The sequence below is a fragment of the Dendrobium catenatum genome, unplaced genomic scaffold (assembly GCF_001605985.2).
Source record: "Dendrobium catenatum unplaced genomic scaffold, ASM160598v2 fragScaff_scaffold_1390, whole genome shotgun sequence".
Taxonomy (NCBI): domain Eukaryota; kingdom Viridiplantae; phylum Streptophyta; class Magnoliopsida; order Asparagales; family Orchidaceae; genus Dendrobium; species Dendrobium catenatum.
The window spans coordinates 150978-221005 of record NW_021319852.1 but is presented as its reverse complement, the minus strand read 5'-3'; the positions used below and the strand labels follow the sequence as shown (position 1 = coordinate 221005).

General features: G+C 33.5%; 1 protein-coding gene and 1 non-coding gene across 2 annotated transcripts; both read right to left on the bottom strand.

Moving 5' to 3' along the window:
- Positions 1-17539: 17539 nt before the first annotated feature.
- LOC114580900 lies at positions 17540-17645 on the bottom strand. The gene has a single exon (XR_003702575.1). It is a non-coding gene; the product is annotated as a small nucleolar RNA R71 (small nucleolar RNA).
- An 11480-nt stretch (positions 17646-29125) lies between these two features.
- On the bottom strand, positions 29126-49367 carry LOC110115733 (vesicle-associated protein 4-2-like). The gene is made up of 7 exons (XM_028699765.1): positions 49265-49367; positions 44275-44366; positions 42110-42335; positions 41310-41380; positions 41075-41156; positions 40724-40845; positions 29126-29673 (listed from the first exon to the last, which is right to left on the bottom strand). The coding sequence occupies exons 1-7, from the start codon at positions 49365-49367 to the stop codon at positions 29533-29535; spliced, it is 837 nt and encodes a 278-aa protein (XP_028555598.1). The 3' UTR covers positions 29126-29532.
- Between the last annotated feature and the right edge of the window lie 20661 nt (positions 49368-70028).

The following is a 70028-nucleotide window of genomic DNA, read 5'->3' as shown; positions in this document are numbered from 1 at the left end:
TTTTTATACACTCAATTACAATCACTCCCTTTTAAATTAAATTCAAAGAAAAGTACAAGCTTCAAATTCACAAAGTATCTCATGTTGAATTTGATTTGAAGTCTTCGTAGTCTGGAGTTTGATTTTCCTGAAATATTAGTACACACAAGAGTAAATACAAATCTTCTAAAATTGTTAGGAGATAACTACACATTTGAACAATAATGTTTGGAATCATCAAAACTATACAAGTTGCAAAAGTGTAAAACTGCAAATAGCAACTATCTTAACATCACGGTCTAGTTGAAAACAAAACTCTATTTCAATTTCCACTGTCGAAGCTGAGTATATTATCTTAGGAAGTTGTTTGCCCAAGTCCTTTAGTTGAAGCAACAAATTCAGGATTAAGAATTATCTGTAGGCATAATTTCAATTCTATGTGATAACACAAGTGCCATCTACATCTCTAAAAATCCTATCCAACATTCAAGGACCAAATACATTGACATAAGACATCACTTTATTAAAGACCATGCCACTAAAAGAGATATTGAGCTACACCATATAGTAACTGAAAACCAACTGGCTGACATCTTTACTAAACCACTGGCCTTTGATACATTCAGCATCTTAAGGACCAGATTGGATATGATTGACATAAATGCATGAACCTGATGATTTCTAAACTCTGAATTTTCTAATCTTTCTTTTGTTTTTGTTTTAATTATTGATTTTTAATTATTTGCTATTATATTTTCATTCTTTCATTAATTATGTTATTATTTCTTTCAATTTTTTTGGTCACTGCTGAAATGATATTTTTTGCCTTATTTTTCTTTGAAAACTTGTAATCAATGCTTAAAATCCTTAAATCAATTAAAGGGAAAAACACCATTGATTGTTTCCCTTCCTCTAACTCCTTTTAGCGGTGTAATGTTCTTTTATAAACAAAAATCTATCTTAAATTAACAACTAGACTTTGTAATTTAGATCCTTTCTATCTTCTTACAGTAATATATCTTATATAAATAATGTTTAAATGCATTAAATCACTTTTAGGCTTTCTTAATCTTGTTGTTATATTTATCATATGAATTTGATTCTGCTTTATGGTTTCCTCCTCCTTATATTAGAGAGTTTATTTTTCTTATGGAAGATATTATCACAACTGAGAGCATTTAAAAGTTTCAAAAGGGAGTTAACATGCAAAAATAATATGAGGCATAAAATGAGCACAAAAGAAAAAATAAAAAGATGCACAATAATCACAAAAAAACTGAAAGATTCACAAAGTGTATCAAAAATTAAAAGATGCATAAAGTACGCCAACCAATTGATAAGAAGCAAAAAATAAGCCCACAAGAAAGAAATCTTCCTTCTCTTTGAAACCTTTAAATCTTAGAAGAATTCATGTGTCACTTGATATTTTCTAAAACTTGATTTCAAAATTTATGATTGTGACTAATTACTTTGCTTTATTATTCTATATAATATTTTTGTATAATGAAGTTTTAAAAGAATCACTTTTTCTTATCCAATTTCTTTTTCTGAGTTAGATTTTTATTTTCAAAGATGGTTTGCCCTGTAAGAAGTCCGAGCTGAGGTTAACAGGATTGATTGTTCTAGCATTTTTCAAATTTCGACGATGTTAACTCTTTTTTTTTTCATAAAATTTTATTTCAACCACATGGAAATTTTATCATATTCTTTTTTTGATAAAAAAAAAAACTTTTTTTTTTCATTCTTTTTGGTTCTTTTTATCATCTTTTTATTATTTTTTATTTAATTTTTACTCATTTTTATGTTTTGGGGCCTCTTTTGATCAACTTCTTCCATCATGAAAATTTTTATTTTGTTTTATCACATCATCCTGGACGATATTCCAATCACCCTGGATGATATAATCAAATCACCCTTCATCATCCATCTGATGGCTGATCTGACTCAATTATTTGCAATCATCCTGGACGATCTAATTGAATTCTACTCAATTAATCATCCTAGATGATACAACTGTTTGCCCTGGACAATCCGCGTGGCAAAAATGGTTACACTTTTTAAATTTGTCCATTACAATTCATTATTGCTAATCATCCTAGATGAACCATCTAATCATTTTGGATAATAATTTTCATCAATGGCCTTCTGAATTGACTCATCAGGATGATCACCTAAGTCTAGTCATCCCGGACGATGTCTGATCGTCCTGGATGATAGAACCTCCTTTTGGACTTATCATCTCGGACGCCATAAATTCTCCTGATCATCCTGGACCATCCTACAATCATCCTAGATGATGTTCCCAATCCTTTATAAACAACTGATTTCAACCATTTTTTTCACCCTTAAATCCTCAATTCTTCTTTTCGTCTCACTCATACTCTTAATCCTTATTAATGGCTTGTGGGAAAAGATCCAGGATGATGATAGGAAGTTCCTCTAGCAAGACTGTCGACCCTCAATTCACTGAGGAGGCTGACCAAGCTATCTATCTTCGATACAAAACCACTGGGATCACACCTTTGAGGATTTTTAATCCTCAAACACTCACTTACTCGGTACTAAATCATTCACTCACACCTCTCTCACTTTTGTTCTAATATTGGCTTTCTTGTTCAATTCTAAACTCCTCTTTTAGTTCTTTGTTAGTCATAAGATCAATGTGGCTTACACTTCCCTACAGTCCTATATTCACAAATTTCCAGTAGAGATCACCTACCAGGATTTACATGAACTCCTCTAACTTTCTACTATTGGAGATAAGCTTGACACCTTGTCTTTAGATCTTGATTATAACTTGGGTCATGTTACTACTATGGAACACAAATGTCACCTACAATGATGTTACCTCAAGTACCTTAGTGAATGATGCTAGGATAATTCAATTTTTCCTTAGAACCTCAATGATCATAAAGGCTGGTGACCGTATCCACATCACTCCCCATCTCTCAATCACTACATAATGACATATAGGGAGTTCAATGCTACTAATCTTCTCTTTTGATACAATGAGTACCTAACCAATATTTGGGATCTAGGGCACAAAAGAAAACCCAATCTTGACTTAGGAAATATTATAGCTTTTATGTTGGAAACCAAATAATACCTTCAATATCCTACCCCACCAAACTATCAACCTGCCTACTACACCAATAACTTCTTGCATGTTCTTCACAATACTAATCTCCATCCGGAGGATGAGAAGGCTAAGGAAGATGAGGAGGAAGCTATTCCAACACCTATTCCTATCTACCAATTGTCACAACTGGATGAACTGGTGGAGTAGTTTGACCAATGGGAGGCTAGGTTTGACTCCTAAGTTGCTACATAGGAGCAGCAACATGAGGCAGATATTGCTCGATTTAATGCATATGTGGCTCTCCAACAGCAGTAGCATAACTAGGATATGGCTTGGTTTGGGAGCAGTTTGCTTCCATCTCCAGTTTCTTTAAGCTACCACCACCACTCCCTTCACTTAATCAGGGCTCTTCATACTTGTAGACTATTTTTTTATGATGTTCTTTGTGTGCTATTTTGTACCTATTTTTATACTTTGTTCTTATTTGTATTTGTTTTTCTATTTCCACTTTTTTAAGATGTCAAAAGGGGGAGTAGTTTTAGTGAAGTGTTAGTGTTTTTATTTTTTCATTGTATTGTATCATTGTACCATTTAGTGTTTGTACTATTTTTATTATATCACCCACTTATTTTAGTAAAATTTGCCCTACTTGATTCATATTGTTCTCCTTTACTTTATGTTTTAGAATTATTATTCTGCTTGAGTTAAATTTCTTAATAAATTTTTCCCATCATAAAAAAGGGGGATATCATTGAAAACATGGATTCAAGGATTATAATTTTAATGATAGCAAACATTTCTAGCTTTCCTATTTCTCTACTACTATTATTACTACACATCTATTTTGGTTACTCTGCTACTAACGTTTCAGGTCCACAAGGTTAATTGCAAAACAAGCCAACTCAAGATTACGTAGATTAGGACTGAGTTATTCTGTAAGGGTAATTCCAGTGGTTTTTCCTTTTCTTGAGTCAAATGTCTTAAGGAGGATCCTGATGCTAAGTAACCTTGTATACACACACTCAGGAGAAGAAATTCTATAAGTTTAAGGGCTTTTTTGTTTTTGATCACATCGTACAAGATGATCCTAAATCATCCTAGATGATTAGTTAAAAATAGAAACCTTAATTAGGGTTTCTATGTTAAGACAACCAAATTAAGCAAATCATCCTTGATGATATTTACATCATCCTGGATGATAAGCTCAAATCATAAAGAATCAGTCGATAAACTCTTTATGTATGATTTTTTTTAGGAATCATACAAGATGATCCCATATCATCTTGGATGATTCATTACAATAATTCCTAAATTAGTTTGATCCTTAGGGAAAGTAAATAAGGTTTTATTGATTGATTGTATCATCTTGGACTATTGCAAGATCATCCTGGACGATCAATTAAAAAATAGTTAGATTTCTTTTGAATCACCTAGATGACCAGAATGATATGTAAGACGATCAGCTAAAAATCATCATTTTCTAGATGAATATCTTGGACGACTAGAATGATTCGCTTGAAGATATTCACTAATTTTGAACTAATCGTATAGGATGATTATTGGATCGGCCTGTATAATACATTATATTTCTTCAACGTCCAACATTTATCTCCTGGACGACCATAATGATATGCTGGATGATTTGGTTAATTTTGAACTAATCGTACAGGATGATGTCCACATCATTCTGGCCAATCAGAATAAATAGTGAGTTCTTATCATCCAGCCCACCCAGATCATCCTAGATGAAAGGGCTAAAATATATAGATCGTATGTCGATCATCCTGGACAATCTATTAATTATCATGGAAAATATTTGACATCAGATTTCAAATTAGGGAAATTTTTAGGCACTTCTTTATAAGATATCTTATTTATTAATGTTGAGATCTTTTGCTGCTTTCTAACCTATGAGAGCTTAGAGAAGGAGAGGGAGTGCTTGGGAAAGAGAAAGAGAGATAATCTTGTGAGGGGAGTTTATGAGGTGTTCACAAAGGTTACTCCAAGAAAGGATTTGAGTCATCTTCTCCATTCGTCATCATCCTTGTCTCCTTGGTGGCTCTGGGAAGGCCATTTTTAGCTATCGATAAAGGTTCTCTGTCTGCTTTAGGAGGAAGCAAAAGGAGGTTGGGGTCTTTGGCTCACTGGGGTCGGTGAAAAGGAGTTTTTAAAGGCTTTTCCGCCTTGCTAATGGAGCAAAATGAGAGTCACTATATTTTAATGCAATACTGGGAGGAGAGGCACTGGGGAGTGAACATAGGTCAAGTTGACCGAACCACTACATAATCTAGTGTGTTTTTTTCTATGTTACTTCCACACTTTACTTTTCTACATATTAAATTTATGTGGTTGATTGCATTTATTTTAATATATTCAAAAAGATTTCAAAAATTTTTTACTTTGTGTTTAAGATTTTTTTAAAACTACCAATTCACCCCCCTCTTGGTTAGCCTAGGGCTAGTTCATAAGGGTTTAACAACCCTAACAAAATTTCAATTAAAGGAAGAGAAATAATCTACAATGTTTTTTCTTTTAGCTATTTTAGAGAAGTCAATAACTGCTTACATATTTCTAAATAAAAATTAAGGCAAAAATGTCATTTAAAAAATTCAACAGTAGAAGTGAGTAGTAATATGATTCTTAAAACATTGAAGGAAAGCAAAAAAAATACCAAAAACATAAAATAAAAATGCATAAAAATAAATAAACCTACAAATCAAAAAGAAAATAATAGAAACATAAACATAAATCATCAATTTCAAGCATGAATATCTATCACACATAATCTGGTTCTTATGATTCTAAAGGTTTGAAAGACCAGTGGTTTTGTAAGGATATCAACAAGTTGATTTTCAATAGCTACATGATATAACTCTATGTCTCCTTTGGTAACATGGTCCCTAAGGAAATGATGCCTTATATCTATGTGTTTTTTTTGGAGTGTTCGATTGGATTCTACAATGAAGAAGACACCAGTGTTATCATACAAGATTAGAATGGTTCCAATAGGTAAGTTTAAATCCAGTATTTGTTGTTTGAACTAAAGGACTTGGGCCACCCAGCTTCCTAAGGCTATGTATCCAGCTTCAGCAGTGGAGAGTGCAACTAAGTTTTATTTTTTACTAGACCAGGAGACTAAGGACTTTTCTATGAATTAACATATTCTAGAAGTGCTTTTCCTTTCAAACCTACCTCATATAAAATCTAAATTATAATATTCTACGATTTAAAAAAGGGTGCCATGCATAGGATACCAGATTCCTAAGTTTTAGATTCTCTCTTGAAAGTTTGTGAGGGTTTTTAAACCTTTATGAACTAGCTTGAGGCTAACCAAGAGGGGGGGGGGAGGTGAATTGGTAGTTTTAAAATTTCTTAAACAAAAAGTAAAATCTTTTTGAACCCTTTTTGAATATTTTAAAACAAACACAATCAACAACATAAATTGAAATGAAGAAATTAAAGTGCAGGAATAAAATAGAAAGAACACTCCAAATTTTATAGTGGTTTAATCAACTTGACCTACATCCACTCCCTAGAGCCTCTCCACTAGGTATTGCACTAAAACACAATGACTATTTTTTTTCTCCCACAGCAAGGTGGAGAAGCCTTTATAAACTCCTTTTCATCGACCCCGGTAAGGCCACCAAGGAGCCAAGGAAGATTAATGGACAAGATGACTCGAATCCTTTCTTGGAGCAACCTTTGTGAACACCTCACAAACTTTCCCTCACAAGATTCTCTCTCTCTCTCCCAAGCTCTCCCTCTCATTCTCTAAGCTCTCTTAGGGAAGGACAACAACAAAAGATACTCTCCTTAACAAATCAGAGATCTTATAAAGAAGGCCTTAAAATTTTCCCTAATTTGCAACTTACCATCACAGATCATCCATGATGATTGACAGATCAATGTATTTCAACCCTTCTAACTAGGATGATCTGGGTATACTATATGATTAGAAGATATTGTTTGTTTTGATCATCCAAGATGATGTCAACATCATCTTGTACAATTAGTTCAAAATCATACATATCTTCCAACAGATAGTTTGGATCATCTAGGAGATAAATATTGGACGATGAAGAAACATAATTGATTATCCAGGATGATGCATGGATTGTCCTGTATGATTAGTTCAAAATCAGTGATTATCGTCTAGCAAAAGTTTAGGTCATCCAGGAGAAACATCTAGATGATGAAGAATTATAATTGATAGTCCAGCATATAGTTTAGGATGTTCAGGTGATTCAAGAGAAGACTAAGGTTTTTCTTACTGAATGTCCAAGATGATCCTGTAATCATCCGGGATGATATGATAGATCAATCTAATCTAATTACTTTCCTTAATCATTTGACTAATTTATGAATAATTGTAATGAATCATCCATGACAATATGGGATTAACATGTATGATTAGAATAAAAATCTAAAAATAAAATCTTACCTAAATGAGTTTGGCGGCTAAGTATGTTTGATTTGAGCATATCATCCATGATGATGGTAGTATTTTTTAAGATGATTTGATTAAGCAATTTTACATGACCCAGATGCCCTAATTAGGGTTTATGTTTTTGACTGATTTTCTAAGATGATTTTCAAATCATCCTGTACGATATGATTAAAAATAAAAAAAACTCTAAGTCACTAAAATTTCCCCCTGAGTGTCTGTGTGCAGTGTTACTTAGCTTCAGGATCCACTAAGATATATTTGACTCAAGAAAAGATAAAAGATACATTAAAATTAAAATTACAGACTGACTCAATCCTAGTCTACCTGATCTTAATTTGATTGATGTTCCAAGCAAACTTGTAGACCTAAAAGGTTAGTGATATGTGCATATCAAATAGATATGAAAGAATAGCAGTAATCAGGGATTAATAATATTTCTTATTATCAAAATCACATTGCTTTGGTCCATATCTACAATTAGCTATTGAGCCCATAAATAAGTCAAGCTCGAGCCGGATCTACTCACTTACGCCCCTAATACCAAATATATTTCATTCAAGATGTCTTGTGGCTTACTTTGTAACACTTGACAAAGATCACATGGAAGATGCGAAATAAAAATCAATTAAATAAGGTCATTACATTATTAGCTCTATCATATCACTACTTTAGCTTAATAAATTTTCTCACTTGATAATGTCTCTTAAAACAACATAGGTGACATTATACATGCTAACTAAAGTATGGAGAAACTCAAATGTTACCCCATATATGTATCACTAACATATTGTAAGTTGAAAATTTGAATTGTTCATCAATTGCAATCAATTATGCAATTTTAGTTGTTTGATAAATTTTCATTTGATCTTATTTGTTATTAAAATTTATCTTATTTGTTATTAAAGATCAAATTCTCATCATAATCTTATTAGAAAATTTGAATAACACATTTTGATGAGTAATGAATATAATATATGAAAGGATAATCATTGATAAATAAAGCTTATAATTCATTCCACTCACCATTTGATATCGTTTAGTGAATATTTTGAACCAACATATCTTTTTCATCAAAATTTTTGAATATTATGATTATGATGAGAAAAGGTGTAATAATTTTCAAAGTTAATATGCTTATATCTTCAACATGAATAATACCATACAATCTCTTTTTTCTAATTCCATCTTATTCAACTAGTCCTAATATAATTACCATTTAACTTGATTCATCTAAAGCTTCATCAATTATAATACAATATTTTGCATCACTAATCCCATCTTACATAAATTTTTTAATCATGCTTAAGAAAAAAGATAAAATCTCTTTAGAATTTTTTGATATTATATAATTCACTTATTAAAGAATATTATAGCACCTGGATTGATCCCTCATTATTTAATGTAATTTTGGATTATTATATGACTTTGGTATATTATAATATGGTTAAGAAATCTTGGATTAGAAATTGAATTCCTCCCTTAGATCCTAGGTGTCACAGAGTGGTATCAGAGCAATGGTTTAGAAGAATTAAAATGTAGTCAAAGCTATAGGAAATGATTTATAGATATAGGAAGGAGTTTACAGTTAGTTTAGTATTAGTTTATATTTGTAAATGTAATAAATATGCTTTTTATTGAACTTCTTTATTCTTAATATAGATAATAAGTGTTGCTGCATCATGAACATCTAAGACCAAGAAGCGACTAATGGATAGAGTTCCAGGTTTAGAGTATTATGGGGGAAATAACATCAAATTCTAGAACCAATCACTCATTTATTTTTTAGCTTGTATTAGATAATCTAGGTATAGTTCCTATTTATTTTCCATATATTCTATCCATTCTACTACCAGTGGGTGATTACTTGATTGTTAGTAAGCAGCATAAGTGTGATATTGAAAATTTAAATATAAAATTGGAAAAAAATTGATTGTTTTTACTCTAAAGGAATTTAATTTGATAGTTGGCATGCAAGGATTGAGTAGATATGGGGTGAAACTTGATTATAATAAAATGTGGGTGAGGCAATGTGTTGAATGGGAATTATTTTATTTTCAAGCTGCCAGAAGCATTCTATCCTCTTTAATTTCTATTATTCAAGTTGATAAAACTTAAAGAAAGGGAAACTCTGTATTCTTAGCCTATGTGAGAGATTTGAACAAATCTACAAAGGATATCGAAGATGTTTTCTTAGAGAAAGAGTTAGAGTTCTATATTGAGGTAGTACTAGGTATATCTCCAATATTAAAGAACCCTTACCGAATGGCACCAACAAACTACAAAATTTGTAAATTTAATTAAAAAATGGGTTTTATGAGATTAAGTGGGTCCTCATAGGTAGCTTCTATGTTATTTTTAAAGAAGAAAGATGGGTCTTTGAGAATACGTATCAATTACCAAGAGTTAAATAAAGTTACTATGAAGAATAAGTATTTATTGCTTATGATTGATGATCTGTTTGAATAGAAAGAAGGCACGACTATGTTTTTTAAGATTAATTTGATATCATGATATCATCACTTAATGGTGAGAGTTGACGATGTAGAAAAAATGGGCCTTAATACTAAGTATAGGCATTATGAATTTTTTGTGGTACTGTTTGGAGTGACGAATGCACCAATCGTGTTTATGGATTTGATGAACTAGGTGTTTAGAGAATATTAAATTAGCTCATTAGTATATTTATCTATTATATTATAGTTTATTTAAAGACTGAAGAAGAGCATAAAAATCTTTTAAGAATGACATTAGAGACCTTAAGATGGCATCACACTATGGGAATTTAGCTTTTTGAGGTGGATGCCAATTCTGGTTTGTGGTGGATTCATGATGGAATTGATTATGCCATTAAAGAATACATTGCATATGTATTTTCGATGGTAAAGATCAATCATAATTTTTTTTTCATGGATGTATGATAAAAATTTTGCTGCAAATTATGGCGGAATATTTATCATACATTATGATGGAAAATTCTTTGCAAAGCCACCACCATTTGTGATGGATTTTTCCATTACAAACAATCATACTAGATCATCATATGAAAATCTATGACAAAAACTTTGTACCAAATACATCGAAAACCTTTAGCACAAAAAAAAAAACTCATGCTATATGTTATTGAGATTTCTAATAGTACAAATCTAAACTGTTTAAGAGAATTAATCAAATAAAATAATAAAAGGAAATAATAACCCAATAGTAACATTCCAATAGCTCAAATAAATAACAACATTTCTTAAAATTTTATAACTGTTATATCATTGTTAAAATTTTAATAATTCTTATACATCAAAAGAAATAAAATGCATCAAAAATGTTTTTACAGACACTCTAGGTGGAATATGTATCCTTGCCTTTATGCTTAGCTGATGTAGGCACATGTTGATTTCCACCAATCTGCTTTCTCAACCTCCTAAGCTCATTTAATATCTGAATGTTCATGCTCGCTTATATTTTTTATTGAAGTTACTGAACGACAAGAGGGGGGGTGAATAGTAAAAGTCTTTTTCTTAATAAAATTAACCTTAAACAAGAGTTCTAATTTTTTTGTTGTTTTTGAAATTTTAGAACAAAAATTTATGCAATTTTACTTTCACAAAATTTCACATGCAATAGATATGACAAATTTAAAAACATTTATAATTTTTTTAACTCCACTATCAAGTTATCCACTTGTTAGCTATATAAACTCTCTTGGCTGCCTTCGAAGTAGCTAGTAAAAGAAGAGGACTATCCATCGTATATGCTAGCTTGCAAGCCTAATCTATAAATCATCCATTCTTCATGCCACCTACCACTTACAACTAAATGCGATAGTCAGAAACATCTTTATATCCCTTAGAGGAACCTTCATCTAGATGGTTCAATAATCTCCTATACACTCCTTGAATTTACATAATTGCTTCCATAAACATTGACCAAGTACTCTAATGAAGTGGATCTAGTGTTCCCTGAATTTTCCTAGTTGTCATACCTAAGAAAATTTTAGAGAGACTCTAAATTCTAACTTTTACTAAGTGAATGAACTCTTCTACAAACATTACAAATGTGTTATTTATAGAAATACATATAAAATGGATTATGGCACCATAGCACTCGAGACACTTGCACCGCAATTTGACTGAAGGGTTTTCTCCACTGTAGTGCTAGCTGAGATGAACCCACTGTTTAATGAATCAATGCATCACTTCACTGGCATAATGTGTCCTCAGTGATTGTAATTGTAGCAATATAACACTATTGATGATTGATCGCTGTGGCATCCACATGACACTTCCTTAGCTTGGTAGAGTTAACTTTTGACACCATAACACAATTTGAATAGAGACTAGGCTTTGCAGTACTTACTCCTCTGACATTGTGGTCCTGTCCAAACAAAGACTAGATTTTACAGCACTGACTCCTCTAGCATTATGGCACTATCCATACAGAGATTAGGCACCTCCATGTTTATATTTTGGCACTCTGGTAGCTTCCATGATGGCACCATATCATTATTGTGTCTGACGCCGCCATGTTGTACTAGTACTTGAAAATTTTCTCATTTTCATTATTTTTCTATATAAATACAACAAAAACAACATATTTTTACTGAAAAATTAAAACATAAAACTTAATATTATTTACACTTAACATATTCTAATATGTAAAAATATTAACTATTATATATATGCTAACATGTAAAAAAATATACTATATATATACTAACATGTAAAAAAAGGAAGTATTGTATATATACGAACATCTAAAATAATTACTATGTGATTCACATTTACCTCCTAGCAATTAATCACTTGGTGATTCACTTTCATCAGACGATACCACATCCTCACTACAAACATCTTCAATATTTCCTCAATGTCTAAGTCTACCTCTTTTAATTGTAACTTGATTGCATTGGAAACAATTTGATTATCTACAACATTAACAAGCCCTTTTTAGTTTTACATATACTCTTCTTGATGTGCTACTGCTAATGATGTAGTATTTTTAGTAAACCTTTAGGTTTAGTTGTGATGACTAGGAGCCAATATTGCTTACCCCACGATTTGCCTAGATAGGTAACAAAGAATACTTGGGTAGCCTAGATAGCAAAGACAAATGGGTTATATGTTGCAAATCTAATTTTAGGGAATAGAATTTTGATGATAGCAAACATTTCTATTTTTTAACGACTGCCTTGCCTACTAACGTTTCAGGTCCACAAGATCAAATTGCAAATCAAACCAGCTCAAGATTAGGTAGATTAGGACTGAGTCAGCTTGTAATATATGTCAAGTGTCTTTTACATTTTCTTGATTCCATTGTAACTTTGTGGGTCCTGATACTATGTAACCTTGCACACACACTTGGGCAAAAAATTATGTCTATTGGTTTGTTTTTTCTGTTTTCATCATATCATCCGAAAAGATCCAAAAATTATCCTGGATGATCAATTAAAAACAAAAATCCTAATTAGGGCATCTTGGTTAAGATAGTCATAATTAAGCGAATCGTCCTAGACAATATTAGCATTGTCCGAGATGATAGGCTCAAATCAGAAAGAATCAGCTGCCATATCTATTTAGGCATCTTTTATTTTTGGACTTCATCTAGGACATAATCCTAGATGATGCAACATAAATGTGCCTAAATTAATTTGGTAATTAAGGAAAGAATTTAAGGTTTGAATTCTCGATCATATTATCCTAGACGATCACAAGATGTTTGGGATGATCAGTTCACAAACCTTAATTCTTTCTGAAGGTTAAAAATTAGCTTGGTTTCATTCAAGGTGATGCTCTGGATGATATATACTAAATTAAACTAATCATCATAGACGATCGTGAGATCGGCCTGGATGATCAAATTATTTTTTCATCATTTAGACATCCATTTACAGCGATGGCCTGGACAATATTTGATGACTTGAACTAATCGTACAAGATGATATCCTATCATCTTGGATGATCTGAACAAATTAACATTCTAATCATCCAGACTCTTATAAATTGTCCTAGGTGATTGAGCTAAATTTGAACTAATCATACAGAATGATCTGTCGATCATCCTAGATGATAATTTTAGTTTGTTACAATTAAGAGAAAATATAAAGTTTTTCTATATAAGACCTCTTATTTTACCCAAGAGACTATCTTTTGCTACTGTCCTAACCTGAGAGATCTAAGAGGAGAGGGAGAGTAAGGGAGAGAGAGAGAGGATCTTGTGAGGGAGAGTGTGTGAGGGGTTTCACAAAGGTTGCTCCAAGAAAGGATCCATATTATCTTCTCTGGTTGTCATCCCTAGTTCCTTGGGGGTTCTAGAGAGGTTTACTTCAATAACTAATCAAGGTTTTCTACCTGCTTCTAGAGGAAGAAAAAGGAGTTGGGTTCTCTGCTTGCTTCTGGAGGGAGCAAAAGGAGTTAGGTTCTCTGCCTACTTCTGGAGGAAGCAAAAGGAGTTGGGTTCTCTGCCTTATCGGGGTTGGTGGAAAGTAGTTTTTTGTTCAGGGCTTCTTCGCCTTATTGTGGGGGAAAAAGTAGAGAAACTGAGTTTAGTATAATACCCAGAGAAGAGGCTTCGAGGAGTGGACGTAGGTCAAGTTGACCGAACCACTATAAAATATGATGTGTTATTTCTTATTATTCTTCCATATTTAATTTTTGCACTTCATTTCTCTTATGGTGAATCTTGGTTTGGTTTAAGATTGTGTCTTTGTTTGGAGAAATTCTTAAATACCAATTCACCCCCTCTTGGTTATCCTCGGGACTAGCTCATAACAGCCTAACATCCCTGATAAACTTTCATCATATTTTCCATATCTTTTACCTCTCTTTACTTCTATAATACCATAAAGTGAAATGACCCTTATTCCTCTATTTTGCACTGGATCAAACCAATCATAATTAAAAAGATTCAAGTTATTCACTGGACTAGGATATTACAATTGTAGTACTTCCTGCAATACCCCATAATATTCTCAATCATCACTATTTGATTATTCCATTTCATACATACTTCATAGTTTTTTTATTTTCAACCTTCACACCAAGCTTTAGTTTGAAATATGTAACCATTGACAATAAAAATTGGCTAATATTTTACTCCTCTCATAGGTCTCCTTGCTATATTCATTAATCCTTGCTCTTGCGAATCTTTGGCTTCATTGTAAACCTGATTGGTGTAGAAAGTGTATCTATGTTATTATCATTTTTACTATGTTAATTGAATATATATAAGGCTAATGTGACTTGTTAAAATATATATCATTTATTTAAACTATTTTAGAAATTTAGATTCTACTATCTTTTTTTGCTCTAATAGTGAAATTGAAGTTAAACCCATAACGAATTTCGTTCAAAAGTTTTAAATTTAGAGTCTTTATGTATGTGCCTATAAACTTTTCAGTATTTTAACTTTAACTTACCTAAGATATGGCTCAATTTTAGCACAATTAAGCAATGTACAATGATGTAACTCATTTCTCCTTATCTGTCAACTAACACATAGTATAAGAGCCTACTACCTCACCAAATCCATTGAATACTAATATATTATTAATAGATGGACATACATCTGGATTACCCAAATTTTGATGTACAATATTCCTTGTTGATTGTAACTCTCTCATAAAGTAGTATGAGCAAAATTGAGTAGTCTCATACATCGAGTATGATTTATATAATAATCCTTTTAGACATGCTTTGTTCTTTATAGTCTTCTTAAGTTTATTTAATTACCAAAATGATGTATGGTTATGAATTTAAAGCTTACTAATAATATTTGATATGCTATGTTTTCATAAAATGACCTCTCAAAAGGATACATCCACCGCTATTAAATATGTCCACTGATAAGTGTAAATAATGTGTTATTTTATGTGTTATATTTTTAGTGAAAATATATTATTTTAGTTGTATTATGTAGAAACAATATATAAAAAGAATAAAATTCTAAGTTTTATATAGCATCACTGTGTCAAAACAAACAAAGCTTCAACACCATCTAGGACTTACTGGAGTGCCAGAATATCAACATTGCAGCTCCAACCTCTCGGTTAGAAAATGATGCAGCGTCAAAAGTTAAGCTTTTAAGCACCATTTTCTTTGTCGTCAAGCATCATAGTGTTAGACTATGTTGCGCTTTTGCTCCCAAATTGCTCATTTGGTGCCACAACATTTCAGTCAGCAGCACCGCGGAGTAGCAGCTATTACTTCCAAGGCAATAATCTGGCTGGAAAATGACTTGACTGCTCACTAAATAACTTATCCACATAATAAAGAACTGCTACGAAATAAGAAAAGTAGTGTCGTGGAACAAGAAAAGCAGTACGATATCAGTTCATTTATTTGATACAACGACACTGATATTTTAAGCGACACTGCACCAGATGCCTAATTTATATTTTCATAAATAAAATACTTCATTATATTTGTAAGAGTGTTTAGTTACTTTAATAATTTTATTATAATTTAGAGTGCTTCTTTGAAACTCTCTTATGGTGATAATTAAAGAAATTTATAGAAATACTTGATATCATCATTAGAGTGTTTGGCTTTTATTTATGGAAACAAATCTGTAAGTAAAGAGATGGAGTGTAGAGGAGATATATTAAACCTATCTAGTGTTATTTATCTCTTTTATTTTCTTTTTATCATGCTATTAAAGAAAATAAGTTTGCTTCAATTTTACTCCATGTTTGGATAAATTCTCTTATTTTGAATTGAAGATGTAAGAATCATATGCAATTCTAATGAATTCTCTTATTCTGTAAATGATTAAAAAAATATATTTTTAGTATTACTAGATCCTCATTTAATACACATAGTGTCCGAATATGTAGTTAAAATTATGTGTAATATGGGGCCTTGATGGAGAAAAGCAGGCATAACCAAGTATATTAAATTAATATGCATCATACCTTGGCATAGGGTATGAAATATACTAAATTTGTAAAGAAATGATATAAATATAGGAAATTTGTGGACATCCTTTGTTCCTACAAGCTTTACAGAGATCTAGGAATGCATATGCTTTGAATAACATCATAATTAAAAGAGTTTCATTTGGAAAATATTTTATTTACATTCATCAATCCAAAATATTATATCCACTTCATATATTCATTACTTTTTATCTAATTTTATTTAAGTGATTAAATCTTCACAAAATCTATTTTTATCAAGTAGGATAATTATTATTATTTTAGTAGATAGTATTAGTGTTTGAAAGTAAGCATATATTCCTCATGGGATCGATAGTCAACTCTATCACTATGTTACTTAATTTATTATGTATACTTGCGTATATTAAGTGAGTTTTTTTATAATTTATTCTATATCAAAGAAAGCCTAAGCGTTGTTAGAGATTAATAGAGCCCTATATTATTTCACAATTCTATAGGTTACTCCGCAACTCTCATTATTTTGTGGCGCAATTGTTGGGGAAGTATCTTTCTTCTTGTCAAATTCTCACTATATTGTTGAATTAATTATATTGTAATACCTACTTATATTTTTCTTAATTTTATTTTACTTTTATTTTTTGTAAATTTTTTGTTGCATGCTTTACAACCATAAAAAGGATTTTTTGTCATTTGATCATGAAATTGAGAGAACCCTTTTTGAATTAAGGAAAACCAAAAGATTTGAAAAATGGCTGAACCTGAGTTAGAGAAAAATTATTCTAGACCTCTTAAAGATTATATAAATCCTTTAGTAGATAGAATTCATTGGAGCATAAATATACCTGCAATCCAATCTAATAATTTGGTTAAATATCATACTAGTTATCATTCAAATGGTTAAAAATTATTAGTTTAAGGGAACCCCTATAGAAGATCCCAATTTACATTTAGGCATTTTTCTAAAAAATTGTGTAACATTTAAGTACTGTAGTGTTAATGATGATGCTATTAGACTCATTGTTTCATTTTGCTCTAAGTGATAAAGCTAAATTGTGATTAAATTCTTTATCCTCAGGTTTAATAACTATTTAGAATGAGTTAGCTCATACATTTTTTACTAAATAATTTTCAGCTTAAAAAATTTTCAAGCTTCAAAATTACATAACTTCTTTTTCTCAATTTGAAGGAGAATCCCTTTATGATAATTGGGATAGATTTAAAGAAATTCTTAGAAAATGCCCACATTATGTATTTCCTGATTGATTGATTATTCAAAAATTTTATAATTGATTAGTAGGATCTCTTAGAGCCATAATTTATATTGTAGCTGGAGGATCATTAATATCTAAGCCATTTCAAAAAGCCTATAAATTAATAGAGGAAATGACCACTAATAATTTCTAGTGGCCTCCTGATAGGGTAAATCCTAAAAAAGTAGCTATAATTTATTTATATGATGCTTTATTAATCTTGATTGCATTTGTTGCTGTAGTTTTAAAAAAAAAATTAAATACAATAGGAGTAAATTTTGGTTATGGAACTGAATTAGTTAGAGAGAAAAATTCAATTGAAGATAATACTATAAAAGGGGTAGAAAATATTAATGTAATTGGAAGGCAAAATATTCTCTATTTTTATATGTATAATCCATGTTGGAGAAATTATCTTAATTTTAATTGGTCAAATAATTTGGGCGGTAATCAATGGAATAATAGTATAATAATCAAGGAGTAAATTCGAACAATTCTCAACAACCAATTGTTAATTCTAGACCTACATATCCTCAAGGATTTAATCAAAATAATCTATTTGGAAATCAAAAAAATAACATTTGAAGTTGTAGTTATGTAATTGGGAAATAAAATATAAAATCAAGCTGCTTCTATTAAAAATTTATAGACCAAATTAAGCCATCATGCAATTTCAGTTTGTAGAAGACTTCTTGGATCTTTATCGAGTAATACTAAAGTTAACCCAAAATAAAAAAAAATTATAATGGAATTGAAGTGAAGAATGGAAATAATTTACCTTAACCAAATTGAAAATTCTAGGCAAATCTAACTGAAGACTAAAATTAACATTGTAGGCAACTCAAAAAAAGGATTAGTAAGTGATTAAGTCTTGTTGAATAAATTAGCTCTTCAAGGTATGTAACCTAATTGATAGTTTGAATATATAGGCAGGGTAGTTTGATTTTCATAAAAAAAACTTTGGAGATGTAAAGCGCCATAACATTACCATTAGCGCCATAATGATGAGCCTGGACTAAGTGGTTGGGAGATTCAAATTTTAAAACATCCTCTTACTTAAACATTATAAAAAAGTTATTTTGGAAATTTCTCTATCAATCCATGTTAGTTTTTGAATATATTATTACCTTTCTCTTCTTGGAATTTTAACTTTAACAATGGGAGAACCAAGCAAAGGCATTCCTCCTTTAGGAATAAGAGGGAAAAACATTTGAAAAATAAAGATTCCTTTTCTCTTCTCCACATGCAAGGTTATGCTATTATTAATAAAATCCATATATTTCATGATAAAGTTCATAAATATTCAAGAATATACAAAACATATATGAAGAAAATGCATAAATGTGATTTTTTATGCTACAAATTTCAGCCTGGTTAAGATATTTTACTATTTTATTACAGGAAGAAGTTTTTGTCAAGAACAAAATAAATATGGATGAATTAACTCATACAATGTTATCAAAATATATCTTAATGGTGCCATCAGCATTCAAGATAAGAAAACTTTTCATATTTTCAAGGTCAATGGTCATAGATTAAAACCATGTGAAATAGATATATAAGGAAGTTATGAATTTAATAAAAAGAGAGGGTGTGTTTGTGTATCTTTGTTTGACTTCTTATCTTTAGAAGATAAATTAGTTAGGTGAGAAATTGAAATATGTAGGTGTGCATGTTTTTACCATTATTGGAGGGAACCCAATTGATATGCTATGCATATTGCTTAGTGCACTAGTTATCCTATAATCAATGTTATGTATGTGATGTTTTGTTATATTCTATTAACACATATTTTATGCACCTTTTTATCATTCATATGAAAGCGTGTAGTGTTAATTATTGTTTGTGTTTCTTTTATTTACATTTCATTAAAATTCCCCTTATGTTTAATTTTTTTGTATTTTATTTATTTAATTAACTTTAATAAAAATGATAATTTAAAATTATATAAATTTAGAATAATAATAGAACCCTAAATCATAGTTTAAATGTTTCTTTGGAATAGTAGGAATGAGGCTAAGCATGATAATACTTTTATGAAAGCCTCATATGTTGTCCTCAATGTTAAGGATAGAGTGAGACAATTATCTTTGGCTAAGTTGATTAGTTTGGATTTTCTTAACAACTCCTCTCAAATTGCCGAGCAATTTGGCATTTCAAGTGCTGGGCCTAATAGTTAGTTATCTAAAGACATTTTAGTTAGATGGATTAAACCGAGAATGGGTTGCTACAAACTTAATACTTATGGTGCGTTCAAAAGGTTAAAAGTTGGTTATGGTTCATCTGTGACTTCATTGGCCATATTTTTGCATCTTTTATAGGTCCCTATGATATTACCACTGCGATTATGGCTGAAACTCAGGCTTTAAAGTATGGGTTACAATTATGTATCTCACTCAGGATTACTAATATTTGTATTGAAACTGATGCTAAGCTCGTAATTCATTTTATTTTTGAAAAAGGTATCACTAATTCTTCTTATTTCTATATTATTAGAGAGATTAAACAGTGGTTGTATCTTATTAATTGTTATATTAATCATATTAATAGAGAGGGAAATGCTACTGCTTATTATTTAGCTAATTTAGGTTCTAGTATATTAGATTTTATGGAATTTGTGGGATCCTCTATTCCACCGAGATTGCTGGGTTTAGCTAGGCTAGATTGTATGGGCATCCCTTGTGTTAGAGTTTCTTAGTTCATTTCTTATTGGTTCTTGCCTGTTTTATTTTTATGTTGTTCATGGGATATCTACCTCTCAGTTTGGCTCTATTTCTTATTGGTTCCCTCAGTTGTTGGTAATTGATATGGTTTGTTGGTTGGTTATTTTGATTTCTTCCTGTATGGAGGGGATCTTAGTGGGGCTTTACTTAATGCTGCCTTTATATTTTGTTCAGCATTATGTGGGCTGGTTCTTTTAAGGATTTGGGTTGGTTCCTCTTCAAGCTGGGAAAGAGTTACGTATTGATGGGTTGATTCATTTGAATATTACTATTATTTTGTATTTCTTTTTAAGTGGTAGGACATATATAATGGTGTTATTGCGTCCATGGGTTTACCTTGTTTGAGGATTATTCAGTCTCCTGGTATTTTGGTGATTCATATTCTGCTTCCCTGGAAGTTTTTTTTTTTTGGGAAATCACACTGTTTGGCACAAAATAATGCAATCTGAATCCCTTTTGGTTTTGGTTTTTCTATACTTAGTTATTAGTAATATTTGCTTTATTGTTCTTTTACATTTAGTTGATGATTATAACATGGCTAATTACTTGTTTCTCTATAAAGCTGTTAGGCTGCAGATGGATTTCTTAAGAGATACCAGCATCCTTTAGTTTTTAATTTTGATTACTTCCAAACCTATATATATATATATATATAGTTCTGTCTCCTTTCTCTCTTTGGGGTTTTTTCCTGAGTTTTTGGTATGAGATGATGACGGTTCCGTCATCATCACATCCTTTAACGTCAGGCATGGATGGTAAATCTCGGTCTTTTAAAGATGTCCTTGCTGGGGGATCTCTTTCTGCTCCGAAGCTGAGTTTCGTTCATGCTTCGTATAAAGGAGCTCTGGCTTTACTTTTCGAGGAATCCGTTGTTGATCAGCTTGCTGCTCCTTTTGCCTTTACTTTAGTTGGTAAATTTATTTTAAGAAGGCCTAATCTTGACACGATTCGTAAGTTTTTCTTTAACCTCAAGCTTTCAAGTTCCTTTCATGTTGGATTACTTGACCAAAGACACATTGCTATTCAACTTTCGAATGATCTAGACTACAGTCATATTTTTTCAAGAAGAGTGTATTACATTCAAGCTTGTCAAATGAGATTGTTGAAGTGGACTCCTGATTTTGATGTGATCAGGGAGGAATCACCAATAGCTCCTGTTTGGCTAGCTTTTCCTAACTTGAGACTGCATTTTTTTAACCAACAGATTTTATTTGGTTTAGCTTCAATTTTTGGCCATCAGCTTCAAACTGACCAAGCTACTGCGTCAGTCTCTCGGCCTTCAGTGGCTAGGGTGTTAGTCGAACTTGATGTTTCTAAAAAATATCCTAATGAAATTTGGTTAGGCTCTGAGGTAAAAGGATATTTTCAAAAAGTTGAAATAGAAAATTTGCCTATATTCTATTATTTCTGTAAAATGCACGGTCATGCTGCCAGTGAATGTTTTAAAAAAGTTCCTAATCTACGTGTTGCTAAGAAGTCTAGTACTCAATCAGATGAGGTGTGTGCTGAAAAGGGTAAGGAAAAACCGTTGGAGCATATTGAAAATCTATCATGTCCTGTGAATGGGATTAATGGGAAAACTAAAGCAAGGCCGTTTGAGGTTTTAATTCATAATTGTATAGATCAGGAAATTATTAAAAAGAATGGTGAGGATGTGGAATCTCTAAAGAGTGTGGAGAATGTTAATAATAATATTGATGTTAATGGGTTAGATAATATGGTTATTTCTCATGCTTGTAATGTTGTGGTTCCTGTTACTAATGCTGATGTTAGTATGGCTACGATTGTTGAACAGGAAAACATTGCTTTATATGTGCATCTGATTGGGGAGGAAGCTGAAAAAACTAATGTTTCATGTGAGGAAGGAGAAATTAGTCCCATTCTTCATCCGCTGGCTAACTCTGCTACTTTGAAAGGTACGAGCATTCAGGGTATTGAAAATTTGAGTGATGATGGTAAGCTTATGGAAGATGATGGCTCTACTCTAAATTTGGAGGGTAAGTCTCCTACTCATTCTCATTATAATAGCGATGCTTTTACTGATTATGAAGATATGGATATTAATGCCAAATGTCATGCTATGTCTGACAATGATAAGAGTTATAGTAAAGTTCGGAGTAAAAAAGGTAGGAAACTTAAGAATGTTGTTGTGCAGCCTGCTAGGAACACTAGGTCTAATACTTCGCATTAATTGTTTTTTATGTTTAATATGATTATTTGGAATGTTAGGGGTATTGGATGCCCTTCGTCTCGTACCCGTGTTAAGAACTTATGTCGTGTACACAATATTACTATGCTTATTCTGCTTGAGCCTCTCATTGCTTCTTCCAATTTACTTAAAACTTGTCGGTTTCTGGGCTTTCATAATGCTATTTCTAATATCTCCAACAAAATCTGGATTTTTTTGGAAAAATCCGATTATTCTGGATGTTATTGGGGACCATGTTCAAGTCCTGCATTGTAAAATTGAGGTGTTTAATGTTCAATGCTTTGCTTCTTTTATTTATGCTGCTTCATCTCTTTACAATAGAAAAGCCTTATGGGAGTCTCTCATTGATTTTCATAGTTTATGTAATCTCCCTTGGCTTGTGGGTGGAGATTTTAATGCGATTACTTGTACTACTGAAAGGATGGGTTGTTCCAGCCCTTCTCAACGTTCTATGGATGATTTTAATAACATGAATTTATCATGTAATTTGATTGACATTGGTTTTGTTGGAGATATTTTCACTTGGAATAGGGGTCATTTATGGCAAAGACTTGATCGTGTGCTTTTTAATGATGCTTGGATTAATTTCTTTAATTCCACTAATGTGCAACATCTTTCTAGGACCTTATCGGATCACTCTCCCTTCCTGATTAATATTAAGCACTCGTTGTATAATGCTCCCTCTCATTTTAGATTTCAAAATATGTGGTTGCTTAATAATTCTTTTTTGGATACAGTTTATAATAATTGGAATGCTCCCCTTCATCCTGATAATGATGTGAGAGGTATGGTGAGGTTTTAGTTTAAGCTTAAAAGATTAAAACAAGTCCTGAACTGGTGGAATAGGCATGTCTTTAAGAATATCTTCACTAATATTCTTCAAGCTGAAAATCTCGTTAATGTGACTGAAACCTCATATAGAACTGATCCTTCTATGGCTAACTTACTGCTCCTTAATAAATACAAAGTTGATTTGATTAATTATCAGAATCAGGAAGAAGTTTTTTGGAAACAAAAAGCGGCTGCTAAACATTTGGGTGAAGGTGATAGGAACACCAAGTATTTTCATGCTATTGTTAATCGTAAACGTATTAAAAATTCTACCATTAAAGTTCAAAAGGATGATGGATCCTTTACTGACAATATTTTGGAGCTGAAAAATTTAGCGCTTGATCATTTTCAAAATTTGTTTAACAAGAACTTTTCTTCTAATATTGATATGGAGTTGTCTTTTATTCCTAATATTGTTTCTACTGAGGATAATCTTCTTCTTTCGAGTCCTCCGACTTTGGAGGAGGTTAAGAAAATTATGATGGAGATGAACAGTGACTCAGTGGCGGGCCCTGATGGGTTTACCACTTTGTTTTTTCAAAAAGCTTGGAACATTATTTGTGGAGACATTTTTAATGCGGTTCTTAATTTTTTTGATGGTTCTCCTATGCCTAAATTTTTTTCTTCTACTTCCTTAGTTCTCATTCCTAAAAATAATTCTACCAAGACATGGAATGACTTCCGTCCGATTAGCCTTTGCACTTGTTTTAATAAATTGGTTTCTAAACTTATTGCTAACCGTCTTTCTATGGTTTTACCTAACATTATCTCTCCTTATCAGATGGGTTTTGTGAAAGGGAGAGCTATCACTGATATAATTTTGTTGGCTCAAGAACTTGTGCATGATTTGGATGTTAAAGCTAGGGGGGTAATGTTATTATCAAGTTAGATATTACTAAAGCATATGATAACATTGATTGGAATTTTATTTATTTAGCCCTTGAGTTGTTTGGTTTTAATTCTGCTTTTATTTCCATCATTAAAATCTGTATTAACAACATCTATTTTCCCCTTATTATTAATGGTTCTAATCATGGTTTCTTTAAGTCCTCTAATGGTTTGAGACAAAGTGATCCTATTTCGCCTGTCCTTTTTATTATTGCCGCTGATATTTTGTCTAGGGGCATCTCTAATTTGTTTCAAAGACACCCTAATCTTTATTTCAAAACGTTAGGTGGTTTCGCCATTTCTCATTTATGTTTTGCGGATGATTTTATCATTTTTACTAATGCTACCATCAATCGTATTCATAGAATTAATGATTTTTTAAACAAGTTTGAGAACATGAGTGGTCTTTCTTTTAGTAAGAACAAAAGCTGTTTTATTACTTCTAATAGGATTTCTAATGATTGTATCTTAGCCATCCATAATGCTACTGGCTTTGTGCATTCTAATTTACCGATTAAGTATCTTGGTGTTCCTCTTTTTAAAGGGAGGAAGACTTCTTTTTTATTTAATGATCTTATTGCCAATGTTCAGTATAAGTTGCAATCTTGGGAATCTAATTTCCTTAGTTTTGATGGTAGACTTACTCTTATTAAAAGTGTTCTTTGTGCTCTTCCTGTTTATAGTTTTCAAACTATTGCCCCTACTAAAACTGTTTGCAATAGAATTCATAATTTGTTGAATAAGTTTTTCTGGCGTGGCACTTCTTCTACCTCTAAGATCAATTGGGCCAAATGGGTTTCTTGTTGTGGTGTTAAGGAGGAGGGTGGCCTTGGTTGTAAGAACCTTTAGGATCTTGCTAAAGCCTTTTCTTTTAAGCTTTGGTTTAAATTTCTGTCTAAAGATAACCTTTGGGCTCTTTTCATGCATGCTAAGTATGGTAATGGTAATCACTCTTCAAACATTTGCTCCAAGAATGGTATTTCTAGAGTCTTGAGAAGGATGTGTAAGCTTAAGTGGGAGGTGATCCCCCTTTTTTCTTGGGGTCTGGGGGTTGGCAATTTATTCTTTTGGCAAGATAAATGGCTCGGAAATGATTCTATTGATAATATTTTGAATACTTCTTCGATGTCCACGCTTAAAGTGAATGCGTTTTTTAATAACAACTGTTGGGATATCAATAAGATTTCTAATGAGGTCCCGGATTGTATTAAAGATAAGATTCTTAAGGTGCCTATTAATATTAAGTCTAAGGACGTTATTATGTTTAATGCTGCTAAGGATGGTAAATTCTCTCTTAAAAATGCTTGGCACGCTTTTAGAATTAAAGGTGAATGTGATTCTTTATACACTAAGATTTGGAATAAAAATATCCCCACTTCTATTTCTATTTTCGTTTGGAGAGCCTTACATAGGTTTCTTCTCTCTCCCTCTCACAATGATAAACCTCTAATTATCTTTAAGTCCTTTATTTTAAAGTAGTTGAATTTATGCTCAATTTTGTGATTACATGACATTTTAAAGTGGCAAATTTAATTACTTTGAAATTCAAATATAATATCTTATCACGTGTGTGTGTGTGTATGTGTGTGTGTGTGTATACACACAATTAAAATGTCGCATGTGAATCGTTGGTTTAAAAAACTTGACTAAATATCCATCGTTAAATTCTTTAACTATATTCATGTACCTTCTTTCATCTTCAAATTGAAATTGAGCACCGCGTTATCTATACATCTACTGCCAAACCAATATCTCATTGTTCTTCCTTTGGTCGTATCAACGCATCCTTACACCTTCTTTCATATACTTACGAACACATGTCCGCCTGTTCTGTCATTCCTATCGTCCGTCATTGCGACTCTCTGCTCGCCGAATTCTGAAAAACATCCCGTTTTAAAAGGTGAACTAAATTTTTATGGACATCTGCTCTGCTCGTCCCTCGCATTTGGCTTCTTCACCTCGTCGAAGCCACTCGCCCAGGCCACGTGTCTCCCGCGCTTCCCCATCACATACTTTAATGTTTTCCCCTTTTAAGCACTTAATTTCTACTGCACCTCGTTTTCTAGGGTTCACAATTCGGCGGTGATCTCTTTATCTCCTTTATCCCGCCGCATTCTCTTCTCTTACATACCCATGTTTTTTCTTCGTGATTGTCGTTTTGTCGTTGGAGTAAATTACTTCGTCGCCGACACCACCAATACTTCGATCGGATTCGACATTGTGCCAAGTCGATGACAAAAAACCTTCCGGACGCCTATGCAAAGATGAGAACAGCTTCAATCTAGTTGAAAAGCTTCATATCTCTCCTCTACCCCAAAATTCCCACTCCGCACTTCCTCTCTTACGCTCTATATCGTCCATTGCCGGCAAAAAAGATGCACATTACCTTCTATTGGGTCAAAACCGTCACGATCCTCGTAGATTTGTGGCGCACCGATTCCTGGATTTCCTACCTGCTCTCCCTTATCGCTCTTTTACTCGCATCTGCCTTCTACTAGTTCTTCAAAGACCGCCTCATCCTTTTCCTAAATGATGAGAAAGCAAATTGTCGATATCACGTTAAACATTCTATATAATATTGTGAATATTTGGTGAATTTATTCATCATAATGATGCTGAATTACATAACATCTGCTACATAGTAATTTTTTCCATTCAATATGGTTTTAATTTCATCTTTAGATTTTCTGATGAACTGTCTGTTATCCATTTGTCATGAGTTTTCCCGATGAAATTCATGTGGTCTTTCTGCTTTGTTATGTATCTCTTTGATATAAATATATTAATCATGAAAATTAAATTTAATGTTCCTAAACCCTTAAATTATATAAATATATATTTTCTGTTCCTGCTTTTTGCTTATAAATGCTCATATATCACTTACTACATTTTTAAGATATGTAGGATTTATGAATATAGTCTAGTTTATAGCAAATTGGATTCAGATTATAGTTTGTATTAGTTTTCAAGTGCAGGCTTATTAGTTTTGACTTGAGCATTATGGATATGAACCAGTGGCTTTTCATAACTTTTAAATTTGATGGTTTTGGAACAATGAAAGATTGAGGATAAGGGATTGCGATGAAAGACATGAAGTTGATATTAAAACTAGATAATGTAGTAGCAGATTGTGGCACATGACTAGACAAGAATCCTCTCAATCAAGCATGTACAGTGATACCTGATGCTGAGAAGAATTCGAATTGCTCTGCACTTGCAAGTGGTGGTGAACCTGAATTTTGAGTTAAATTGCTCTGCACTTACAAGTGGTGGTTAACACGAATTTAGAGTTAAATTACAATCATAAGAGATGGACTGTGAAATTTATGAACTCAGATGACTGAAATGTAAATTTTGAAGCTATGATGAATGTTTTGAACTTGCAGTTGCCAAATGATTGAAGTTGACAGCATGTATTTGGTACTTTCTGATCAGCCACTATCATGTAATTAATTTTCATCTCGATTCTTAGCTAACTAGAAATCAAATACAATTTTCTGAAATCTGATTTGCTTACTGCTATATTAATGGTGATTCCTGTGAAACTAAAAAAAAAACTAAGTAAACGCATCTTCTATTCTAAGTGAACTGGAACCTCCAACAAGTATTTTATGCAATTTTCTCTTCCATCACCGAAATTATGAGAAAAAAATGTTCATACATAAATTTCTCAAGTAAATTGCACACCGCAATTAAAGCCTTTCTCGGGTATACCTCATTCAATGAGTGATATTGAATGGCAGTTCCAGCATTACAACTAACGTTTGAATTGACTGATTGACCTCAGCTCTGTGATCCAGTGCATTGACAAAACTTAAATAATTGTTTTATTTCTACTGTTTTTAACCTTAAAGAATGACACTGATGAAGTATAATATGAATTTTCAGGGACTGATTAAGATAGTTTGTCATCTTCCACATTAGTTAAAAGTAGGGAACTTGTAGATCTTGTTTTCATTTAATATTGCATGTGCTTCTACTATTTAAAACTGTTGAGGGAATGTTGTATGCTAGATTACTTTGATTGATTGCATTGTTCTGGGCTTCATGCCATTTGAGCTGGTGAATAACCTCCACTGTCATCTTGGCATAATTTATACATCTTTGAACGATTGTTTCTTGCATTTATACTTCAATATGAATTTCACAGTAAGTTTTGTTTTATTTTTGCAGTTTGATCTTTGAGATAGAGAAGCATTGGACACTGTTTTTGCTTCTACAAAAATTTTATTCACTTATTCTATATTTTCTATCTTCTCAGATATCTCTCTATGTGCGTGCATTTTAAACAATTGATACTGTACTTTTTAGATGTTTTGAAATGGTTTATTTAAAATGGTTGATATAAAAGTTTTGAAATACTCCAGCCAACTTTTTTATGTCGTTGTTGTGAAGCTAAGCCTTTTTAATTACTTTTATCATAAACGTTTATTTGCTATTTTTGTGGGTGCATTGCTTGTTTTCATTAAAATGCTTGATGAATAGCACATTTATCTTGCCTTTCAGTTGGGGTTCTAGATTAACAATCCATATAAACTTGTATCATTTATCAAGCTAAAATTTTATGTCGGTGTAGCAATATTGGTATAGATGTTAATATTTCTCAATACTCTAATTTGGATTTTATCGTTTTGATCCTATAGTTACTGTATTAATCTCTTTTTAACCTTCAGGTTCGATGTTGTTATTCATTTTACTGGATTGAAGGTTGTGGTTGAATGTGTCCATAAGCCTTTGTTTTATTATAACATCAATCTTATTGGTACAATAACTCTCTTAGAAGAGATGGTTGCTCATGACTGCAAAAATGTAAGCATTATACTCTCTCTCGGAGTATGTCATTAATACTTTTTTTAAGATCTTATTATTTTTCATTTATTCTTTGTTATCTATTCATGCTGATCATTATTAAGAAGTTCCTTTGTTTCCTTAATAAAGTAGAATTTAATTAACAATTGGCATCAGGTTGATCATATGTATGCTTGATATCATTGACATAAATAATGATATTCAATGCTGTTACATGCAAGGAAATAACATCGATACACTTTTTCTAAGGCTTTTCCGGAATGTTATGTTACATATTTATTATTTCCATCTGCTTTATTTTTTTGCTACTTTGCATGTTGTTAATGTCATTTTGAAGTATTGCCTGAATTTTTTAATGCCCAGTTATGCAAAGTTTTATTTTCATCTTGTATTTTTTTATACAAATTCATTAATGTTTTAGGTGAAGTTATTACCGACAGTTGAGACAAAACATTGAAATGCTGGGATCCCATAGGTGCAAATGGGCCAAAACACACTCTTGTTGGAACATATCCGTAGCTTGAACGGGTGTATTCTCTTTCTTTAGTTGTCCATAGCCTTGTAGTAGCAACTGCAGGGAGACATGTAAACGTCAATAACTTAAGAAATATGCCTCAACCTGAACAACAGAGACATTCATCCTTAAAATATCAAAGTAGATGTGTGCGATGCTATCCTAATGGTACAGGTAAAGTTCTTTCTATGATTAGATTTCTTGGTATAATTAGCTTGTACCATAGGAATATTATGCGGTTTACCTAAGATAAATGCTTAAATTTAACCTAAGTAATGTTTAATGACCCAAGATTGTGTTTTTTAATGCAACTATTATGATACTTATGATGTTTTATAGATAATTCACCGATCACAAGTTACCAGTTACATCAACTACTCATTTTATTTATTTGAAAATAAGTAATAAAGGAGTTTAAATATAATTAGAATTAAAATGCTTGCAAATATTTATAATTTAAGCAAAAACCTTTTGAAAAAATAAATCAATGAGCAAAGAAATTAGTTTTCACAAAATTATACTTTCTTACCAAAATCAAAATAATTAAATAAACAATAACAAATTCTATAGAAAAAATGGACAAGAAAGAATTTTCTAAAGGAAAGAAAAATTAAGCCTCTTGCAAGTATAAGTAGATGATTTCTCCAGTAATAACGTAGTTACATTTTATTACATTAAAGGATATATATAAATAACTAACAATTGTGAGATCGTACTCAAGCATATAAATTTTATTCTAACAAAAAACTCCCAATTACATGTCATTGGCCATTGGTTGTGAACAAAACTAGGCCAAAAATTTTCCATTTACTTGGTCATAATATTTTCATTATAACGATAGATTATATTTATAAGCTATCTACACTCAAACCTTCTTAGCGAGGTTTTTGTTAAATGCGCAAAGTTTTACTTTTTTATGATCATGAGTTATTCTACCTCTAAAAACTGATGACTATATTGTTGTAAATAATATATACCATAACCCTCTCTGGTTCTTCCCTATAGCTCATATTTGAATGTACCTCAATGTCTTTATCAAATATCCATTTCCTCAGAAGTGATATATTGGACACATTATGAATATCTGACATATAATCTAACAAATGTACCTTGTAGGCTGATTATCCAATCCTTTTAATAACTTCAAATGGTCCACATACCTTAGACTCAACTTTCCTTCCTTACATCGGTTTGAACTTCATCTACTCAAATCTCCTAGTTGAAACTCTACAGCTCGGTTCTTAGCATCAAATTACTATGTTGTCCTATCTTGTACAGCTTTTAATTTATTTTTGATTAGCAGATCTTTTCAATAGCATCTTCTATAAGGGCTAGCCCAATTAATGGTCCTTTACCCACCTCCATCCAAGACAATGGTATCTGACACTTCATACTATACAAGCTTCATACGGAGCCATACCTACACAACTAAAAATTATTATTGTAAGCAAACTCAATTAGAGGAATGTGGTCATGCTAATTTCCAACAAAATTCAAAATACATAATCTTAATAGATCTTTTAATACCTATATATTTCTCTCAGACTATCTATCAATTTGAGAATGAATGTCATATTGAAATATATTTTAGCACCCAAAACTTATTGAATTCCCCTCCATAGTCTAGAGGTAAGCCTATCATCTCTGACAAAAATTATAACTTGTAGTACCCCATGTAACTAATAATCTCACACATATATACCTATGCCAATTTATCTATTGAATTAGACTCTCCAATTGGAATGAATTTAGCAAACTTCATCAAACGATCAACTATAACTTAATTGACACCATGTCATTGTCTCAACATGGGAAAACCCATAGAAAAATTCAAGGTCACCTCTTTCCATTTTCACTCTAGAATGGGTAATGGTTATAAAAAAATCTCCTAGTCTTTGATGCTCTACCTTTACTAAGTGATACACTTCACATTTTGAAATAAAATCTACAGCATCCTTGTATGATCATCTGAGCCAATATACTAGAATATTGATTAGCAAAAGAAATCACCTCCGACTATAATCTCTCTCTATATCCCATATTAGGTGTAACAACCCAAAAATTTGAAAAGAATTTTAAAATAAAATTTAAATTTTTTTTGAACTAGTGAAGCATAATACTAAGTTAAGTGTGGCAGAGAGAAGATGCTTAGATGGATGAGTGGCTTTACCCTTAGAGATAGGATACGAAATGAGCATATACGTGAAAAGGTTGGAGTAGCTCCAGTAGAAGATAAGATTAGAGAGAGTCGCCTTAGATGGTTTGGTCACATAAAAAGGCGGCCTTCCGACGACCCAGTTAAGAGAGTAGAGGTATTAGATTTGACTTGTGTTAAGAAAGGTAGGGGTAGACCTAAAAAGACTTGGTTAGAAAATATTAGGAATGACCTTTCTTTATTAGATTTAAACGAGAATTTGGCTTTTAATAGGACACAATGGAGAAAAAGGATTCATGTAGCCGACCCCACGTAGTGGGATAAAGGCTTAATGTTGTTGTTGTTTGTTGTTTAGTGCAATTTAGTATCATGCTTTAGAGTGTTGAGGCACCAGTATTGAGAGCATAATGGTGCTATAAATAACCACCGTGGTATTTGAGTCTCTGTTCTACTATAATTCTGGATTCAACATGCTGTGTTGCGCCATTATGTTGGAGCATTATGGTGCTAGTCCATTAACTACAATTTATATATTTTAAAAATCTAAATATCCTTACCATTCCCTCTCCCATATACTCAGTCTTCTTAGCTTGACTAGGAAGGAGGGGGAAGCGAGGAAGAGAAGAGGAGTGAGAAGTGATGAAAGGAAGCTCTTCATGCTTTTTTTAACTGCTATCCCTATTACAAAAAATATTCTATTTTTCTATAGATAACTATTTTCTTATTTCTATATTGATGATTTTGATTTATATGGATCTTATCTCTCTTAAATCTGCAAAAAATATATTCTCTCTTGATTTTTTAAGCTTTTACTGTGTAACTTTTGATATGTTATATATTTTATCATTCTAAATGATTTGCTATAATTTTATTGCATTTTCATTAATTAAATATATGCATAAGAAATTTTATTTAAAATGAGTAAAAAAAAGTAAGTTGAAAATGGGTCGAAAAGTAAGGTATACTAATTTGATATGATAAGATTAAAATGTGATTTTCTTGAAATGGTTGATGTTACGAGAATGTATTAAGGATGTATTGAACTGATATTGACTAATTTGATAGAAATTATGTACTGATTTTATATTGGATATATGATGCGATAACTCCACATGATATCCTCAAGATCCATTTATTCACTGAAGGGAGTCATAAGGTGTCGAGGCGACTAATTCATGTTTACTAATGGGAGTCATGAGGAGTTTATTGATTGGCTTTCATAAGGGGTGATTGATAGTCTTATACTGCAGTTATAAGTATGGGAGCAAGATTAAGATGCCCTTATATGAATATCTGATACATGAAGTATTAATACCATTATTGATTACTATTACTGATACTATACTGATAGTGATGCTAATTACTATTAGTGATACTATAATGATATCATTATTAATATTGTACTGATATTGTTACTGATTACTTTTATGAATATTATATCAATTCCATTATTGATTACTGTTATTGATACTATATTAATACCATTTTTAATTACTAGTACTAATATTATATTAATATCATTATTGATTATTGTTATTGTTATTTATATTATATTAATATTATTACTAATATATGGATGTGAATGAGTGAATGATAAGATTAATTGCAACTAATTGAATGATTATGATAGACTAGTTGATAAATTAATATGGTTAACTAGCATAAATAATATATATGAGTGCATAACTTTCTTATACAAGTTACAACATAATTTTCTTTTGTTTTGCATTGATTTTAGTTATTATATTTTAGTTACTTGCTAGGCTGTATGCTCGTTATATAGTTTTCACATATTTTTAGAAAAAAGTAAGAACCATATGGAGAAGGAACTAGACAGCATGCATAGTTTTTATTTTAGCACTTCTAATTCATTTTATAATCATAATGTATTTAACGTGATCAACTGGTCTTTTTGAATCACGATAATTGTATAAATGATATTTTGGGCTTGTAATAATTATACACATGGATGAATATAAATACATTTCTTTTGCTATTTATTTGAATTTGTAAGATTTAGTTAAGTATGATTAACTAGTAAGTACAAAGATACAATTCTTCCAAATTTTAATTCGAGGATGTGACATTAGGGATTCATCAGAAGTAAGTTAAATATATGATAAGCTATAAGACTTCCTACTCATAGCATATGCTACCACATTAGCCTTGGCATATTAGTATTTAATAGTTAGATCATAATTGTTAATGAACTCAAGCCATCTATTTTACTTCATATTCAAATCATTTTAAGTAAATATGTATTTCAAACTGATGATCACTAAAAATCTCACACCTAACATCGTACATATAAAGTCTTTAGATCTTCAGGAAAATAACACAATAGCAAGTTCTAGATCATATGTTGGATAATTCCTCTCGAGTTATTTTAGTTATCTATAAGTATAGGCTATCACCTTTTTATGCTGCATTTGAACACATCCCAGCCCATTTAGTGAAGCATTACTAAATATCTAAAATCCTATTGTACCAGATGGAAGAGTCAAAATTAGAGCAAAAGTAAAATAAACATTCAATCTCTAAAACTCTCCTCATATTTTGAAGTCCTGACAAAAGCCATTAACATGCAAGTTATTCTTGTTAAAGGTGCATAAATCTAACAAAAACCTCTCAAAAATTTTACATAATATCCAACCATTCTAAAAAAATTACATACTTCAAATACAGTAGTAGGCCTTGACCACTCACTAATTACCTAAACTTGCTAGGCATCTATAAAAATACTAGTACTATTCACCATATGCCCCAAAAAAGTAATACTCCACAACCTAAACTCATACTTAAAGAATTTTTTATATAGTTGATGCTACCTTAGAGTCTCCAAAATAATCATTAGATGTCTGGCATGATCTTCCTCAGAAGCAGAGTAAACCAAAATGTCATCTATGAACACTATATAAAAATTAATTCAAAAAAATCTTTCAACACTCAGTTCATCAAATCCATAAAGATAGTCGATGCATTCATCACCTCAAAAGGCATGAGTAAGAACTCATAGTGTTTGCATCTCCCCTTCTGACTCTTAATTAGTGAACTCCTTATAACTTCCAATTAGTAATCACATGAAATAATCACCTTAACTCCATATCACTCGTATCAATTTCTAGCTTCTTATGACTTCAAAATTAATGATCATGTGGATCTTGAGGGTAAACGCGTGGGGGTATCCTATAGATTTCTGATATCAATCAGCACATCCTTTCTATTAGATTAGTATAACATTCTACTATCACAAACCAGTATTATATTCTAGTTTATATCAATCATTTCAACACATTATATATTCTAATTTATCATATCAAACCACGATATATTATTTTTCTTACTAAAAATAATGTAGTATTTTTTTATCTTAAAAAATAGTAATTATTTTTAGTTGATATCATGTAGGAATGTCTCAAAAAAAGGTGAAAATTTTATAAATATTGAACCGACACTATGATGCTCATACTATTAGCACTGTAGCGTTGATAACACCCTTGTGCCAAATTTGGACATCACAACACTCAAGCATCAGGAAAATGTTGATTAATTTTGCATCCAGGTTGAATAAAAAATTAGTGCTACAACACATCATAATATTGCGGCATCATTGCAGCATCGAAGTCTCAGGAATTTGAGCACTAAGGCACCAAACCGCACAACGTCATAGCACCGAATGACACATTCAAGCATCGTAGTGCTTAACTTTTGGAGTGTGAGGGAAGAGAAGTTGATGAAATTTGGAGCCAGGACAAATTATGCTGGCGACACACTAGGTCAGCCAATATCCACAATAGGTCTGTCCAGCATCTCGGTGAAACCTACTTAGCAGAATTCACATTATAACACTATAACATTAACATGTCGAGCATCACGGTGTTAGAGTCCACTTATGTACTTATTATAAATAGTTTTTTAGTCTTTTTATGTAGGGGGTTCTGCCATTTTAGTGAGTTCTAAGTGTTTAAGTGTGGTGCCAACTTAGAGTCAAGTCTAAGGGAAACTAGAGGAGAGAAAGATATAGCAATTGGAGTGGTTGGCCTACCATATTGTGAGAAAGAAAGTAATTAAAGAAGATAATAGTGTGTACTATTTTGGTGATATCTATTTTCACTTTTCACCTTGTAATTAAAGAAGTTATCTTTCTTTTTTGAGCAACCAATGAAATCTATTTTATTTTATTTTAATTTTGTGGCTGGCTAAAACACTTAGTTTTTGGCTAATGATATCTCTTATGATTTACTAAATTAATGGATGTTTTCAATATCTCTTATTCTTAATTTAATCTATATAATGACCATGTGTAGAGTTAAAATATAGTGTGATATTTTACCTCGATGGAGAAATATTGAAATAATTAGGAGTATGGAAATGAAACTCTTGCATGCCTAGACATATGATGTTTAGTTTTCTAGAGTCTATGGAGAAATAATAATTCTAGGACCTTCCTTCACTTTCTTATAAGCATAATAGAGATATAAGGATGCATAAGCTCTAATTCATAACCAACATAGGAGAGACTACTTAGGGAAGCTTTGGAAATTCATTGTCATTAGTCCAAAATATTTTATCTACCACTATCTTATCTTTCTTATACATTTCTTAGTTAAGGTAGAATCCAAACTTGATTTTCATTGTATAGGATAAACATTCTAGCTAAACAGGAAGTACTACCACATTTGCAGCGTAGCAAAATACTTACTCATGGGATTAACACTCTCTCGTATCATTTTTATTACTTGATCGATACGTGCACAAGCGTTATTTAGTGGACATTTATATGAAAGAGGACCTAAGTATATTTTACACACCTCTACTTCCCATTATCAAATGTTTGGCACCGTAGTCAGGGAAGTTGCAAGCTTTCATGCAATTTTATCTATAATATTAAAAGAGATATATATTTAATTATAATTGTATCATCTATCTTAAATCTTATTATTTATTATTTATTTATTTTAAAATTTTAAAAAAAATTCCTTTGTTATATTATTTTTTATAATTTAATTCTTTTATTATTGGTTTATGTGTAGTAGATCTTGTATGGAACCTTTTTTGTTTGATTTATAGATTTAGATGACCCATATAAACATTGAAAAATCCAAAGTAATTATAGCATTAGGAATGGCTGAACCAAATCTAGATTAGAACAGTTTAAACCTCTTAGGAGTATGTTAATCCTATAGTAGATATATTTCATCAAAGTATCAATAGACCTACTATCCAAATTAATAATTTTGAGCTAAAACCTGCCAATAATTTTGAGTTAAAACAAACCATAATTCAATTGGTTCAAAATTTCTAGTTTGGGAGAACTCCTATTAAGGATCTCATTCTATACTTAACTAGCTTCTTAAAAATTTGTGCAATATTCAAGTACAATGGTGTTAGTAATAGCACTGGTAGGCTTCATTTGTTTCTATTTTTGCTAAGAGACAAAGCTAACATTGGTTGAATTCCTTACTCCTATGATCTATAACTACTTGGAATAAGTTGGCACATAAATTTCTAACTAAGTATTCCCACCATCTAAAACTGGTAAGCTTAGAAATGAAATAATATCTTTTTCTCAATTTTAAGGAGAGTTTATCTATGAAAGTTGTGAAAGATTTAAGAAGATGCTTAGAAAGTTCCCTCACCATGTTTTGCCTGATTGGTTGGTGATTCAAACTTCCTATAATGGGCTTGTACAATTCCTTAGGTTAATAATTGATGCAATAGCTGGAGGATTATTATTGTCTAAACTTTTTGATAAGGCTTAGGAATTTATAGAGGAAATTTCAACAAATAATTTTTAGTGGTCTTCAATTATGGTGAATCCTAAGAATATAATCAGTGTTTATGAGTCAGATGCTTTATCGATTTTGATTGCTCAAGTAGCTTCCATATCTAATAAGTTGGAAAATTTTAGAGTTAGTTCAAGGTTTGAATCACAAGTGTTTTTGGAAGAGAGATTTAAATTATGTTGGCGAGAATAGTGCTCAATGGGTTGAGAATGTTAATGCCATTGGAGTACAAAAAAAATTCCTATTTTAATATTTATAACCTAGGCTGGAGGAACACCCCAACTTTAGTTGGAATAATAATAGTGGTGAAACTAATTAGTGGAATACATGTCAATCTAATTCTAGAAGAAATTGGAGCAATCCTCAAAAACTTATAGTAAACCCTAAGCATTATTATCCTTTAGGATTTAATTAAAATAATCAATTAAGAGATAGGAAGATATCTTTGGAGGAGTTAGTGATTGAAATGAGAAATTAATTGCAAAGTCAAGTTGCTTCAATCAAGAATTTAGAAAATCAATTTGGATAGCTTACAATTTATTTTAATAGTAGAGCCCGTGGCACCTTGCACAATAACATTGAAGTTAATTCAAAGGAGAAAAGAAATATCATAGCTTGGAGAATTTATGGAGTAGTAGTGATAGCACCCAACCAAAATGACAAATCTAGGCATAGTATGAATAAAGACTAAAAACTTAAGGAGATGATAGGCACCCAACCAAAGTTTAAATTCTTATTTCTAGTGCGACTCCTACTCAAATACCAAAGTTTAAATGCTAAACTATCAATTTCCTTAGCCTTCTCTCCAACCCATTTAGTTTCCTAAATGTACAAAATATTTAACTTCCTATGAATCATAATATCTACTAATTCCATTAATTTTCATGTAAGGAAACATATATTCCAAGTTCCTATTCTAATTTTAGTTTCATAGACTAGCTTCTTTCCCCATATCCGTCCTTGATGTAGGAACTCTTGCCTATTTAATAATCAATGTTGGGTATATAAATTTTCACTCGGAATAACTTTACAATCTAGACGATTTAATTTTCTAATAAAAAAATAGTCAATCTGGGTTGTACTATATCCATTTTTTATAAGTGACGAGATGCTCATTCCTTTTCTTAAATAAGATATTAGCAATTGAAAAATCATAAGCTAAACAAAAATCTAATATGGTCTTATCACCTTCATTCGTTGTTCCAAATCCATGGCCACCATGACTACATTTTGGAGTAGAAAATGAGTTTTTCACTTGGAGATGCCCCTATGAGGTTGTGGAGAGGCTTAGTATCGTGGCGTATCATTTGTAGCTACCTCCTACTTCCACCATACACCCATTGTTCCATGTGTCCCAGCAAGAGAAAGTTATTGGCGACCACAGTCCATCAACGATGTTGTCAATGACCATGACAAAAGAAATGGAGGTGATCCTGGAGCCAAGGGAAGCGAAAGGATTAAGAGATGGTGGATCAAAGGAGATTAATTCTACCTTTAATTACTTACCATAGAAAATCAAAATTGAGAGAGAATTATGAATGTTTATTTAAGGAAAGAAAGAGGGCTTATTTGAATTCAGATTTGCAAGGGAATTATGAAGATTTATTTAGAAAAAGAAAGCTGATTTGAAATCAGATTTGGGAAGGAATTAGGGAGGTTTATTTAGAGTTAATTAGGTTGTTTTATTTTCATTATGTTAATTGTGTTTTAAATTCAAACTTCCACATGCCAAAAGGTCAAATTTGGTGCGAGGATAGAATTGGTGACGAGCGCAAGTCCCTTCCTAGCTTGTTCAAGAACGGTCCACACGCAAACCTCAAAATTTAAAACAGCTTGATTTAGCATCCGAGACAGTGTAATTTTGCAGGCCTTGTATTTGCGATAAGCATCTTCATTTTCGGGAGCCAGGAAACGGTCGTCGGGGCGGCGAGAGGAGGACGAGCTTCCAACGATGATACGATCGTGCTTGCTAGAACTCGACATTTCGTGAAGGCAGGTTATACTAATTGAGGTGAAGGAGGAATGAGTTAAATGATATTCAGGTTAAACTAATTTATAGAATTTTGAAAATATCATACAATACGATCTAGTATCGTACAGTACGATGTGGCAATAATATTTTCTGGACGAACAGTTCGAAAAATGTGGTCAACTCGTACAGTACGATTAGAAGGATTTCGATCGTCCTGAAGGTCGTCGGTATGAACTTTGATGAAAACCAACGACCCTTGACGAAAAGTTTCGTATAGTACGAACAGGCTATTATATCGTACCAACAACCTTTAAGTCGTCCTCATCCATTTCGCTGATGTGGATCATACAGTACGAAGATGTGGTTCGTACAGTACGATGTGCAATAATGTCGTACTAAAAGGTTGAATGACCAGACACCAGTATCGTATAGTACGATGGTGATCATACAGTACGATCAACAGAGACGATATTTGTGTCTGGGTTGTGATTTATATTGTTTTGATATATCATACAGTACGATATTGGATCGTACAGTACGATAAAGAAAATGTCAATTTTTTATTTTTGTGTAGTGAGTGTGTGATGACCAGGAACAACCTTAGAAGATTTTTTTTTTTTTTTTGTTGGAATTACGCATTAATGTCTATGACACGAAGTCTTGTCCTCACAAAGTGCTAAAGGTGTCATAGGCTAGTGTTTTAGTGAAGATGTCTGCCAATTGGGCAATCAGACATTTGGATTATGATAAAGAGTAATAGTGGCCAGTATGGAAGTTTATGCTATAAGTTCTTCTTCCGCATAGAATTGAGGGCATCCTTCAATTCCCATAAAACTCTTATTGTTTAAGTGTAGCTCTCGGTTTTTAACCTTATAGCAGATCAATCTACAAGTATTCCTATAATAAACCTTTCTTAACGACTTCAAAGTTCAATAAATCATGTTGGCCTACCCATTTCAAATTAATTTCAACTCCCTATCTCAGCTTTTTACTAATATACACCCCATCAATCTTCTATTATGTTATGCAATGATGAATTTGATCATCTACTATAAAATACCATTTTCAACTATATGCTCTCAATTTATTCATAAGACTAACTAAGCATATCACCAGTCAGGAGAAGCTCCTATGCAAAAACATAAGCAAAGATCACTTGTTTAAAAGTGGAAACATAATTAAAGCATAACTCACTAGTTCTGGAACATATTCCATATGCACTTTCACCTTCAAACTCATGATCTTAAACTTAACTTTGTTTTTCTGATCAAGCAATGGCTTCTCATTATTCTCTGGATGCTCCACAAACTTGAAAACTGCGAATTTAAGTAGTAGATGAAGAATCAAGGCGCTTGCATTGCAATTCCTTTTATCATCAATCAATGATATAGAACCAAACGCCTAAGTAATAGATGTAAATGGGTTAAAAGGAACGAGATGTAGAAAAGGATTCAGAAAGAAAACCTCCATGATAATGATTGCACGCACTTAAAAACAAAGAACGTAGTTTCAAAAAGAAAATACATAAAAAGTAAAGCACAGTACCAGTTGCTATAATACTCTCTCCGGGAGAAAGTATTGCTCCAGGAGGACCCATAAAACAACTTTTTGGTGCAGTTGTTTGAAACTACAAGAAGAAAAAAAAATTTTGACGTTAACAATCTATAGATAAAGATAATGTAACTGTACAACATATTGTAAACAAAAAAACTGTCGTTACTTTTTTGAAAACATGAAAATAGAAATAGTTCTTCTTTATTCTAAACGGTAAATAAGTTACCTTGAACGCTACATAGGACTTGCGAGTGTTCTTTATTCTGATTGCACTTCTAACCTGCTTGCCAGGTTCATCTTCAAATGAAGGGATAAAAGTTAATTCCTTCTATTAAAAAGAAAAAGATCAAAGAAAGCAAGCCTACACCTAAAATTAAAAAACTCAAGAACTTTAAAAAGCATAATAATGAACATACAAATAGAAGGCAAACTATTCAGATGGACTAAATTTTTCACTAGAAAGCAAGTGACCTGGTTCTATGCAAATGATACAACTCAGAAACTAATCTAATAGAAGGAAATTCAACAAAAGAGACATGATTTACCCAGGCACTCCTTAAGATGGACATGATAAACTCCACAGAAGAAATATAATCATTCAATGATTAAAACACAAATAATAGTTCCACAATATATATAGCCCAGATGATTTATGACTTAATTAGGTGCATTAAAAAATTTAGACAAAATAAAACCTCCAGAACTAGCAATCACCAAAAAGAGAAAAACAAAAATGTGATCCTCTACAATTCCAGCTTCTAGTGTAGTTCTTCCACCGCATACCATCCTAACAACATCAATATCAAAGAGATTCCACTGAACAATAACATTATCGCATTTAAAAATTAAAACAATTCAGTAAACTCGAAAACCTGCAATCAAACAAACAAATAGATCGAGTATGGAACCAAGTACAACCAACCAAGAAAATTTTAAAAACCCTAATTCAACCAAAAAAAAACCTTCGCCAAGACCCAAACTTTTCTGCATCATTAAGAAAATCACTTCGAAATTCCAACCACTAACATGGGAAGTAAAGTTTATTAGGCCGATCGAGCCGAAGCCGGCGCCGCGTCGGCAAAATTGATCTCGCCACTGAAGAGACCGAGTTCCCACCGGAACTCTGCTGCGCTCTCGGCCCCAAAGCCCCACCGAGCTGACCACTACCATGATGGTGCTGATGATGGGTCAACGTCGACGACGATTTCGTCGAAGAAGTCCCACCGCCACCTCCAGCACCAGAAGATCCGGCCTGTCAGAACGGAAGCCGGCATAGACCCCAGAGTTTTCCATCTGACGACCCCGCCCTGCCATCAGCTACTGTCATCTGTATTGCTTCCTCCTCTGCTCAAGCTTGGTTCGAATCAGTGAAGAGGATCCGAGTGAGGGTGGGGGGTGATTGTTCTTTAGTTGCGTGCTGTCGTCTCCTCGTGGTTAATCTGATTCAAGAAGAAGCAGGGAAGAAGAATAGAGGCTGGAGCTTCGAAGGGTGGGCGGCTACAGAACGGATTCCATGGAGATCGCAGATTCGCAGAGTTTAAAGAGTGGGTTTCACGTCCGTGGATTTGATTATTTTAATGCAAGTTTAAGTACCCCTAAGCCCAGTTTACTTTGATCCTCACTTTTTATTGGCTCCAGCCTCTATTCTTAAATATTTATTTTACAAATAAATTTAGTTTTTGATCTTCTTATCAAATGTTTTGTTGGTTTATTCTTAGTGCACATTTAAAAATAGGAGAATTTATATAAAGGAGCACATTTTTAATTTAATTAAGTGTAAGAATCATATTTGAGAGATAATATAAAAAAGAGCGATAGCGTAAAATTAATTTACACATGCTTTTTTTGGACGATTTCTTGCATTTTGTTTGGACAGAATTTTTAAGTTAATATTTTTTTTTTAACAAACAAAGTATTTCATTAAATACCTAAAAAGGTTACATGAAGCAAAAAGCAAAAATTACATAAAATAAAAGAAAATAGAAGCGGATTTCAATCCTAAGGGCTCAGTAATTGGCCGAGGCTTCCAGCTTTCCGAAAAGAAGCTCAGACGATCCAATTAGGTAACGTGAAACGCGATGCAGCCAACCCAACCAAACAAAAGACGACCACCAAAGGTTGCCACGAGCCATACCGACGAAAAAGCGAGCCCCAACCACATCATAGCTAGCCCGGCAAAACTAACGGCCAACAGAATAAAAAAATCCGATCACCACTAAACCCGTGCAATAAGCCATCAGGAAAGAAAAATAAAACAAAAGTCAACTGCCACAGCCCAAAATCCACCCCAGTGGACGAACAGAGAAGATTACTTTTAAGTTAATATTCTTGGAGTACAATCCATTATTTTACACATTAAATCAAAATCTTATCTAACTCAATTTAAGAGAATTATCCGAACTTTTAAATTCAGGTTAAAAAGAATTATCATTTATAATCATCTAATAAATATAATATAATAATAATTATCAGTATTTTATCCAATTTTATGTTAGTTGTTTTGCAAGATATCAGTGTCAAGTTATTTGTCTTTATGTATTTGATACATCATAAAAAAATTATATTGATCGGGCATGAATCTCGATGCAAAATCAAGTTGGAAAGTTTTGAAATTAAAATTGGGACTATCCGAACTCCGAATTCAGCAAACATATAGTCAAACTGAACGTCTCGAGAACATGACCCAACGACCCCAAAACCAACCCAATATGAGCCCAAATGGGTCCAAATCAAAGGTTAGAAGCGTTGTTGGAAGGTTCAAACCACAATTTGGATTACCAAATGGTTTCCAAACATAACATGCTTATAGTCTAATCAAGCGGCTCGACGAGAAGAATCCAACAAGCCCAAGATCACCAAATTCCGACATCACTAAGACATTCAAACATCCATCAAAGGTCTTTAATCAAGGGATTCAACATCGACCGTCCATCCAACCACTCCCCATTTATCCTTGATCTCTTACCAATTTACGAGTCATGTCACTCCAAAAATCTATAAATATGCATCTTCTTTCTCTTAAAAGGGGGCTTAAAGCTAAAGAATTCAAGAGAGAGATCGGAGATCTGTCTTGCGTTCTTACTCTTTGACCACCGCCTGAATTCCGTCAGACCTCTGCTTGAGGCTCTTACCCTCACCATACCACAACTTGAAACCATCACTCCCGCCGGACCACCACTTGAGGCCCTTACCTCGCCGAACCACCACCTAAGGGCCTGAACTCCACTTGACCACCACCTAAGGGTCTGAACTTCGCCTGAATTCCGCCGGACCACCACCAATACTTCATTTATCCAGTTTGTAAATAGAAAATAGAATAAGATTTAGAGTTCTGTTTTCAAATAAATAAAGACAAATATTTTTAAGTAATATATAGTTTTAATAGTTAATTATCTGGCTACTTACATCAACAGAAAATAAAAATAAATCTAATTAGGCTGAAAAATAATAACTTGCATATGACCAAAAAAAAACAACTTAAAAGCGGGAACTGCTACTTAGTTCTTGTAAATAATTTGTCAAAATTTACACCATATGGAAGACTTACATTTAATATTATCCCATACAGGCTACAACAAACAAAAAAAAAAGATTTAAAAATATAAAACTGTGCTGAAAAAATATTTAATTAATATTTTCAAATCTTCTACAATTTAATAATACTAACAATTGCTTGAAAACAAAAAAATAAAATTATCTTCACAATTTATCAAAATTTTCCTTTAGCTTCTACCTCCGATCAAATCTTTCCAATATAATTAACCACTCTTCTTGCGATCACTCTTTATCATGACTGGCAGGTTTAACAATTAGACGTGAAAAATGCTTTTCTTCATGATACTCTATCCGAGATAGTCTATATGGTCCAACCAAAAGGTTTTGAAGATAACTCTTGTCCTGACAACGTATGTCATCTCCACAAAGCCATCTACAGATTAAAACAGGCTCCGAGACAGTGGTACAATACGTTCACATCGTATCTTGTGTCGCTAGGCTTCCCGCACAGTCAATTAGATCCATCGCTTCTAATCTTTAACAAGACAAAAGTTCAAATCTTCCTATCCATATATGTTGACAACATTCTTAGAACCAGAAATGACCAGGACACATCACAAATATTCTGGTTCAACTTAGCAAAGAATTTTCTATGAAACACTTAGGGGAATCAAATGAATTTCTTGGAATCAAGATAGCTAGTCTCATCAACAAATATTCTCAATCGCAAAAGAAGTATGTGTACCAAATACTCCAACAAGCAAATCTTACACAATGTAATTCCCTCTCCAATCCAACTTGCATGAAATGAGACTTTGCCCAAATTCTATTCAAGAGGAGAGAAATACAGTTATGAGTTGTCAGCAAATAAACATCTAAAAAATAAAGAAAGTTACTAGTTGCATTTATGTTGAAGTTGGAGATGCGGCTAATGAATCTGACGTGGAGAAAGAATTTTATAATATTGATAAAATGAAAGAAAAAAAAAACTATACAATTATTCTTAATCTATTTAGTGCTTGAATATTTAACATTTGAGCGTTTCTTTTTTGCCCATTTAATTATGAAGACCTCGCTCCATTGATTTTAAATCTGGGAGTGGTGGTTTTAAATTCAAGACCTCGCACCGTTGACTTTAAGCCCAGTGTGGATGGTTTCAAATTTAAGATCTCGCGTCGCTGACTTTAAGTCCAGCCGAGATGGTTTTAAAATACAAGACCTCGCACCGTCAATTTTAAATCCGGTTGGGAAGAATTGAAATTGAAGACCTCGTTTCGTCGACCTTAGGTCCAACCGAGATGGTTTTAATTCAAGGCCTCGAGCCGTTGACCTTAGGTCCGGCCGGGAAGAAAATATCGGCAAATGCCGTCCCGATTTCTCCCTCGATGGGAAGAGGAGGCCGGAAGGCTACCGAAAATTTTCTAAAATATTGCTGAATTGCCTTTGTCATTATTTTGTCACTATTTTGAGAACAATGTCATAGCTTCACTAATTAAAATAATTAATTTATTAATTGATCTAATCAATTAAAAGTCATTAATAAATAGTTTAAAATAAATCTTAAATTTAAAATTCTTTAAACATAGGCAAGAAGTTGAATGTTTTCTGGCAGAAAATAATAGAGAGAGTTCAAAGTTACATATAAAGATGATTTTGTCCTGTCTCTCAATCCAACAAATCATTGATTGCATAGAAAGACTGAAATAAGTTGTTTGCATTATGAAGAATCTATATATTGTTCCAATTATTCAAACCTGACATGTACAAGACAATACATTGATCTTGTTCTAAGCTTAGGAAAAGGTTAGTTGAATTACTTGTTAAGGGACAAACAAAGGATTGTCATATTTAATAATATAGATTTAAATGATTAAGGCTATAGTTAATAATATTGATTTAAAAGAATTAAATAAATTATATGAAATAGCCTTTTTTTGTTTTTATTTTTGCAATTATAAAACAACATATATTTACTGATGCGAAGACCCCGAGCCATCAACTTTAAAATCCGGTCGAGATGATTTTAAAATGAAGACCTCGTGTCGTCGACCTTAGGTCCGGTCGGAATGGTTTAAATTCATTAGTTAGTTAAAATTCAAGAAGCATTGAGATTTAATGACCAAATTAGAGCAATTATAAAATAAAATGCAATGAAAAGAAGGGGGATTCCACTAATCAACACATATAACCAACTCTCCAAATCAACATAAACAATGCTTCAAACAAAACAATTCAATTTAGGCAACAACTTAACTAAAATCTCAACTCAACTCAAACAACAAAAGCTCTCAAACTCTACACAACACATTATGCAAGCTCTCCAAAGGTCTCTCATGTAATAAATAAATTAAATTCATTTAGAATAATTACAATTAAATCAACATTAAATTTAATGCTAAAGCAGAGAATGCCGCAGTAAACTATCAGTACAATGATACAAAAAATAATAATAATAATATGCTAAAATAGAAAGGAAAACTACTGCAACCACTGGCTACGAATACCAACAAGCAGACATATGAAAAGTCAGTATATCATAAATAAATTGAATGAATACTGATAAATCTAAGCTACTGCAAGTAAAACATAGTACTGGAAAGCAAAAAAAAACTGAGTACAAAAAAGCTAGTAGTGTAATAGTGCTGAAAAAATGGGTAAAGAAGTGAACTATTGTAGTAGGAAAAAGACTACAAGCACATATCAACTAAAACACCAACCAGTGTCAAAATCTCGAGGTGTCAAAATCACAAACTCAACCAATTCAAACGAATTTAGAACAAATTTCCAAACAATCAAATTTAGACATTTGGGCAGCCTTGTTTATACGAACTTGGTTATAAGGCCCATTACCCAGCAACTTTTGTAGGAAAGTCGTAAGTTCGGCCTTAGGGGAAAGTTTTAGGTAAAAATTAACCTAACGTCAACCCCCAATTAAAACGCCGGCTACTTCTAATATAAGCCATAAGTTCGACCTTTGAGAGAAATGTTTAGGTGATAATACAACCTTAGACCCCTCATTTGGGCATCCTAGTCTATAGGGCTAGGTTGTATGACCCATAAATCGGGCCACTTAGCTTAAAGTGCTAAGTCGTAAGACTCATCATTAGGCAACTTTTAAGGAAGCACTAAAACCTAATCCAAATCCAATTCAAGCCAAATTTAAACTTTTGGAGATCCTATTTTATAGGATTAGGTTGTAAGACCCGTTATTGGGCAACATGTAATTGAAGTCGTAAGCCCCAACAATTTAGAAAAATTACTAAATAAATTGTAATGAACTTAAAACCCAAATAATCTAATTCAAACTTATGGGCAACCTAGCCTATAGGGTTAGGTTGTAAGACCCACCGTTAGGAAACTTCTAAAAAAAGTCATAAAATCTATCCAACCAAAATTCTTCGGGCAACTCCTAATAGGAGCCGTAAGCCCCAAACTAAACAAATGAATGGGAAACTTTTAATTGGAGTCATAAGCCCCAAACTAAATAAATTAACGGGCAACTCCTAAGTGGAGCCGTAAGCCCCAAAATAAACAAATTAACGGGCAACTCCTAATTGGAGCTGTAAGCCCAAAACTAAACAAATGAACAAGAAACTCCTAAGTGGAGCCGTAAGCCCCAAGATAAACAAATGAATGGGAAAATCCTAATTAGAGTCGTAAGACCTAAACTAAATAAATGAACGGGCAACTCCTAATTGGAGCCGTAAGCCCCAAACTAAACAAATTAACGGGCAACTCCTAATTGGTGTCATAAGTCCCAAACTAAACAAATGAATAGGCAACTCCTAACTGGAGTTGTAAGCCCCAAACTAAACACATCCTTGGGCAACTCACAAATAGAGCAGCAAGCCTCAACTTAAATCTAAATACTTGGGTTACTTTTTACGAAAGCCCTAAATCCCAAACTAATTCTTAATCCCTGGGTTACTTCTAAATAAAGTCATAAATCTCAAACTAAATAAATCTATGGGTATTCTACTAGATGTAAACCCCAAAACACTCAATAAAATTAAAATTCATACCTAACCACTTCAGTCTACTCCGGATCCCTAAGAGGAGGAAACCCATGGCTGCTAATCAGATTCCCTTGACACTATGGCTAATGATTGTTAGTGTTGGTAGACTAAAATCTATGATATACCCAAGATGATGGAATCATGGGTTCTTGATCGGGTTTACCTCCATTTCCCCCACTATTGAGACTAAAAAAAATTAACTAAAATTTATTCATCATTAATCGAGAGTTCTCTCTTAGGTAGTAAGAGGGGTAATTAACAATGAGTGCTTGCACTTATAGGAAGTAAGGAGCCCAGATCTTTAAACCTTGACATTATCCTCAGGGAAAATCTGGTTAACTTCAATCTGACTTAAGAGAAATGAAATCCTACAGCTGTAAAGTGGGATTCATGCATTCATGCCATTTTTTTTAGCCAACAATAACATACATTATCAATCTCTTATCTCAGCACATGCATCATCCTCTTCCTCAACATATATACTTGTTAAAATGACTTCTACGTTATATCAAAAGTACGCTTGGCTATGGTATACCAATCACAAAAATTAATATCATTCTTAAATCATTTTCAGATGAGAATTGGGCCAACGACCCAACCTGTCGGAGATCAACATCAGGTTACTGATCATTTTTGGGATACATGCTCATATCCTGGACAACTAACAAACAGCACACGGTCGTAAGATCTTCAACAAAATCTGAATATCGTGCACTTGCAGCACTCACATCTGACATCATTTGGCTTCGGTGAGTTCTCACAGAATTCGACATACCTCAAGATTATCCAACTGAACTATATTGTGATAACACCTCTGCTATACCTCTAACCAATAACCCGGACTTCCACGCTCACACGAAGCACATTGAAATTGACCATAAATTCATTTGGTATCACACATACAAGAATAACATCAATCTTCTTCCTATAAGCACGATCAATAAAGTGCCTGACAACTTCACCAAATCGTTATCTACACCTCGATTTCACCTACTTCGACTCAAACTGATAGTTAGTCAGGATCCATTAGTTTGCAGGGACGTATTATAGCACACAGATACACAATGAATATATTTTTGTATTAGTTAATGAGGTGGCATATTGTGATAGGCTCTCTAGTTCTTAAGCTGCTCTCACCTCTCTATATAGATTGTCGTGTATTCTCTTCTGGTGGACAATAAGATTTATTCAACTTCTTCCTTTCTCTTATATTAATTTCAAGAACTTCTTCTTGTTTCATGTTTCTACAAGAACATTCATATTGCTCAGGAGCCTCATGAAAGCTCTCGCTCTCGCTCTATGGGGTGTGCTAGGGCATCACCCTAGCAGCCCCTTTCGATCGCTCCGGCCACTTCTCCCCCACATTTTGTGCTGGGTGCTTCTTCTCGAGTGGCCAGGGAAGTTTTCTTCTCCTTGTTGTTACACTCTTTGCATCATTTTCATTTTTATGGTGCCTTCACGATTTCGTGATCCAAGTTTTTTGGTTGGATATTCCTCTCTTTCGTTTAAGGATGCTCTTTCTGGATCTTCACCTTCTTCCGTTGTCTTTCCCAAACTTAAGGTTTCTTCTCATAGAGGTTTTCTTGCGCTGTGGAGTTTCGAGGTGGAAATCGAGTCGCTAGCTGCTCTATTTGAATTTTCTCTAATTGGAAAATTTTCAGGCCATAGGCCATCCCTTCTGGCAATTAGGAGTTTCTTTTTCAAGCTTAAGCTTAATGGAGAGGTTTCCGTCACAGTTTTGAACCAGTGCAATGTTTTGATTTAGCCCTTTAACGACTTGGATTATTATAGGATTTTTGCTCATAGATCATATTTTGTGAGTAATTGCTATATGAAATTAATTAAGTGGTCACATACTTTTGATGTTGAGATTGAATTACCTGTTATCCCCATCTGAATTTCCTTCCCTAACCTCCGCCCTCATTTGTTCGCCCCACGTATTCTTCATGGATTAGGTTTGATTTTTTGCAAACCCTTGAAAATGGATAATGCTACCTCTACTAGTTCACATCCGTCTATTGCACGTGTTTTAGTTGAACTAGCAGTGTCCAAATAGTACCCATACCAAATATGGATAAGCACGGATAGTATGGGGAATGTTCAATCTATGGTTTTTTAAGAATTTCCTGAGTATTGTGTGCACTGTTTAGCTTTCGGCCATTCGAAAGCTGTTGTAGAATTCTTAACCCAAACCTTGATTCCTCTGCCTTTCCTCCTTTTAATTCGTTGGGGGATGGTCGCCTTGTTGGTAATGAATTTGCTGTGAATGGTTTATCTGAGACCTCTTCTGACCCTGTTATTATTTTAGTAGCTACGGAGGGTATTATTGGTGCTGATTCTTTTGTGAATGGATTACCCGAGCCTCTAATGTCCCTATTCGTGCCTCTCCTGTTACTGTTTCTGGTTTTTGCCGCCCCCTATGTTTGTCCTGGCTACTATCCCTATTATGGGCAATGTTTTTGGATGACCTTGGGCCATTTGGTCTTAAAATTGCAGATCCTATGGGTCATAATTTGTCTATTGTTGCGACTCTTATTGTTAATGATGATATTAATAATTGTCCTGAAGCATTTGTTGTTGATTATGCACTTGTAGCAAATTTGGGGGATCTGTGGAGGTTTCTGAGGGTGTTCTGGCTGGGGTCTTGCCTGCTGTTCAGGGCGCTCGGGGTTATGCTAGTGAAGGTGGTCATTTGGGTTGTGAAGTTAACTCTTTCCCTATTTTAACTGATGTGGGTGCTATGTCTGACCCGTGCATTTTAACTAGAACTGTTCAACCTTGTGTGGCAGTTGAGCAATCTAATTCGTCTGGCTCCCCTATGGAATTATCCCCTAGGGCTTAGGTGGTATGTTCTTCGGTTAATTTTGGTGTGGATAAATTAGTTAATCCTTCTAGAGCAGGCTTGGTGAGAAATGCTAATATTGTTAATATTCCTATTTCTGTGTTGTCTAACGCTGAAATGCATGATCATGTGGCTATGACTAGAAAATAATCAATTTTGCTTCAAACAGATTGGTTAATTTTAGAAGATTGTTTATCTTCTCCTTCTAGTGTGGATGAAGAGGAGTTTTATGTGAGTGAGGAGGAAGTCGTTGTTCACTTTGTCGATCGTGGTTCTCATAATGCGGGGTGGCGGAGCTAAAAGGAGAGGAAGGAAGTAGTGCATTTGGTTTTATCCTTTTGTTCTTGTGGTTGTAGCTTATTGTAGCTTGTTGGATGGTTTTGTTTGGCTATCATCGATGGTTGGTTTCAAATTTGGCTCTTTGCACTCTTGTCATGGTTCTTGATGGTGTTTTGGATGATGATGAGGATGCCCCTGCTTCCCCTTTGTGGCTAAGCTGGCTGGCAACCTGGGTATCTCGGCATTGGTTGGATTGCGTTCATTTTCTTCTACCTATGGGTGGTATGTGCTTGGCTACTAGGCTGGTGCTGGAGGCCTCTTGAGTCCCTCCCCCCTACCCCCACACACACACATACACCCTCTTTATTTATTTTTCCTTGCTTAGTCCTTTTTGGCTGTTTGTTTCCCTTATTATTGTAACTTGACTTTGTACTCATTTTCTTTTATTTAATAATTTTTTTAGTTGTTAAAAAAAATTGCTCAGGAGCCTATATATCCTCTATTATTGTGTTAATTGGCGGAGGGCAGGATAACTAGGAGCGCGGTAAATTATTGGACGGAATGCGAGGCTTGAGAGGCAAAAGATGATACTGAAATTTTGAAATAAAGGAAAACCAGAAAAAAGTTTTTCGCATTCAAATATTCAATAGAATGGGGAAAATAGTTTTCCGTGTTCTATTAAACGGGGAAAACTTTTTTCCACATTATACTGAATGTGAAAAATATTTTTACGCATTCTAAAAAATCAAGGTGAGATGATAAAGACGAGCTTCTCAATTTTTAAAGCGAGAAGGCTATAAGCGGTCACTCAAAATTTGCACTTATTATTAAATAACTCAATATATGATGCACTGTGTTCAAATATAGTATTATTCTAGCACATAAAATTAACCTGATTAGCCTAATAATCTTAGGTTTTGTCCTTTTAGTGTAACTTCTTAAGAGGTCACCAATCTTAAGAGTGGTTCAATATGAGCACTCTTAACTTTACAATTTTTAATAAAATATCAACCATTACACAAAAATGCTCATTCATATTTTAAGAATTTATCTTTCTTATCTTGAGTTGTTTTACAATAACTATGATCTAAAAAAAAAAAAAAAAATTAAGTGCATGCATTGCATATGACAAACTACAAATAAACTATTAATTTAATATAATATAGCATTAACTTCCTTTTAATTTTGAGATTTCTGTGTACTAAAAAGCTGCTTTGAGAAGCAATAAGAAAGTCATCCCAGATGAAGCCTTAAGCTATAATGATGCGATCATGGCGGAACCGACCTTAATTTTCAAGAAGACGAGGAGGGGGGGGGGGGAGGGGGGCAAACTTATAAGTAAAAGTGTGAAATTTCATATATATCTCGGGGGTCCAAGGAGGCAGCGCTCCTCGATGTTTTTTTTTATTTTTTGCCAAAATACTATTTCAAGAACAAGTATTCTTCAGCATTTGTGTATGCGATCTTCCTGTTTGAGTAGATAATCCCACCTTGAACAAGTGTTCTTCGTCTATATACCTGCCCAAATAATGCACCTCGTAATGTAGGGCGACAATATCAGGAAGCTTGAGAATATTTAGTAAATCTTCTGCTCCAATATGAAGTGGGACGGGTAACTCCTTCAACTTTCTCCATTTTTCTTGAAGGTTCCAGTCATTTTGTACAAAAAAGAATTTGCTAATCAAACCTTTCGACGGGTCTCGAGTATGAACATCCAACCACTTGGATATGAAAGAGATACGACCCTGCGCATCACTAAAGAGATGCCCTATCCGAGAAAGGCATTCTTAAGATAATACCACTCCACGATCTCTAAAAAGCACGATCAGGCTCATTACGATCGACATGGCTCTGTAGGAAAATTGAGATAAACTCACTCCAAAGACTGTCAGAATGTCAATCAATTCAGGAGATGGCGAAAACTGCAGCCCTCTCGCAAACTGAATTCATACACCGTTACATATCCCAGGGGAGGAAAACAGGCACGATCAGACCTTGTAGGCACCTTCATCACCAGATCATTAGGAAAATGAAATTTTTTTCTAAAGGAGATGAAAGAATCCTCAGTAATGATGGAGATAACATCATCAGTCTTTGGCGCCCTGTGAGTCTTCTTCAAACCCTTAGATCGGGCGATGAGATGATCTTCTTTAGCGGGAGGATTTTTGGTGGATGCGTGATCACCCATTTCAATTCCTTTACTAAAGAGGGGCGCAAATCTGAGTAGGGAAAATCACCTACAAAAGATAGTGGGAAGCCTCTAGAGTAGGAAGAAAAAAGGGGGAGAAAGAAGAGGAGGGGAAGTCTCCAACTTCTTTACAAGAGAAGGGGCGCTGAGTCGAGTAGGGAAAGTCACCTACTCCAAAATACCGGAAAGCCTCAACTGTCAGAGAGCCAGAGAGAGAAAGAAAGAAGAGGAGGAGAAATCTCTCAACTTCTGTACAAGAGGAGGGGCGCTGAGTCGAATAGGGAAAGTCACCTACTCAAAAATAGTGAAAAGCCTCAACTGTCGGAGAGGCAGAGGGAGAAAGAAAGAAGAGGAGGGGAAATCTCCAACTTCTGTACGAGAGGAGGGGTACTGACTCGATTAGGGAAAGTCACATACTCAAAAATAGTGGAAAGCCTCAACTGTCAGAGAGCTAGATGGAGAAGAAGAGAATGTGCAATTTTTCTATAGGCCTTGGGGGCCTATTTATAGTCTTTATTGGAGAAGAGGGCAGTTTCTAACATTTTCGAATTTCCTAAATTTTTCTAAATTTTTTACGAATTTTTCAGAATTTTTTTTGGGATTTTTGTAAGCAAAAAATCCAAAAAAAAAAAGACTTTTTTAAGCCGGTGGGACCGGTCGTAAGGCGGTGGCGGCAACCACTGGTGCCAAACGTCCCTTGGCCATAGGCGCGCGAGGCACTGCGCGGTCTAGACTTGGACTGATAGGCCCACGGGCGCGAAGCAACGACACGCTCCAGCGGGTGCGGGGCCGGTTTGGTCGGGTAGGACAGGCGGGCCTCAGGCCCGTGGGTGGGACGGCCCAGGCAGGCGCGGAGCGACTCGGTCGGGTGGGCCAGACGGGCTATGTGCAGCCCGCAGTGCGGGACGGCAGGTTCACCTCGTACTTCCATGCCACCGGTGGCGGCGGCGGCGGCCGGCAGGCCAGTTCGGCCGGTTCGGCTGCCCTTTCATATCCGGGTCTGGTTTTTGCCCTGGAAATGTCAAATCACACATTTTTCGAGTCTTCGGGACCGTTTTTCAATGTTCCAGACTCAATTTTTGCACTTTTAAAACCATTCGAGGCTCATACACACAATGTCGATTCTGAATCACTCTGAAAAATCCTTCAAAATTTGTGACATATATTTTCGGACCCCTGAAGCTATGACGTCCGAAAATAGGGGGCAACTGATATATTCTCAAAAAATTATTTTGATCGAGCACGAATCTCAAGGCAAAATCAAGCCCGAAACTTCAAAAATTAAATCCAGGAGCACTTGAACTTCGATTTCAGTGAGCTTATAGTCAAACTGAGTGTCTCGAAAATACGAAGCCAACGATACCAAATTCAACTCAATCTAAGTCCAAATGAGCCCAAATCATGCACCCGAAGTGATGTTGGAAAGTTCATACAGCAATTTGAGTTGTCAAACAGTCTCCGATTTTAACAATCTTATAATCAAATCGAACGGCTCGACGAGATAAATCCAACGAGCTCAAGATCGCTGAATTCTGACATCATTAAGAGCTTCAAATGTCTGACGGATGGTGCACGATCAAAGGATTCAATATCAACCATCCATTCGACCATTCCCTATTAGCCCCTGATCTCTCACCTATTTACGAGCTATGCCACTACATAAAATCTATAAATAGACCCCTCATTTCTGATGAGAGAGGGGCCAAGAAAGAAGAAGAAGAGAAGAAGAGAAGAGAAGGATAGAAGGGAATAACTCCTCCTCAACCACCGCCGGAGTTCTACCCGACACCCGAGTGACGCCGGAATTCTACTCAACTTCAGAGCGACGCTGGAACTATGTTGAACTTTGTAATTGAAACTCAATTTAGAAGTGATTCATTGTAATATGATCGTCCTAACTTTGTGGACGAGTCAGCCTCTTGTATTTCAAACAAAACACTAGTAGAACTATTTTCTACTGGGCGAGGCCCCGTGGTTTTTTCCCTTTCAGGGTTTCCACATAAAAATTCATGTTATTGTCTCTTCTCTGTTTGTGTGCTAGATATCCGTACATCGCTAAGACGAAAATCTTTTAACTCTACCACCACGTATACTCTAGTCCGCAACAAGATTAATGTGATATATAGGTATCAAAATGCAGCATTAATCTTAGAATAAATTTAAGTTTTATTTGTGACTTCTTTATTATTGTTTTATAAAGTTATTATAGAGAATGTAGTTTTTCAATGAAGTTTAGTTTTAAAACAATAAGAAAGCTTAGTTTTCTTATTATTTTTTAAAACAATTTTATAGTATGAAAATATCTTGAAAGTTAATGAAAAAGTAATTACCAAAAGCTATCACAAACCAAACTTGAATCCCTTATTTTTTAATCAAAGGGGTTGTTCGGTTAAGCTATAATTAAATTAACTAAATGTAATAAATCTTGTAATTTAAGACTTGGTAAAATCTGTGAAAATTAAATTCTGAAAATTATATAACATGTTAATATTAATTTCTATTAAATTCTATAAATATTTGGCAATATTTTAAGGATTTAAGATTTAATAAATTATTAAATTCTATCATAAAGTGAAACAAATATGAAGCCTAAATTAATCAAAACATAAATTATTAAAAATGCATCATTCTGTAAACAAGAAAAAAAAATCTAATTCAATACTTTTTAAAGCTTCATTTGGAACATTTTTGTTTTATTATTTTCAGAAATAACTTTTTAGTTTAATTTTTTTTTTAAATTACTTTTTTTTGCTAAAAAAATATTTTAAAAAATAATAAAAAGTTATTCCAAATAAAATGTCATAAAATGTAGATTCCAACACAACTTGTCTTAGTTTATTGGTTGGGAGCTTAGCCTATCAACAAAGAGGTATTGGGTTCAAATTTTTTTTTTTTTTTGGGAACAAGGGTATCAACTAGCTTGTGACGCGCTTGACGATGTCCACTAATCCCTCGACGAGTCTACTAGCAACCAACCCATAGGTGCAGGACCCACAGTTATTTTCTCCCCACTTAAGGAGTCATGCCATATGAGAGGGGGTTCAAACTTGGGATGGGGGGATCTCAATCAAGCATGCCCACCAACCCACCTAAGCCTGGTGGGATGGGTTCAAATTTTGTGTATATGATGTATGCATGAGTATGACTTAATTGACTTGAATGTAATAAAAAAAATTGTAGATTCCAACGGTACAATTCACAGAGATAGTTTTTAAATGACAAAGTTAATTAGATAACCTAATAAATATCAAACAAAGAAAGTAGTGACATACATTAGAGTCAGTGGCACCAAATAGTTGATAGAAGTACAGAGATGATTTTGTTGAGGTGATCGCCTGACGTCTGCAGAATTAAGGTTGCGATTGAATATTAATCATGAATTAAGGACTAATCAGAATTAATCTGAATGCTGTAATGAATTTTAGTTTTTTTAATATAATATAAATAATAATATTTAAAATTAGGATGTTTCATCATTAAATATTTTAAATATAATTTTTGAGTTATAATATTTTGATTAGTTATAAGACATTATATTAAAAAATTAATAAATCAGTTTTAAATTTTAAAAATATAAATAAAATAGAGTTAAATTTATTGGGGGGTGTGTGTGTGTGTGTGTGTGTATGTCGCCCGTCAACTATGGTCCTTCTAATTCATGTCACCAACTAATGATCTTCCCGACCTACGTCACCCGCCGACTACGATCTTTCCGACTTTCACCGCTCGCAAACTATGGTCCTGCCGACCAAACGGACATATCAATGTTTGTTCTTCCAATTTCCACCTTGTAATGCACTTTATATTTCTCTACCGCCGCAGATATTCAAGGATGCAACAATATATATTGACATATCGTCAAAAAATTATTTGATCGAGCACGAATCTCAAGGAAAAATCTAGTTGGAAACTTTCAAAATTAAAATTGGGACCATCTGAACTTCGATTTCAACAAACTTATGATTGAACTGAACATCCCGAAAATAAGAACTCAACGACACCAAATTCGACTCAATCTAAGCCTAAATGGGTCTAAATAAAGGACCTGAAGCGCTGTTGGAAGGTTCAAAGCCCAATTTGGTTTAACAAACGGTTTCTAACTGTGACATTCTTATTGTTAAATCAAGCAGCTCGAGACGAATCTAGCGAGCTAAGGATCGCTAAATTCTGATATCATCAAGACATTTAAATGCCCAATAAACGGTTTACCGACCATCACCTTACGGATTCTAACTGAGACAATGGATTCAATATCGGTCATCCATCCAAACAACTCCTCATTTATCCTTAATCTTCCTCCTATTTAAGGATCATGCCACTCTCAGAAATCTATAAATAGACCCCTCACTTCTCCCGGGGGGTGGGGATGCTCAAGCAAGACAACAAGAGAGAGATCAGAGTTCACCTTGCCTCCTCGACCACCACCCGAACTTCCGCCGGATCACCACGTGACGCCAAACCTATGTCGGACTACCACCTGACGCCAGACCTATGTCGGACCACCACCTGATGTCAGACCTCTTCTGGGTGATCACCTAATGCCCGGACCTCTATTGTACCACCACCAGACGCCCAGACCTCTGCCGGACCACTGTTTGACCCTGAAGTTCTATCAAATCACGGCTAAACCACCGGACTTCCGTTAGGACCACCTCCTGACGCCAAACTTCTGTCGGACTATCACCCGTCGGCGAAGTTTCGTCGAACCTCCACCTGATGCTGAGTTTCGCCGACCATCACCTTACAACTATGGTCCTTCCGACCTCCATCACCTTTCAACTATGGTCTCGTGTACCAAACGGACATATCAATGTTTGTTCTTCCAATTTCCACCTTGCAATGAACTTTATATTTCTCTACCGCCGAAGATATTCAAGGACGCAACAATATATATTGATATATCATCAACAAATTATTTGATCGAGCATGAATCTTAAGGAAAAATCAAGTTGGAAACATTCAAAATTAAAATTGGGACCATCTGAACTTCGATTTCAACAAACTTATGGTTGAACTGAACATCTAAAAAATATGAACCCAACGACACCAAATTCAACTCAATATATGCACAAATGGGTCTAAATAAAGGACCTGAAGCAGTGTTGGAAGGTTCAAAGCTCAATTTGGTTTAACAAATGGTTTCCAAATGTGACATTCTTATTCTTAAATCAAGCAGCTCAACGAGAAAAATCAAGCGAGCTCAAGATCGCTAAATTTTGATATAATCAAGACATTTAAATGCCCAATAAATGGTTTACAATCATTGGATTCAATATCGGTCATCCATCCAAACAACTTTCCATTAGGACCACCTCCTAACGCTGAACTTTTATCGGACCACTACCCGACGGCGAAGTTTTGTCGGACCACCACCTGATGCTGAGTTTCACCGACCATCACCTTACGACTATGGTCCTTCTGACCTCCATCACCAAATAATGATCTTTCTAACCCCTATATCCTGCCAACTATGGTTTTTCCAACTTCATTCACCAGAAAACGGTCTTTCTGACCCCTATCTTCTATCGATTATGGTCATTCCGACCTCGGTTGCTTACTATGATCCATCCAACCTCCATAACCAAATAACAATCTTTTTGAACCTTATCTCCTGCCAACTATGGTCCTTCCAACCTCTATTACCTACTACGGTCCTTCCAACCTCCATCGCTTGATAACGATCTTTCTGACCCCTATTTACTACCGACTATGGTCCTTCTGACCACCATCACCTATTACAGTCCTTTTGATCTCTATTACTAGATAACAATCTTTTTGACCCCTGTCTACTACCGACTACAGTCCTTCCAACCCCCCTCACCAGTCAATAGTCTTTCTAACCACTATCTCTCACCGACTATGGTCCTTCCGATCTCCCTCGCCAGACAACGGTCCTTCTGACCACCATCCCTAGACTATGATCCTTCTGACCTCTATTGCCTATTATGGTCCTTCTGACATCCATCACTAGATAACAGACTTTCTGAATCCTATCTCATGCTGATTATGATCCTTCTGACCTCTATCGCCTACTACGATCCTTCCAACCTCTATCACTAGATAATAATCTTTCTGACCCCTATCTCCTTTTGACTATGGTCCTTCTAACCTCCGTCACATACTACGGTCCTTCCAACCTCAGTCACTAGATAATGGTCTTTTTGGCCCCTATCTCCTACCGACTATGGTCCTTCTGACCTATGTCTTCTACTACGGTCCTTCCAACCTCCATCACTTGATAACAGTCATTCTTACCACTATCTCCAGCCAACTATGATCCTTTTAACCCTACTCGCTAGACAATGATCTTTCTAACCATTATCTCCTACCGGCTACTGTCATTCTGACCTCGCTCGTTAGACAATGGTTCTTTCTGTTGAGAGAGTTGCTACTTAGCTTTGCATGCTTCACATTCTTACAACTTATATATTTTGATGATTCCAAATATTAATGTTTTGAGTATTACTTTCTCCTAACACATTTTGGAAGTGTTTTTTTTTTTTTGCTCTTATGTGTACTAATATTTTAGGTAAATCATACTCCATATTATTGAAGACTTCAAATCAAAGATCTGCTTGTTGTTTTTTGTAACTTGGAGTCTGTATTTGTTTTACTTGAGTCAGAAAGAGTGTGATTGTAATTAAGTAGCTCAGCACACACACACCAGGGAAGAACTTTAAAATTTATAATTTTTAATACTGATCATACAGGATGAACTATATTCATACGGGACAATCAGATCAGTTATACACCTCTAGGAGCAAATGGAATGAACAGAGGGTGAGTAAAAATTTTTCTAAGTGATGTTCGTCCAAATGAATAGTCCCATTTGTTCTTGGATGATCTCCTCTGAATTTTTTGTTTGAACTGTTTGTCTAGATGAATAGTCTCATTCATCCCTGGACGATCTCCTCTGGATTTTCAGTTTGAACTGTTTGTCTAGATGAATAGTCCCATTCATCCCAGGACTATCTCCTCTAGATTTTCAGTTTATTCTATTCATCCAGACGAATCGACACCTTCATCCCTAGATGATATTCTCTGTTCTTTGAACTTGTGATTCGTCCAATTTTTGTCCCAACAAACCTTTGAAATAACTGTTCGTACCGGACGAACTATGTTTGTATAGGATGATGATCAGGTATGAAGGAATTTCATACTAATGCACATTGAGTTCATAGAAACAAAATTTACATTATTCATACTTATGAAATTCGATCATATAGGATGATCGAATACGTACTGAATTGAAATTTTGTAGTTTTTGGATGATTTTTCATGTCTTTCTTATAAAAGGTCCACTTAAAACTGTCTTGAAATCTTTTGTCTACTAGTTTTCGTGCAAACTGAAGGGAGATCGAAGGAGAGAGTGTGAGATAGTGTTTGAAGGAGAATTCTTACTATTGGAGCGTGAAGGGTTCACTTGGTACTTAAAGGTAAGGATCTTCGTTTGTGAATTGTGATTACTTCACTTTTTTCTCTTGTCCTTCCAGATTTCTCATGAGAAGATCTTTTAAAGGAGATTTGGTTCTCTACTAACACTCGAGGAGTGTGAACAGCGGGAGGATTCTCTACCTACACTTGGAGAAGTGTGAAACGACGATGGTTCTCTGCCTACACTTGGAAAAGTATGAAAGGACGAAGGTTTTCTGCATACACTTGGAGAAGTATAAAAGGACGAAGGTTCTCTGCCTACACTTGGAGAGTGTGAACAGCGGAAGGTTCTCTGCCTACACTCGATGAGTGTGAACAGTGGAAGGTTCTCTGTCTACAGTCACTAGATTATCATATGTGGATCTTAGTTTAGGAAGGGTATACAAAATCAACTAGAGTAGTTGACGGAGTTAGAGTTGAAACTCCCTTTGTGGACTGGACAGTAGAAGAACGTGACTTAGCATAACTTAATGCTAAATGCCTAAATAGTTTCTTTTGTGCTCTTAAATCTGAAGATTACATGCGGGTTTCTACTTGCAAAAGTGGAAAAGACATATGAGATAGACTTTGTATAATTTATGAGAGGACTGATGAAGTTAAACAATCCAGACTAAAAAACTTATTGCATGACTATGAATTATTTCGCATGAAACCAAATGAACCCATTTCTGACGTACATAAGATTCACATAAATAGTCATCTCTTTACATGCATTAAGTAGGGAACTAACGAACACTGAAATGGTCAATAAGATACTTCATTATTTGCCTACTACTTATAATGCTAAAATAACTGCGATTATAGAGTTTAAAGATTTAAATATTTACTCTATTAACAATCTTCTTAGATCACTAATTTCTTATGAGTCAAAGAAATGTTGATGCATGAGAGCCACGAAAGGAGAAGAATATTGTAATAAAGGTGGAGGAGTCAGAGAGTGATCAATCTGCACTTGAGGATGAGGATGATATTGTATTAATGACTAGACAGTTCAAAAGCTTTCAGAAGAGGAAGCAAAAGAGATACCAGTAATGGAATTGACGTAAATTTAATAGAAATGTCAATATTTCAAATGATGTTATTTGCTATGAGTGCATGAAACCTGAACATATTAAGTCAGACTGCCCAAAACTCAAATCCACTCATAGCAAGGAGAAGGTAAAGGAGAAACCAATGGTGAAGAAGGGCAAGAAGAAATTCCAAAGAGCTTTCTCAGACTCAGCTTTAGACTTGTCAGAGACTGAAAAGGAAGAAGAAGTCACCAATCTGTGCTTGATGACCGATAATCTTGATTAGTTAGATCAAGAAGAGATATGTGACTTGACTTACAATGAACTTTTAGAAGTCTCTAAATGCATATATGTTGCATATAAAAAGTTAAAAAAAAAGCATGCTAGTCTGAACTTATAGTTTCAGGAACTATAAAGAGAATAATATATCCTTAGGAAAGATCATACTTTAATTGAGAACAACCACATGAAATTACTTGATGAGTTTGAAGAATTGAATAAGAACCATGAGAAGTTAAAATCTACCTATGATGAACTTCAAAAAGAGTTTAAAATAGTAAGGATGAATTAGAGAGAAAATTATATCGAGTAAACTATACAAATCGTATCTTGGATGATACTAATTCTTTTTATAAACTAAAGATAGAAGCTCTCGGAGATAATAGGATACTACTAAGACTTGAATATTTCATGAATCATATTTTGTATCCTAAATTTATGCAATCCATAAATAGACAGAGAAACTACAGAAGATTAAGAAACCCCTTTCCATGAGTCAAATGTCATAATTGTAGATTGATTGGACATATAGCTCACACATGTACATTGAAGAAGAAAACTCATTTGGTGTGGAAACCTAAGATGCATAAAGCTAAACATATCATACATGCATCTATTTATAATTTGCAAAAAGGTGAACCCAAATTTGTTTGAATTCCCATGTCTAACGTTTGATGATATTACAGGATCGCTCTCACACAAGGCCTCGTAAGAGCATATGATATCTGGATAGCGGTTGCTCAAAGCATATGACTGGAGAAACTACTCAATTCATATCGCTAGAAGTCAGGAGTAGAGGCAGAGTTACACTTGGAGATAACACCACAAGGAAGATGGTAGGATTAGGTATGATTGGAAATCTTAAAAACTTTTTTATTAAAAATGTACTACTTGTACAAGGCTTAAAGCATAATTTGTTAAATATTAGCCAACTATGTGATAAAGGATAATGTATAAAATATTTACTTACTAGTTACATATTAAGCCTAAATGGTAATGATGTTTTAAATGGTATAAGGGTAAACAATATGTATATGCTATACTTAAATTGTATTAACTCCTACTGATTTTTGTTTAAAAACTATTCCTGATAAATCATAGATTTGATATAGGAGACTTTGTCACTCTAGTATAAAAAATCTTAGGAGGATTACTCAAAAGAACCTAATGAGAGGCTTACAAAAACTAGACTTTATTAAAGATCACCTTTGCGATGCATGTCAATTAGGAAAATAGGTAAAGTCCTCTTTTAAGTTCAATAAGGATCTTAGAACTAGTAAACCATTGGATATATTACATATGGATCTTTTTGGACCAGTTAAAACTGTAAGTCTAGGAGGTAAGGTATACGGATTTATAATTGTGGATGATTATTCAAGATTTACATGGGTTAGATTTCTATATCATAAGAGTGGATCATTTGAGGAGTTTAGAAATTTTTCAACATGGATTCAAAGAAAACTAGGATGTGAAATTTTAACAATTCAGAGTGATCATGGAGGAGAATTTAAAAATGAAAAATTTGAGAATTTTTGTAAGGAAAAATGAATTGATCATAATTTTTCTGTACCTAAAACCCATCAGCAGAATGGAGTAGTTGAAAGTAAAATAGAATATTAATAGAAGACGTTCGAGCCATGTTGGCAGAATACTTACTTTCTAAATATTTTTGGGCTAAGGCGGTTAACACAATATGTTATATTTTGAATAGGCTGAATGTTAGATCAGAATTAAATAAAACACCCTATGCGTTACTAAAGGGAAGAACACATAATTTGTCACATTTGTATGTTTTTGAATATAAGGCGTTCATACCTAACAATGAAAAATTTACCTTAAAAAATTTGATCCAAAATCAGATGAAGGAATTTTTATAGGATACTTAAGTGTTGAAAAATTTTATAGAGTATTTAATAAAAGAACTTTAGTAATTGAGAAGACCACGCATTTTGTATTTGATGAATCTGGAATTTTAGAAGAATCAATTGTTGAAGATGATGAGATAGAGATTAACTCCCAAAGATTGAGCAAATAAATTTAGAAGAAAATTTGGAGATAAAAAATACAGTTCCTAGATATTTGAGATTTTCTAAAAAGCATCCAAAGGAATTGATTGTAGGTAAACATAGTGAGGGTGTTAGGACTAGATGTGGACTCAACAAAGAAGTTAATCATTCAACCTTTATTTCAATGATAGAACCCACAAATATTGATCAAGCACTTTCGGATGAATTTTGGATATTGGCAATGCAGGATGAATTAAATTAATTTATAAGAAATAAAGTTTGGAAATTAATTGTAAGGATAAAGGATCAAAGTGTAGTTAGAACTAAATGGGTATTCAAGAATAAAATGAATGACTCAGGAGCAGTCATTAGAAATAAGGTTAGATTGGTTGCTAAAGGGTATAATCAGATTGAAGGGATTGATTTTGAGGAGACTTTTGTCTCTGTAGCTAGACTTGAAGCAATTAAGGTTTTGTTAGCCATTGCCTATTTTAGAGGATTTAAATTGTACCAAATAGATGTTAAAAGTGTCTTTTTAAATGGGGTAATTCAAGAGGATGTATATGTGCAACAACCTCTAGATTTTAAAAATTCTAAACATCCAAATCATGTTTTAAAATTAAAAAAGGCATTATATGGATTAAAACAGGCACCTAAGGCTTGGTATGAGAGTTTAATCACCTTCCTACTTGAGAGATCTTTTGAAAAAGGAAGTATGGACACAACTCTTTTTTTGAAAAAATTGAGAGAGGAAATACTCATTGTACAAAATTATGTTGATGATATCATCTTTGGATATACAAATAAAAATCTTTATTTTTCTAAAATAATGAGTAGTGAATTTGAGATTAGTCTAATGGGAGATTTGAGCTATTTTTTAGGCTTTAGCTTTAAGCAAACTGAGGAGGGTACATTTTTTAATCAGTCAAAGTATGTTAAGGACATCCTTAAAAAGTATAAAATGGACAATGCTAAACCTGTTAATACACCTATGAGTTTCTCAGTTTAGTTGGATAAGGACCATAAGGAAAAATTTATTGATCAAAAGAAATTTAGAGGGATAATTGGATCTTTGCTTTACTTGGCAGCTAACCGACCCGATATCATGTTTAATATTTATTTATGTGCTAGATTTCAGTCAGATCCAAAAGAATCACATTTGACAGCAGTGAAAAGGATTTTAAGATATATGTTAGGAACTTAAAACTTAGGAATTTGGTATCCTAAGTTTAGCTCTTCATTTGAAATAATTTGATATTCAGATTCAAATTTTGTAGGTTGTAGGGTTGATAAAAAGAGTACTACTAGAACATGTCAATTCATTCAAAATTCTTTAATCTTTTGGTCCAGTAGAAAATAAAATTCAGTAGCCTTATATACTGCTAAAGCTGAATATATTGCCTTAGGAAGTTGTGTGGCACAAGTACTTTGGTTGAAATAACAATGATTGGTTTAGGATTAACAATAGACACAATTACCATTTATTGTGATAACACTAGTGCCATTTGTGTCTCTAAAAATCCTATTCAACATTCAAGAACTAAAAATATAAATATTATGCATTATTTCATAAGGGATCATGTAACCAAAGGAGAAATTAAACTCAATCATGTATCAACAGAAAATCAACTTGCAGACATTTTTACTAAACCATTAGCCTTTGATACTTTCAGTACATTAAGAATAAGGCTTAGTGTGATTGACTTGAACGCTTAATTAAGTGGTTATGCAACATTGATATTTTTATTTATGTGTCTTTTGATTTTGTGATTTTATGTATGTATTTTTCAGTATTTTGTTCGTGCATGATTTTGCAATCTCATATCTGTTTGTTTTGTGTACTTTCACATCAAGATTCATAATTTTTTAGTGTTGGCATGAAAATTTCAAAGTGTGAAATTCGTCTGTACAAAATTATTTTCGTACGGGGCGAATCGTGTAGCGTATTAACTATTAATTTGAATGATTTTGCATGCAATTTTTCTACCAATGATATCAATAAAAGTTATCCTGTCTTGTTTTATTATTTTTTATTTCATTTCAGAAATGTGTGTTAGCCTATATGATCATCCTTGAAATATTGATCTCATAAGTGCTATATTTAGAATTGCAATAAAAAATTGATTTCATTAGAAAATACAATTTTTCAAAAATTTAAGCTGTGATTATAGCTTAATCTAGTTAAAGAATGTCAATCTCATGTCTCTTGTTAGACTAACATAATTTTTATATTATTATTACAATTATGATATTTTTTTTTATTTTGTATTTCTCTTATCAATATAAATATTATTGTAATTAGAGAAATTTGAGATTTTAGATTGTTAATTTTGGAAAGATCAAGAATACACTTGAAAATGTACAAATGTACAAAATATCAAAAGAATACGCAATGGTTCGCAAATTGAAAAAGAGGCACAAAATTAGCCCAAAAATAAAAAGATGCATAAAGTGTGCCACAAAAATTATGATGATGCGCAAAGCACCAAAACTGTATGCTCTTTCCTTAATTTTTTAATCTTTAAATTAAAATTAATCTTTTGTGCAATTTTATTTTGTATTGAATTTTGAAATATAGAAATTTTTTATTCATCTACTTTGCAATAATTTTTCTTATTTCATTGTCTAAACTGATTCATGATTTTGATTTTTTTTCTTGTCTATGTTATATCTATACATAAATTATATGAATCTTTCTATTTCTCTAATGCTTTTAATTTCTACTTGCAAATATAACTCCATCTCTTTAAAGGATCGATTATCAAAGGCTTTTTATATGACTTCTTATATTTCTGGATTAGTTTGGTTTGTCTCTTCTTCTCTTTTTGCTATTCTCAAAAAGGGGGAGAAATATTATTTAAAGTATTTTTTTAATGTGTTATTCATATGTATTTTTAATGTGTTGTTCGTATTATTGTTTAAAGTTGTTGACCTCAATTTTCGCCTGAGTACCCTCGAGCACCTTCGATCGGTCTAACTATGCCTCATCAAGCCCAAATTGAGGTCGAATTGACTTGACCTGAGCTGGATTAGAATCAACTACGCTCAATTAGACTCGATTATTTTATTCTGGTTGCATCGAGCTTGATTCGATTTAAATTGGTGTTGATTTTGAACTTAATTTTGTGCAAATAAATTCGTGGCACCGGCTCAAACACGAATTGACTTGAATCGAGTCAAATTTGGACTTGAATCTAACTTGGTCTTAGCCAATTTAACTTGATTCAGCATAATTTAATTCTACTAAAATCCATTTAACTTTCTATATAATTTGAATACAATTACTAGATCAGGCAACGATTTCAACGGTTTGGATTTCCCCAAAATTTGGAATCTGTCGCGGCTGCAGGCTTCAGTCGCGTGAGCCCTCGAACGAGCAGTGGATTCAAAAGACCTTAGGGAGAAGCAGAATATCGCAGTGCCATTTTTGGTGTTTCGAGCGAAGCTGAGCATCGAGAGATGCTTAGAAGACTTAGAGGCAGCCTTCGGCTCCCTCATTCAGACCAACTCCAGTTCTCTCTGGATTTTTCTCTTGCTTGTAGACGCCCAGACTTCCGATTCCTTCTCAGTTTTAACATCACTCAAGCGGAACTCCTACGTTGCCTCTGGTCTGTGAGCTCGGCATCACCGACCCTTGCTCTCTCTTCCTCTCTCACACAAGCCAGGAGCACCGAACTCCCTTCCTCCCTCTAGGTTTCGCATAGCCCAGACCGGAGCCATCCCTTATTCACTGTCTCCTCTCTGTTTTATGAATCCTAGGGGAAGTTGAGGCCTCCCCGATCCCTCTGTTCATGCGACCCCAGTCAGGTCAAGCCCTCCTAGGCGAATCCGCTCCCATCGCTCCTAGCCTCGGCCTCCCATCGTTTGCAAGGTAGCTCCCTCTTCTTCTTCTTTCTTCTTCTTCTTCTTCTTTCTTCATCTTCTCATTATCATCTTCTTCTTCTCATTTTCTTCTTTCCTTCTTCTTCTTCTTCTTCTTTATAAAACTTGAGAATGAAACTCCCTTAGGTTGTTCTTTTATCCCTATACATATGTCTTTTGGTGAAGTAATTATGATATGAATTTTGAGAATACTTTGGTGAGTTATTTAGAGAGTTTTGGTTGAGATTTAGGTGTGAACCATTATTTTTATGTTAGTTTGTTTCACATGACTTTACAACTTTGCATATCAAATGTTCAATGAAATGCTCCCAAAAGAAAACCATAGGTATTTGCTAACATTAAGGCTTTGTATGGTGAATTGTTCTTGTAGAACCTTCTTTAATACATTGTCTAGAGTATGAAAAAAAGGGAATCTAAAAAAATGCATTTAGTTCTTTGATGAAATATGTGTGAAGCCATAGATCTTTCTTCCATAAGTGTTTCTTCTTTAAAGTTTAAACTCAACGCTTGTAGGTGAATGTCATGTGCTTTAAAAGTGTGATAATTGCATAGTCCATCTCCCTTTTAAAGCTTGAGAGGGGTTACATAAAATGATTGCTTCATGTACAAAGGTTCTTTCATATGTGGGTTTGCTTTAGCCATTGCATCAATGACATTTATATTATTTCGGTGGAGTGTGAACTTTCTTGGGTTTGAAAGAAACAAGCTACTTTTGTCTATTTTACTCTAGTTGCTTTGTTTAAATGCATGCTTTGAGTTGAATCATGTATGCATGAGTATATACTAACAAAGATATGTGGGTGGATTTATGTGAAAAATTAGAGTGGTCACGCCTCTTTTGTACTTTTGACAAGTCATATAGAGAATGTGATGTTTATTAGCAAATACACCCACGATAGTTATATTAACTTTAGTAAGAATGGTATGCAAAAGAATATGTTGATTCATGATTATTTGGAGGGTGAGCTTATTTGTTTATTGTGTATGTGGAACCGATGATTTGTCATTACTTATTCTATTTTATAAATGATTTAAAATCCTATGTCTAGGTTGTTAGAGAGCATGAGAAAGCTATGTTATTTGTTGTCAACATATGCACCTAAAATGTTTATGGTTTTGCTTACTAAGAAAAATACATGTGTAAAATTCCTTGAAAAGAGTTCATCCAATACATAAGATCCATGCTTATTTATGAATCGCATCATGTGGTACATCATTTAGAGAGATTTTCCATGTATAAAATGTTAAAGGCCATTGGAGATTATGTTGTTCTTTATCAAAATACTACATATAAAGTGTTTGGTGACACGCCATTGGAAAGAAGTCATAATTGTTTGATGTGCATTGGAACTTTGTATGGTAGTATCCTTTATTTGAAGTGTTTCTGATAAACTATCTAGAGGTTTGCAAATGAAATTCTAAATAAAGAGTGGCCTCCTTGAGTAGTTCTTACTCATGAGATTTATAAATATGCTTGTTGATTCCGATCAAACATTATCTAGGGCTTTTAGAGT

Coding starts and splice junctions, on each gene's coding strand:
- LOC110115733 (XM_028699765.1), bottom strand. CDS start 49,367: ATGTCGAATTCTGTGAGAACTCACCGAAGCCAAATGATGTCAGATGTG. Junction 44,367..49,264: donor AGATCTTACGACCGTGTGCT/GTTTGTTAGTTG, acceptor GGATAAATGAAG/TATTGGTGGTGGTCCGGCGG. Junction 41,381..42,109: donor TAATAAACTTTACTTCCCAT/GTTAGTGGTTGG, acceptor CTTCATTTGAAG/ATGAACCTGGCAAGCAGGTT.